The 71,534-nt window shown below is 42.9% G+C and overlaps 3 protein-coding genes across 6 annotated transcripts; 1 reads left to right on the forward strand and 2 right to left on the reverse strand.

Moving 5' to 3' along the window:
* The first annotated feature begins 11,061 nt into the window (after positions 1–11,061).
* Positions 11,062–12,722, forward strand: CCR9 (C-C motif chemokine receptor 9). Its single transcript, XM_008496027.2, has 2 exons — positions 11,062–11,079; positions 11,553–12,722. The coding sequence occupies exons 1-2, from the start codon at positions 11,062–11,064 to the stop codon at positions 12,720–12,722; spliced, it is 1,188 nt and encodes a 395-aa protein (XP_008494249.2).
* Positions 12,723–17,259: 4,537 nt separating this feature from the next.
* FYCO1 (FYVE and coiled-coil domain containing 1) lies at positions 17,260–56,901 on the reverse strand. Of its 4 annotated transcripts, none has more exons than XM_030445766.1 (18): positions 56,789–56,901; positions 47,481–47,683; positions 45,868–45,974; positions 44,676–44,801; positions 41,345–41,451; positions 40,396–40,539; positions 39,399–39,492; positions 38,083–38,976; positions 35,304–35,396; positions 34,149–34,267; positions 32,537–32,704; positions 31,964–32,113; positions 30,382–30,587; positions 29,919–30,063; positions 25,309–25,404; positions 23,237–23,447; positions 21,452–21,561; positions 17,260–21,044 (listed from the first exon to the last, which is right to left on the reverse strand). In XM_030445766.1, the coding sequence occupies exons 2-18, from the start codon at positions 47,533–47,535 to the stop codon at positions 20,969–20,971; spliced, it is 2,901 nt and encodes a 966-aa protein (XP_030301626.1). In that variant the 5' UTR covers positions 47,536–47,683; positions 56,789–56,901; the 3' UTR covers positions 17,260–20,968. The 4 variants fall into 4 exon arrangements, with proteins under 4 accessions (XP_030301626.1, XP_030301624.1, XP_008494240.1 ...); XM_030445764.1 differs by having other exon boundaries at positions 36,346–38,976; positions 56,789–56,898; XM_008496018.2 differs by having other exon boundaries at positions 19,862–21,044; positions 36,346–38,976; positions 47,481–47,603; positions 56,789–56,898.
* A 7,699-nt stretch (positions 56,902–64,600) lies between these two features.
* Positions 64,601–65,614, reverse strand: XCR1 (X-C motif chemokine receptor 1). Its single transcript, XM_008496017.1, has one exon. It carries the CDS (start codon positions 65,612–65,614, stop codon positions 64,601–64,603), a length of 1,014 nt encoding a protein of 337 aa, XP_008494239.1.
* Positions 65,615–71,534: the final 5,920 nt, after the last annotated feature.

Raw genomic sequence — 71,534 nt, forward strand, 5'->3', positions numbered from 1 at the left:
CCCAGCATCCCCAGGGGACACTGGTGGGACCCAGTTCTCATCTGGGGATTTTTTTTCCTCACGGAAAATACTTTCCAAATAGTTCAGGTAAGAAAATACGTTTCCTAGCTTAGGGAAGGAGACAAGCTTCTAAAGGCTTATAAGAATGGCCTTCCTAAGAAATCAGGAATCATTTCTTGATTGTGTTTCCTGCCTCAGTCAGCAAAAAATTAAAGTCTACAACTCCACTGTAATATATAGGATCATTTCATTTGGCAAATACTTTCCTGAACTCAGATCAGTGAGCTCAGCATGTAGTTGATCACTTCATTCTGCTGGTGCTCATGAAGGCCTAGCTCTGCCTGTGGGTAAGGAGAGAAGCACAATGGTAAATATACACTGAAACGAGTCAAAAGGAGCAGAAGTATTGTGAAGGCTTTCCTTCGGACTTGTTTCAGTGCCTGCTTTTATAGGGTGTTGGGGAAAGAGTTCAGAAATATACAGGTTGTGAGCACTCCTGACTTACTTCAGCTTAGGCTACATTGGGTTCATGGTTATTGAGGCCTAATTGCAGGTTTCTAAAAATGAGCTAATGGGAAAGAGATAACTAATTGGCAACAGAAATGGAAAAGAATGAAGTGAGAAGAGTGGTTCCATGAGAATGGACTGTGTAATTGGAATACAAAGCCACCTGCATGATATGATGGTGGAAACAAGGCTTCTCTATAGAAGTGAGTGCAAGTTGTTAATAAAGGATTTCACACAAACCTATTGATGTGCACATGGAATCCTTAAGCCTCCGCAGACTGTTTTCTCACAACAGGGATATTCTGTTAGCCAGTATCTTAAAAGACATACTAAGGGTATGTTTCCCTAAGCAAACATTGTTAAATTGAACATTCCGGAGAAAGATACACTCCACAAAACAATAAATTACAATTGTAAACCTTTATTCTTTACAGTTGGACTTGATGACCTAAAGGGTCTTTAGCAACCAAACTGATTCCGTGATTCTATGATGCTGTGATTCCATGATTCCGTGATTCCATGATTCTGTGATTCTATGATGCTGTGATTCCATGATTCCGTGATTCCATGATTCTGTGGTTCTATGATGCTGTGATTCCATGATTCCGTGATTCCATGATTCTGTGATTCTATGATGCTGTGATTCCATGATTCCGTGATTCCATGATGCTGTGATTCTATGATGATCCTCTGAAGGATGCTGGGCTGAAGGTTGGCAAGGGCAAGCCTGTCACCCCGACGTCACCATTCCATCACCCAGCAACCCAGCAGTCACAATGCCCCAGGGCAGTAGAAAAGAGGCTTCCTCCACCCTGTGTTCTGCTGCCAGAGCTGGCCCGGCAGGCAGCCTGAGGACATCCAAGAGGATGTCCCTGAGGACGAGGCAGTGGCATTACTTGGAGGGAAGAAGACTGGGGGCTGGAGGAGGCTGCTGGGGCTTCTCCAATGCAAGGCCAGCTCCTGACAGGGCTGAGGGCTAGAGATCCTGCTTCAGCCCTCAGAGAATACATGGCTGCTGCTGAGGAGCTGAGAAGAACTTCCAAGGGCAGTGGCAAGATGAAAGCTTTGTCTTTGGTAGGAGCAGCCAAGGGAGCAGTGCAGAGCTGTCTGGCTTCATCCCCTGCAAAGCCAGGGGCAGCAACTGGAAGAAACGGGATATCAGCAGAGAAGTTTCTAGGGCTGCCCACGCTCTCAGGAACCCACGGGTGTCCTGCCAGGCGTGGGAAGGATGCTTCCCCCAAGGTCGATCAGGTCGATCAGGTTTGTGGCCCCTGTGGAAAGCCCCTGAGATGACTCGAGGCTGAGGGAGAGGAGGGCTTGGGCATCATCTATCTGCTGGGAGTTGTGAGCAGGCTGTGGGAGGAGGAAGCAGGTCTTGCTCAGATGCTCAGGGAGCAGCCGATCGCCAGCTCTGCTGGGGTCAGGAAGGAATTTTCCCCCGGGGCAGATTGGGCCTGGGCCCCGGGGGTTTTTTGCCTTCCTCTGCAGCACTGAGCATCACCCCTTGTCAGGGCTCCTCCGGTCCCTTCTGGCTCCCTGACTGCTGCTGCTCATGCCCCACCAAGGTGGCCTCTCGTGCCCTGCAGCTGGGGGGAGGAAGGCTTTTTTTTCCCCCACCGGGGGCTTCCTACCAAGTGTCCCTGGGGGTTTTTTTGCCTTCCTCTGCAGCAGTCAGCACAGCTCCTTGCCAGGGCTGCTTGGGGCCATTTTGGCCCAGGGGCTGCTGCTCCTGCTCCACGAAGGTGGCCCTCGTGCTAAACTTTCTTCGACTGCCAGGGCGGGAGCCAAGGGTGTCTCCAGGGACTGCTTCTTGTCGTCTGCAGCACTGAGCACAGCCCCTTGTCGGGGCTGCTCTGGGCACTTTTAGTTCAGTTCTCATCTGCTGCTCTTGCACCTCTGAGGGACCACTCATGCCCTGCCTCTCTCGGGCAGGCTCTCATTCCCATGGCTGGCCAAGAAGCCCTGCAGAGCAATGTTGGGAAGACAAAAAGGAGGTTTGGCATCGAGAAGTGGAATACTTGGGAAAATACCACACGCCTCCTCCTCGTCTTTGGTCTGTGATCTGTTCTAGAGAAATTGTTCAACTTCTCCATCTTCATGAAACAGGGACTGCTCAGCCTGACTTCCTGCTGCTGCCGTACTCTTGGAATTTTTGACCTAAGGGATTCTTAATTCTCTGACGGGATCATTCTCAGCTAGCTAGCTGGAGGAATGTGGCTGCTTGGGTTTTCTTTGGATGCCAAGATGAAAAATGGTGAGGAAAAATTCCATTCCCAAAGAAAGGAGAGAAGAATCCTCCCCCAGCGGTTTCCCGTTTGGTCTTGAGAGCACCTTCTTTGTGCATCCGTCAGCTCCCTGCTTTCCTGGGCCTGGCAAAGCTTAATCTTTTCCTAAGCATAATAACCATGGCTCCAGCTCTCCAGGTGACGTATGGGATTTGTGATTTTCTGTGGCTGTCTCTCTTTGGGATGTTCTTTCCAGCTAAGGTTCAGCAGGCTGCATCAGCCTGCTCCTGGCGACAATGCTCTGAGCATCTGAACATCTGTGCATCTGCTCTCAACGAGAGTGAGGAAAAAACCAGAATAAAATCCTGAACAGCACTTGTAACCCGTGTGATCTGTGTCCTTCCTTGCGAGTGGTTTTGGAGCTAAAAAATCCTTGGCTTTCAAGCCAAGAAGAGTCTCCTCATTCCTGGTCTCCTTGGGAGGGAAGGGGAAAAGAGGGAGTTAATGGAGCTTTTCCAGCACTGAAGCACCTTGCATTACACCAAGAATTAGGGATGATTCCTATGGATGTGCTGGCAGGTACCTGTTCTCCAGCCCAGACTATCACATCCCTGAGCCCAGAGTCTTTTCCTCTGCTTTCACACCTGCGCTTTTCTTAGCAGCTGCCTTGGGGAGTAGCTGAGAGCTGTTCCCCCCCTCTCGTCTCCTCTTGGGTCCAGGAAGCAAGAGAAGCCAAGCTCTTGGCAGAGGTGTCATCACATACAGACCTGTGCCTCTTTCAGGATGAGAAGTGTTTATTAAAGATAGGTAACCACCTTAGCAGAGATTTTGCTGTTGAGCCTGGAGCACCGTGCACTCCTTTCTTGTAGAATGGGGTACCCCGCTGCTGGTACGTACTGATGCATGGTGCCACGTCAGAGCTGAGAGCAACCCAAACCAAAGCCCAGCTCGATGTTTCTTGCAGAATTGAAAGAGAGTCTGAACTGCAATCTGGACATTTTCTTTCAGTAGGATTTGCACAAGCATCAGTCAGAGCCCAACACCCTTCAGCAAAACCCCAATGTGCCTGGATGCCCTGCAGAGAGGGGAATTGAAATCCCCTTCATGTGCATGCCAGCTTGCCAGGAAGAAGACAGAAGATATGTAAGTTGATGGATTTATTAACCACTTCTTGCTGCCTTCCTCTTCAGAATCTTTCCTGTCTCACACTTGTGGATGGTTGTCCCATAAGACATGCCAGCAGCAGGGATTTGATGTGACTGCCTCAACTCCTGCCTTGGCTCTCCCCACTCTCCATGGCCTTCCCTCTTGAAGGTGGGCTACTTACATTTGGATCCATTTTGCTGTTGCTTGCGAAGCCCCTGCAGGTTTTTTTGGGCATCACACGGATCCTGTGACCCTGCTTGCTTGCAGCCTTGGTGGGCAGCCATGGGGAGCTGTGCCCAAGGGCAGCTTGGGGTGCGCAGGTATGAGACCTGACTCCTCGTTCCTCTCCCAGCATCCCCAGGGGACACTGGTGGGACCCAGTTCTCATCTGGGGATTTTTTTTCCTCACGGAAAATACTTTCCAAATAGTTCAGGTAAGAAAATACGTTTCCTAGCTTAGGGAAGGAGACAAGCTTCTAAAGGCTTATAAGAATGGCCTTCCTAAGAAATCAGGAATCATTTCTTGATTGTGTTTCCTGCCTCAGTCAGCAAAAAATTAAAGTCTACAACTCCACTGTAATATATAGGATCATTTCATTTGGCAAATACTTTCCTGAACTCAGATCAGTGAGCTCAGCATGTAGTTGATCACTTCATTCTGCTGGTGCTCATGAAGGCCTAGCTCTGCCTGTGGGTAAGGAGAGAAGCACAATGGTAAATATACACTGAAACGAGTCAAAAGGAGCAGAAGTATTGTGAAGGCTTTCCTTCGGACTTGTTTCAGTGCCTGCTTTTATAGGGTGTTGGGGAAAGAGTTCAGAAATATACAGGTTGTGAGCACTCCTGACTTACTTCAGCTTAGGCTACATTGGGTTCATGGTTATTGAGGCCTAATTGCAGGTTTCTAAAAATGAGCTAATGGGAAAGAGATAACTAATTGGCAACAGAAATGGAAAAGAATGAAGTGAGAAGAGTGGTTCCATGAGAATGGACTGTGTAATTGGAATACAAAGCCACCTGCATGATATGATGGTGGAAACAAGGCTTCTCTATAGAAGTGAGTGCAAGTTGTTAATAAAGGATTTCACACAAACCTATTGATGTGCACATGGAATCCTTAAGCCTCCGCAGACTGTTTTCTCACAACAGGGATATTCTGTTAGCCAGTATCTTAAAAGACATACTAAGGGTATGTTTCCCTAAGCAAACATTGTTAAATTGAACATTCCGGAGAAAGATACACTCCACAAAACAATAAATTACAACTGTAAACCTTTATTCTTTACAGTTGGACTTGATGACCTAAAGGGTCTTTAGCAACCAAACTGATTCCGTTATTCTATGATGCTGTGATTCTATGATTCCGTGATTCCATGATTCTGTGGTTCCATGATTCTGTGATTCTATGATGCTGTGATTCCATGATTCCGTGATTCCATGATTCTGTGGTTCTATGATGCTGTGATTCCATGATTCCGTGATTCCATGATTCTGTGGTTCTATGATGCTGTGATTCCATGATTCCGTGATTCCATGATGCTGTGATTCCATGATGCTGTGATTCCATGATTCCGTGATTCCATGATTCTGTGATTCTATGATGATCCTCTGAAGGATGCTGGGCTGAAGGTTGGCAAGGGCAAGCCTGTCACCCCGACGTCACCATTCCATCACCCAGCAACACAGCAGTCACAATGCCCCAGGGCAGTAGAAAAGAGGCTTCCTCCACCCTGTGTTCTGCTGCCAGAGCTGGCCCGGCAGGCAGGCTGAGGGCATCCAAGAGGATGTCCCTGAGGACGAGGCAGTGGCATTACTTGGAGGGAAGAAGACTGGGGGCTGGAGGAGGCTGCTGGGGCTTCTCCAATGCAAGGCCAGCTCCTGACAGGGCTGAGGGCTAGAGATCCTGCTTCAGCCCTCAGAGAATACATGGCTGCTGCTGAGGAGCTGAGAAGAACTTCCAAGGGCAGTGGCAAGATGAAAGCTTTGTCTTTGGTAGGAGCAGCCAAGGGAGCAGTGCAGAGCTGTCTGGCTTCATCCCCTGCAAAGCCAGGGGCAGCAACTGGAAGAAACGGGATATCAGCAGAGAAGTTTCTAGGGCTGCCCACGCTCTCAGGAACCCACGGGTGTCCTGCCAGGCGTGGGAAGGATGCTTCCCCCAAGGTCGATCAGGTCGATCAGGTTTGTGGCCCCTGTGGAAAGCCCCTGAGATGACTCGAGGCTGAGGGAGAGGAGGGCTTGGGCATCATCTATCTGCTGGGAGTTGTGAGCAGGCTGTGGGAGGAGGAAGCAGGTCTTGCTCAGATGCTCAGGGAGCAGCCGATCGCCAGCTCTGCTGGGGTCAGGAAGGAATTTTCCCCCGGGGCAGATTGGGCCTGGGCCCCGGGGGTTTTTTGCCTTCCTCTGCAGCACTGAGCATCACCCCTTGTCAGGGCTCCTCCGGTCCCTTCTGGCTCCCTGACTGCTGCTGCTCATGCCCCACCAAGGTGGCCTCTCGTGCCCTGCAGCTGGGGGGAGGAAGGCTTTTTTTTCCCCCACCGGGGGCTTCCTACCAAGTGTCCCTGGGGGTTTTTTTGCCTTCCTCTGCAGCAGTCAGCACAGCTCCTTGCCAGGGCTGCTTGGGGCCATTTTGGCCCAGGGGCTGCTGCTCCTGCTCCACGAAGGTGGCCCTCGTGCTAAACTTTCTTCGACTGCCAGGGCGGGAGCCAAGGGTGTCTCCAGGGACTGCTTCTTGTCGTCTGCAGCACTGAGCACAGCCCCTTGTCGGGGCTGCTCTGGGCACTTTTACTTCAGTTCTCATCTGCTGCTCTTGCACCTCTGAGGGACCACTCATGCCCTGCCTCTCTCGGGCAGGCTCTCATTCCCATGGCTGGCCAAGAAGCCCTGCAGAGCAATGTTGGGAAGACAAAAAGGAGGTTTGGCATCGAGAAGTGGAATACTTGGGAAAATACCACACGCCTCCTCCTCGTCTTTGGTCTGTGATCTGTTCTAGAGAAATTGTTCAACTTCTCCATCTTCATGAAACAGGGACTGCTCAGCCTGACTTCCTGCTGCTGCCGTACTCTTGGAATTTTTGACCTAAGGGATTCTTAATTCTCTGACGGGATCATTCTCAGCTAGCTAGCTGGAGGAATGTGGCTGCTTGGGTTTTCTTTGGATGCCAAGATGAAAAATGGTGAGGAAAAATTCCATTCCCAAAGAAAGGAGAGAAGAATCCTCCCCCAGCGGTTTCCCGTTTGGTCTTGAGAGCACCTTCTTTGTGCATCCGTCAGCTCCCTGCTTTCCTGGGCCTGGCAAAGCTTAATCTTTTCCTAAGCATAATAACCATGGCTCCAGCTCTCCAGGTGACGTATGGGATTTGTGATTTTCTGTGGCTGTCTCTCTTTGGGATGTTCTTTCCAGCTAAGGTTCAGCAGGCTGCATCAGCCTGCTCCTGGCGACAATGCTCTGAGCATCTGAACATCTGTGCATCTGCTCTCAACAAGAGTGAGGAAAAAACCAGAATAAAATCCTGAACAGCACTTGTAACCCGTGTGATCTGTGTCCTTCCTTGCGAGTGGTTTTGGAGCTAAAAAATCCTTGGCTTTCAAGCCAAGAAGAGTCTCCTCATTCCTGGTCTCCTTGGGAGGGAAGGGGAAAAGAGGGAGTTAATGGAGCTTTTCCAGCACTGAAGCACCTTGCATTACACCAAGAATTAGGGATGATTCCTATGGATGTGCTGGCAGGTACCTGTTCTCCAGCCCAGACTATCACATCCCTGAGCCCAGAGTCTTTTCCTCTGCTTTCACACCTGCGCTTTTCTTAGCAGCTGCCTTGGGGAGTAGCTGAGAGCTGTTCCCCCCCTCTCGTCTCCTCTTGGGTCCAGGAAGCAAGAGAAGCCAAGCTCTTGGCAGAGGTGTCATCACATACAGACCTGTGCCTCTTTCAGGATGAGAAGTGTTTATTAAAGATAGGTAACCACCTTAGCAGAGATTTTGCTGTTGAGCCTGGAGCACCGTGCACTCCTTTCTTGTAGAATGGGGTACCCCGCTGCTGGTACGTACTGATGCATGGTGCCACGTCAGAGCTGAGAGCAACCCAAACCAAAGCCCAGCTCGATGTTTCTTGCAGAATTGAAAGAGAGTCTGAACTGCAATCTGGACATTTTCTTTCAGTAGGATTTGCACAAGCATCAGTCAGAGCCCAACACCCTTCAGCAAAACCCCAATGTGCCTGGATGCCCTGCAGAGAGGGGAATTGAAATCCCCTTCATGTGCATGCCAGCTTGCCAGGAAGAAGACAGAAGATATGTAAGTTGATGGATTTATTAACCACTTCTTGCTGCCTTCCTCTTCAGAATCTTTCCTGTCTCACACTTGTGGATGGTTGTCCCATAAGACATGCCAGCAGCAGGGATTTGATGTGACTGCCTCAACTCCTGCCTTGGCTCTCCCCACTCTCCATGGCCTTCCCTCTTGAAGGTGGGCTACTTACATTTGGATCCATTTTGCTGTTGCTTGCGAAGCCCCTGCAGGTTTTTTTGGGCATCACACGGATCCTGTGACCCTGCTTGCTTGCAGCCTTGGTGGGCAGCCATGGGGAGCTGTGCCCAAGGGCAGCTTGGGGTGCGCAGGTATGAGACCTGACTCCTCGTTCCTCTCCCAGCATCCCCAGGGGACACTGGTGGGACCCAGTTCTCATCTGGGGATTTTTTTTCCTCACTGAAAATATTTTCCTGTAGCACATGAACGTGCTGGCACAGCCTCTTTTTTGCCCTGTTGTCGATGATACACATGAGCATTAAAATGATGGTATGCGAGGTCTTCCCTTTGCTATTGAAAGAATTTACCAAGAAAAAAATACCCAAACTGAATCTACCAAACAACGAAATAAAAATTGAAAAAGAAAAGATTGCCATCTGTGTTTCAGGCACCTGAATCATGGAGACCACAAAGAAAACATCCTGTGATACGCCTACTTAGGCTAGGGTCTGGGGAGCACACACCGAACTCAGCTTGTAAAAAGACTGAAGCTTTAATTGTGTGTTCAAAGAGCAAACACAGAGTGTGACTGCTGGGTGTGACTGCCAGGTTCACCCTCCTGAAGAGACTGTGCTGGTGAGTCCTCTCTTCTGCTATTCTAATCTCTCTTTCCCATAGGTAGCCTTTTGGGAAAAGAAACCAAATTACAATGCCTTTTTTTTTTTTTTTTTTTTGAATGCAACTCACTTGCCATTGAACTCGTTCAGTTACAAAGATCTTTTCAATTGCAACTTAAGTTCAGTCTGAATGGAGATGAGTCTCTGCTGGTCTCACATTTCAACTCACTTGAGGAGTTTCTGAAGCACGGAGGTGGCACAGGTTGAGCTCAGCAGGTCTGACATTGCCACATTTCTTGGAAAGATGAGTCTCACACTTAGTGAAGCAATTCCTGTAACCATATTCCCACCACACCTACCCCCCCAAAATAAGCAAAAAGTAATCAAATTAATTTTGATCAATAAGCAGTCCTTTCTTCTTTCAAGGGGCAGTTCATTACTTGTCAGCTTTTGGTGTACTGATACGTTCCCTGTAGAAAATAATCTAGGTGCTGTGGACATTTACTTTCCTTGGTTGTCTGCTTTGAAAGCAAGTAAAATAAAAAGTATTTTGAGTTTTGTGCATCAGAGTTAAAAGACAGTTAATGAGAATTTGAAGTGCATCATTAAAAGCCAGGTACTAAATTTATACCCGTACTTGAAAGCCCAGGGGCCAGCATAATTCTGCATGGATTTCCATATCCTGATAGAAAATTTTAAAATTAAGAGCATATACTTGTAACTATTTCATTTCTTCAACCTATTTTTAAGGAAAATACTCTGTGCCTAGACAAGTGGCTTTTTCTTCTTGCAAAGCTCTCATGCTACCAACCTTGCTCCTAAATAAATATTCATTAAAGTCTCTTTGTAAAGATTAAAAAAAAAAAAAAAGGGATTAGCTCCTCATGTCCTTTCTGAACACAATAATTTCTAAATAGGTGAAAACAGAAGCATTAAATCTGTTTTTTAACAGATTCCAAAACTCGGCACATACCTGCTGCATTTGCTTCAGCACTTGAAAGCAGACAAAGGGGTAAAGGAGGTTTGGGCCAGAGGGTGCCACAAACACAGCACCATTGCTGCAAAGACACTGCCTATCCCTAGAAGTAGCAGCTTACAGTAAATTAGCTTTGGTGAGAGTTTCACTAACTCAGCTGACCCTAAAGCAGGCTGGGGAGGTGACCTGCAGGCTCCATTGGTTTGTGCCCCAAATAATTACAGGGGAAGGTACTTTTAGTCAGGTGTGGTGAGAGGTTTGTTTCTGTGAGGTGACCTTGTGGTTGTGTGACCTGCTTTTGAAGGCACCAATGCCTGGAGGAAAGGTCTGTGCTTGCTGAAGGTCCCTGGTGGCACTCACTGATGGGACACACCTCTTGCTGTCCCCAGGCTTCATCCCCAGGCACTGGCAGAGGGTGGATGGTGCAGAACATGTCGAATACTCAGGAGTGCTAAACGACCTTTTGTGATGGTGGACTGGCTTGAAAAGCAATCTACAGAAGGAAAAGAACACTTTATTTTATTGTTTTCTGGGACATAATAATCTGCTGCTTAGGCCAACAGCAATGAGCATCGTGCATAAGCTCACAGATCAGAAAGAGATGTTGCAGGCAGAGTTTATCATATGGTGCAGATAATGCAGACATCTTAACACTGCAAACTACTACTTAAAGCAGGTACTCTTCTTTGTTAGTTGCCTGGGAATTTATGAGACACATTTCATGTAATCTCATAAATCTTTTGGAAGATGCAATGCTTTTAGATGACTTTTTTTTTTATTGTGTGCACTGGGGACTCCACATCGTATTAAAAATGAGATCACAGTGGCCCTAATGTATCAAAGCACTTAACCAGCACAGTGCCATAGAGAAGCTGAAGACTTAATATAGGCTAAATGCAAATTTGTAAAATGAAAGCGGTTAAATAACTCAAACCAGAAATAGAAGTTTCTTTGTGGTTTGCTTGTCTCCTGGTCATACTTGGTTCAAAGGGCTGAGGTTTTTATTAAAAGAAGAAGAAAGAAAAGAGTCACAGTTCTATTTCAAAGCTGTTTCAAATTAGTATTTCCTCTCCCTATTTTTCCTTTCCAGGTTACAGAGCCTCCTTCAAGACTGGGGAAAGACCTGGCTGAAGATGGCAGTTGCAAGCATAGTGAGTGCACAGCTACACTGCTCTGTAATCTATATTTTTCTTTCTCCCCTCTTTTCCTTCATCAGCCTTCTGCCTCTCTTAAGCATCGGTGCTGTTCCACCATAGCAATAAAGCAAAACCTTCTCCATCTCTCCAAGTTGGAGATTTTCTGTTTTGTTGTGTATTTGAAGCTGCCAAAACAACAGAGTTTTGAATCAGCTATCAGAGAAAATTCATCTGCCATTTTAGTAACTGAAGTTGGCTGGAGGCTGTGAATTCCTCTTTCACAAAGAGTTTGCTACTCAGTGAGCCATTTTTATAAGTCTTTTGTGAGCCACATGCTACTTCTGGGTGTGGACACTTCAGGCAGTCTGGAATCTGCTGTTTCACCCATCTAAGGTGGAATATACCAGGGATCTTCAACTGCATCTGGTGGAGACGGCCAAACTTATGCTTTACTGAGCCACATGAATTTACCCAATGTCCCATTACAGGTCACCCACCCTGGGAAGACCAGCCTGGATTACTACAGGAATGACAGCTCTGTGCTGTCTCTTTATGGAAACCTGGTGAACGACACAGACTTGACGTGTGACAAAAGGCAGGTCAGGCAGTTTGCTCAAGACTTTCTCCCGGTGTTTTTCTGCCTCATCTTCTCTGTGGGTATGGTGGGAAATGCCTTGGTCGTGCTTGTCTATTGCAAATACCTCTTCAGGAGGAGCACAACGGATTGGTATCTGCTGCACCTGGCCATTGCAGACCTCCTCCTCCTCTTCACCCTCCCCTTCTGGGCCAAGGCTGCCTTCGATGGCTGGATCTTCAAGGACATCATGTGCAAAGTTGTCAACAGCATGTATAAAATCAACTTCTATGGCTGCAGCTTGTTTCTTACCTGCATCAGCTTTGATAGGTACCTCACTGTTGTCCAAGCAATGAAAGCTAAAACTTCCAAGCAAAGGCAGCTCCTCCGCAGCAAACTCATGTGCTTGGCTGTCTGGCTGACATCCGTGAGCCTGTGCATCCCAGAAATCATATACAGCCAAAGCATGCAGGTGGGTGGCTTAACAGTTTGCAAAATTACATACCCACCAAATGTCAGTATGATCTTCAGTGTTACTGTCCTGGCCTTGAAAGTCACAGTTGGATTCTTCCTCCCACTCTTTGTCATGGCCATTTGTTACGCCCTCATCATCAACACCCTCCTGCAAGCTAAAAGATCCCAAAAGCAGAGGTCACTGAAGATCATCACCATGATCATCACTGCTTTCCTTCTCTCCCAGTTCCCATACAATATTGTTTTGCTGGTCAAAGCCATCAACAACCACACCAGGGTGTTGTACAGCTGCCAGGCTGCTGACCGACTGGACATTGGGCTGCAGGTGACCCAGAGCATCGCTTTCCTCCACAGCTGCCTCAACCCATTCCTCTACGTCTTCGCTGGGGAGAGGTTCAAGACAGCACTGGGCAGGTTGATGCAGAGTGGCAGCTGCTGCTGGAGCAGGGTCCAAGAGCAATTCTCCTCTGCTTGTGACGGACAGGAGCACAGCTCAGACTGGTCCTTTGCCACGTTGGGCAGGCGGAGGGTGAGGAGCTCACTGACCCTCAACACCCACTTGATGTCCTCCTCTGTGCACCCCTCCTTGCCAGGTGTTCTTGTTAGTTAGTGTGCCTTCCCTTCCCTTCAGAAGAGCACTAAACTCTTCAGGAACCATCTGTATACCCCAGGGGGGTGGGGAGGGCTGGGGATTCCTCATGCATCTTACCCTTACTGTTGGGGACCCAACTGTGGCTTGCTGGCTGAAAGGAAGGGAAAGCTTTGTCACAGTGGAGACAGTACTTGTAAGCAGAACTGATAGAGGACCAAAGTGATCTTTGTGGCAGCTGCAAATAAGCAGCCCGTCTGCAGCTCAGCCCACAGCCTAAAATAACTAGGCACACAGGAATCCATGAACCCAGCTACAGCAGCAACAGAGGCTGATGAAGCAGGATGAACCACTTGTCCTGTCCACACGATGCAGCAAGAGGGGGTTCAGCCTTCATCTCCTACAAAGGTGACTAAACTCAGGAGCCCTGCCTTCTCCTACACCAGATCCCCTCACCTGTAAAGGACAGCAGCCTTCAGCTCCTGCACTGGTTGGCTGCAGCAGGCAAATGCTGCTCTCTGTGTTGCTGAACAGGCAGGTCCTCTCGGAAAGGAACGCCAGTTGTTCATGTTCATCAAGTGGTCATTGCAGAGTTCGATCTACCTTTCCCCTGTAGTTTTGCTGTGTGGCATAAGGTGAAACTGGGTACAATTTATTTGCTGTGGCTCCTATTTTGGTACTGGAAACAAATCACACCTTGCAATTAAAATGCAGCAGCGCTGGAGACACTGCATGGCCCATCCTGGGGATATTTGCCCCGTCATGCAAAGCCGTAGTAAACCAGGACACAAAACACAAACTCCTGGTTCAGCAGATCTTTGCTTATGTGCTTTGTTAATGGTGAGAAAATATATTTAGCCTGGGGACAGTAAGACAGAAACTCTATAAGTATCAAATTTAACATTAATGAAATTTGGAATGAGACCTTGGTTTGGTGGAGGCAGCAGTCCCCAAAAGAAGCGTGCTGTAACACATCCCACAGTTTCTTCTGGGCTTTTTATGTTGGTGCCATGATGGTGCCTGAGGCCACCAGACATAGCGTGGCTGTTCCTCGTCACTTGCTAGGGTCTGCACTGCCCCACCACAGCCTGCATCTCCCTGGCTTCACCCACACATTTCAGTGCTGAGGAGGCTTTGTTTTAAATAATCAATCTTGATAACTGCTTCTTGTAGGAACGAAGTGTTTCACTGTGCATTAGCCGTTAAAGCACAGCAATGAACTCAAGCTTTCTGCAAGGTTTGATGCTGCTGTTTTAGCTAATAGGGTATATCTGAGCAGATGGGGTTCTAGCTTCATATATGTTTATTGGTTTTTTTTTAACTATTTCGTTTGGGGAGAAAATGGGTAAAAATGCATGCACTTTTTCCTATATGTGTAAGAAAGCTGTTTGGCTTTTTTTTTTTTTTTTTTATGCAATTCATATCAAGTTCATTTTGAAGAGAAGCTGAAATTCTGTTAAATAAAGGCATTTCCACATACAGTGAGCGAATGAACTGCTTGCTCCTTACCCATGCATCCTTCTCAGGTTTGGATCCTGAGGAACCCTGCAGGCACCAGAGGTCCTTTGAGCTCCAAGGCAAAGGGGTGGGGTGCAGTTTTGGGGAGGGAGGACAGGTTTTGTAGGCAGTGGGAGGAGAGATCATGCTGGGGGCAGACACTTCCCCACTGCATCTGAGCCCTGCTGCCCCCTGCCCAGGGCTGGGGTGAGGGTGCTCCCACACAGAGTGTTCCCCTGGTCCCAGAAGAGCACCTCAAGTCACGCAAACAAGTAAGTGAGCAAACCTTAGCTGTCACCAGCCTGTGGCCCTGACTGGTGGCCCAAGTCCCCGTTCCTTCCACAGCACCTTACCAGCCCTGGGAACTTGAATTTTGAGGCCTTCTCAGAGAAGTTAACAGCTTCTTCATTCCACAGAATGCAGTGGGGAATTCCCATGCTTGGTGGGTGGCTGTTAAGGAAGGTGACACAGCGATGAACTTTCAGCAGTTTGGGGTGGCGGGGTTGTCCCTAGGTCACATCTGTCCCATTCTGAGTCAGTCTGCTCACTGACACTTTGCTGGGGAAAATGGGAGGACCAGCCCCCTCCCTGCCCCTTGCGCAGGTTTTCCCTCATGGGGTCTGTCCCACTGGGTCTGCCTGTGATTCAGCAGCCAGTGGTGGCTTCCCAGGCTGCTAGAATCCCCCAAACTCGTGAGGAAGATGCCTTCCTGCAGCTCCTCCTGCTGCAGCCTCATCCCTGGTGGGGTCCCTCACTGCCAGCAACCACCATGCAGCAGGGACTTGGTCATGGAGGAGTCTGCTGCCATTGCCTCCTCCTCAGTCTGCCAAGGCACTCTGGCCTCCATCACTCTGTACAGTGACAGCAGCGTCCTATGACCAAACCTTCCTCTGTCCCTCTGCCTTGAGGTTTTAGATGGATTTATCCCACCAAAGTCCCTCTTGTGCCCTCTAGGGTGTTCCCAGCCTTCAGCAGGTGCTGCCTCCTGGGATCAAGTATCCCCAAAGGTGAGGGCTACTGCCTCCCCTGCCCCATGGCTCTTCACAGCTCCCATGGGATGCTGCCTTACCATGGCTCCAGCAGGATGGTCACCAAGCAGTTGTTGGAAGTCATGCTAGAGGCATGAGAGTTTCCCTCTTCTCCCTTTAGGACCGCATTTTCCCCAGACATTTCCAGTTTTGGGTTGCAGCCTTTTCTGCTGTCCCTGCTGTCGGAAGAAGCAGCTCAGCTTGCCTCTGCCCTGAGTGTTGCATCTCCACCCTGAGATCCTTCATTTCAACTCCTAGGGCCCACCTCAGACTTCTGAGAGCCAGAAACGTACCAGGGCCCCACTTTTCACGCAGGTGGGAACCCCAGTCTATAAAACATGAAACTTGCTGGTTCTGCCACTTCCCTGAGAAAGCAGACAAGGAGGAGCCACTGAAACAAGAAGTTCCCACCTCACGCAGGTGGGAACTGCCCACTGGCCTAACACCCTCAAACTGTGCAAAGTCTGGGAGCTGCGCCACAGCAGGGGCAGCCACAGTAGTAGCTTCAGGCTGTCCTTGATTTGTTATGGTGAAGGGCTTGGAGGTAGCCTACAGTACAGGTAGTCATGTAGCAGGGGGGCAGCCTGCTTGTGGTACAAGCAGAGGAAGTTGGGAGAGCTGGTGAGAAAGTTTCACTCTTTTCAGACAATCCCATCTACCTGGTGCCAGCTCCTGCCTGAGCGATGTGCTTTATAGAAGCCTCTTAGAGAGAGCAGAACAATGATGGAAAGGTGTGAGAGAACCATGGTAGATAAAGTATCCCAAAACCAGACCCACTGATCTGACTTGGGTATGTGCAAACCCACGATTTCCAAGCATGCTCTGGGTGAATTATCCATCATGTGACAGAGCAGGCACTCCCAGGTGCTGCCTGCTTTATCCAAGCCTCCTGGGCTACATGTGTTTTGAAACCTTGTATCTGGACTTCAGAGAGTCCATGTGAGACCTCAAGGGCTAACAGGGAAGATCTTGGTCTTGTGGCAGCTTCACATGGTCCCTGCAGTGGAACGTCACCTGGGCTGGGTCAAGGCCAGGTCCTGGGGCATGGGTGGGTTAAGATCCTATGTCAGGCAGCACTAGGGCTGGGAGAGCCTTGTTCCTAGCACCAAGAGAAGAGATGCTGTCCTTTATGGCTAAACATGGGTTACTGGAGATAGACACAAAGGCTGTCATCCAGCCACAGCCTCCCCTGCAGAGGGGACAGCATTTACTGGGATCTACTGTTATTTACATGTGTATAGTAGGTCCTTTGTAGAGGCTTCACTGGAAACTGTTTCAGCAAGAAGCCTCTGAGCATGGAGCAGGGGCTGGTGCTGCTGCTGCAGGAGCATGGGGATGGGAAGTGTCACAGCCTCCACCCCAGCAGGAAACCCCCATGAGGAAACAGAAATAACCCACAAATGCTGGGTTATTTGAAGAAGAAATGACTGGTTGTGGCAGGGCCTGTCATCCTCCTGACCCCACTGAGATGGCGCCAGCAGCTCAGACAAGCTGCTTACCACATGCCCCAGCGTTGGGATTACAGATGCAAACTCAAGAGGAGACACATGGGAGAGTGTCTGCAACACACACCGTGCTTCTCTCCCTCCCACTGCCACAAACCCTAACCCGGGTGCACAGACCCAGCCAGGACCTGGGGAAAACCTGATGGGTGCCCTGAGCTGAAGGACAGCACTGCTCGGAGGCCTGGGAGCCAGAGAGAGCAATTACTGTCCTTGGAGTTGCTTTGCTTTAACCTTCCAGGGGAAGCCAAGGCAGATGAAGGTGCATCTCAGCAATGAGGCTCTGTCCTTGCTGGGGGAGGGCACAGTGATAATTCCTCTATCTTGGAGACCAGCTCACTTAGTACTTATTTAAGGATCTCTGTTGTTGTTCTGTTGCACTGTTCAGATGCAGCCGTTGCCCATCAGCATGACAAACTGTTTTCTATTTTCCCAATTTTCTAATATTTTTCCCTGCTTAGAGGTACGTCATACAATCATCTGATTAATTTTCCAAGCAAAATCTCTACAAGGCAAAAAAGGGACACATCCTCTTGATACAGAATTTCATTTTTTTAATTCCTGAGGTTAAAAAAGGAAAAAAAAAGCATCAAGAAATATTCCAGTACACAACCGTCTACATCTTTGTAACTGTACAGATGCTGGTATACACAGATCTCTTTCACCTATCTGGAGAGTGAAGTTTGATGTGAACGGGGTTTGGAATTCTTTGGCAGTTAAAACCAAAAGATGCTTCTGAACAAGTTACGATCTCAGTGATTGAGCATGATTAAAACTGTAGTGCAATTTCAGTTTTAAAAAAGGAGCAGAGTCAGGCTTTTGTACCTTTGATATTCTGTAACATGTGGTACACTCTTGTGCAGCACATCTCAGTGTTTTTTCATAAAGCAACACTGAGTAACATTGAGTAAAGGAACACTGTCACTTTCTTAAAGCAGCTGCGTTCTTTCCTTTGCATAAACCTCTGCAGAACAAAAAATACTACCCTCCACTGTTCCAGCACCCAGAAAAAATTCCAGTTGCTTATACTGACCACAACGTATACTCTCTTTGTCCCATGAGTGTGACATCCCCTTAAACTCATTTCATCATCATCGATTTCAAATATTTCTCTTAATTGTATTACTGGAATTAATAAAAGGCTCAATTTGACATATCTAAGCACCTATAAATAGATTAACTAGCATCCTTGACCCAGCTCACATGAACAAAGGAGGTATAAGGTGCTTGAAGGAAATAACTTCTTGCACAAACCTGCACTTATGCTATGTCCTTTATTGGGTTTCTGTGATCCCAGTACTAAGCCATCTGTGACGTTCAAACAGAAGGCAGGTACTAAACACAGGTTCTATACTGTCTTCTCCATGCAGCCTCCGAGGTGTAAAAGACTCCTTCCTCTAAGTGATATGATGGAATTCCTGTTCTTCAACAGCAGCTTTAAATGGTTGCACTTACTGTACCTTACCAGTTTGAACAATTCCTCTTTAGCAATGTTTTCTGCTTCTTAAATTTTTCTGCTTCTTCTTGGTTAGAAGCAAAATTTTGCTTTTCTACAGGCTCTGGCTCCCACTCTTACTCCTCTTTCAGAGAGCAAAATAGCCATGAAACTTACGTCCATGAGGCAGGAAAACCTGAAGAAAATTATCCTAAAAACTAAAATGCTAAGTAAAAATATCCAGTGTTTTTATTCCTCTCCTCCCAAACATATGCTTCAACCAGCCTCAGGATAGTCTACATGAAAGACTGGCTTACTAGATGGAGCAAATTACTTAAGAAGTTACATAAACAGCTGCTAAAACCATTTGCCACAGGATGAAAAAATGTTAAGAACTGGGATGCTGAAAGCAAAGATGCAAGCTCTGCAAATAATTTTGAATGGAGATATTTCAAATACTTCTGAGCAGAGGTGTTATAGTTGACTTAAGATACTTGACAGTGTCCCTTTACCTTTCATTTGGCATTTTAAGAAAGGTATCCTAGTAAGATTAGTATTCTAACTAAAATAATAGCAAAATAATGCTTTTTAAAACCACACCTAAAAGTTTAAAGGAAAACTGCAGCAGACTCCAGTAAAAGCTCAAGTGAAATAGCATAGTATATAGTACACAATACTCCATTTTTAAGCAATAAATAATATCTTCTTGCTTAATTAAATATAAAACATAGCTTCAACACTGAAATACCCCGTAATTCATGAACTGTTCCATGTGCCATTTATTGCCTATTTATTGCCAACTTTAGTCTCTTGTCCACCTCCTTTTCATGCATACAGCCAGGTAAGGGTTTATTGCACTGCAGCCTGTTCCCCCAGGAGGAGTAAACCAGCCTGCACCTTTCCCTGACCCTCTGGCTGGGAGAGGCTGGGGAGCACACCACCCATATGGGGAAGGAGTGTCTGAAGGGAAGGGAAAGCTACTGATGAGTCAGACACCTAAAATCTAGGTGTTTCAGGAAAGGCAGTCATTCTTCCACAATCTTTTTCAAGATCACTGTATTTACACAGTGGCAACATCTAGAATAAATGATTAGCAACACTTAGTTTTGCCTGCAGTATTCTTTTCCTTACTATGATCAGAAACTTCCCTCTACCTTGGCTGCTACTGTATAAATACTCAACACTTGTCTTGTGAGTTCCACCTTTCACCCAACCAGCCTTTTGCCATAGAAGAAGATCCCTTGTGGCTAACAGATTGGACCAGCCACAAATAAACACCAACTGGACACTCCCCACTTCTTTTTCTATTGAGCTGATCCCTCCAATCCCCTGCCCTTGTTTTTATTATACAAGTTTGATCCTGTGCTTTCTTTCTGCTCCCCTCAACAATTTGCTTCAGCTTGTGCTTGTCCTCTTTTCTTCTTTCCCTCTCATATTTTACTGTCTGTCTCTCACCATGACCCCTGTATACGAGCTACAGCTGTCACCAAGAGTCTACAGGGTTTTTGGCAGGCTGAGCTGGCCATCTACTAACTGCTGCACTAAAATCTCCCACGTCTGAGGTTTCCTTTGGTGAGCCATACCATGAGAACTCAGACACACCTAAAAGAGCTTTTCTTCTTTTTCCTGTCAAACGTTTGCCTTTCCATCAGCAGACAGGATTCTTAAACAGAAAAATCTGCTTTCAGGTACTTCAACAGAGTAGAAACCCTATGCTTGAAGCAGACAGTTTGTATGGAAACTCTGCATAAAGGAGAATTTAGCCTTCCCTTAAAAGCCTGCATTTAGATCCAGCTCTGCCTTCTAACTGCAGATGGAAACCCAACAGCTGATTAGGGCAATGGCAGGGTTAGGGAAAGGGCAGAATGCACTAACACTGGGTGGAGACCTCATCAGGGCTGGATATGCATTCAGTTTTGGATGGACTTTTTGGGACCAATTCAAACATTATTGCTAACTTCCACCTGGTGTAAAGGGAGAGAGATTGCTGACCTCCTCAGAAAATGTGCTTTCCTGTGAAAGCTGATGATTAAGGTGCTAAAGCCAGAAAAAGGAATGCTCCTCTTCCTAATATCACACAGTGAGCAGTACATGATTCTACAAATTATACTCCTGATTCTGCCACCAACTTACAGAGTATGGTGAGCAAAAGGAAAAAGGAGTTGTTGCTTTGTGTTGTATTGTTTTGTAACTGGCATTCAGTACCGAAGCATTCGTAAAAGCCAGTTAAGATTTACCAAATCTTAGCCTCAAAATGTAAAAAACCACTATGTTTGCTCTTTATAAAACATGGGAAAGATAAAAAATTCCAGATGGATTACAGTATATGCCTGTGAAGACTGACATATTGCATAGTTGTTGCTCTGACTGTAAGAACAGTAGATCAGAAGAGAAATGGTTATGTTTACTTCTCATTAAAGAGGTCAACAAAACACATTTTTCTTTAAATTTCCTTTTGAAGGATATTTTTGGAAGAAAAGTAATTAAATTTTCAGTGGAGAATTTCAGTTTGCATTTAGACACACCCCCAATTATTTTTCTCCCCACTGAAAAAAAATTTGGTTGGAACATTACCTGACCTGTTACATCAAACATGGCTTTTCAGCAATCTGTACATAGTACAGAACCATTAGTGTTCCTAAAAAGGCTTCTGGTTTTTTTTAGTGTATACAGGTTCTCTAAGTGCATTATAACTATTGCATAGTTTCAAAATCTTCAAACACAGTGGTAATCACAATGCTTCCATGTACATAAATAATAGCATTTCTTAAAATTTTAATTAAAAATAACACGGTCGAGTCAAGGCTATGGAAAATCACTTCCATCATAGATGACAGGTCGTTCAATAGTCAAGTGATAAAACACTCTTTTTGAGATAAACCTGTCAAAGGAGAAAAGAGAGCAAGACAGTCATGTTAGCTGGTCAGCTAGAGAGAAAGCCTTAAAAGTGTGATCAGTCGTCCAGTTTATATTGAGGCAAATAAATAACTGGTGTTAAAAAGAAGAATGCCTGTACAAGGGTTTGGGTCTGTTAATAAAATGACAATCCTGACTAAACTGTCTTGGAAAGAGACACAGATTACTTGCTTACTTCTGTTTATCTTCTCAGAGGTTGAGAAATAAGAGTAGAATTATGCTATGGAGGGAGAAAAAGCCCCAAACATAAACCAAGTTATGACCAATACTCATACTTACTTCTGTATGGCAGAATAATGATGGTACATGCATCCACTTCCACAGTCTGTAAAACCAAGCTTATTTCACCTTTTACACCCACCTAGGACCTACCTAGAGAATGTGTTGTCAAATATCAGCGTGTAGATTCCAGAGTTTCTGACTTTCACCTGACCTCTGATAGTTTCCTTATGAGAATTGCAGCGGGTCATAGGAATCAGAACCTGGAATCCAATACAAAATCAAAATGAAACTTTCTAATTGCCCTATATATTGCATTTGACTTCAGAACAGACTCTAGCTATCTTCAAAATCCCAAAGTGCATGTGTTGCCACAAAAAATATTTGTTCTCACTGATTAGAATTAAAAAATCCCCCAAACTGATTCACAGTGAGACATGTTTTCCTTTGACAACCTCTTTAGAGCATTGCACTGCTAATCTCGGCCTTAAAGATGGAATCAAATCCTGATCTTTTAAATGTTGTTAATCTATGCAAGTTTATTAAAATCAGCAGTGACGAATTAAGTTTATACAAATATATCCAAGAGCAGGATTTAGTTAAGTATGTCTTTTAGTATATGTTTTTATACTCCCTGTATTATAAAATAAGCTCTCTCAGCAAAACTGTTTATTTAAATTTACAGCAAAACTGTGTGCAGCCATCTTTGCTATAAAACCCCAGCAGACACAGCTGTCAGAACAGCAGCTGACCCAGATCAAAGACAAGTTGGGGTTGTTTGGCCTAGGGAAGAGGAGGCTCTGAGATGACTTTATAGTGGCTTTCTAATATCTGAAGAAAGCTGGGGTAGGGCTTTTTACATGGCTGTGCAGCAAGAGGACAAGGGGACATGGCTTCAGAATTGAGGAGGGGAGATTTAGGTTAGACATCAGGAAGAAATTCTTCCCTGTGAGGGTGATACGATGCTGGAACAGGTTGGCCAGGGAAGGATGTTGTGGCTGCCCCCTCCCTGGAAGTGTTCAAGGCCAGGTTGGATGGGGCTTTGAGCAACCTGGTCTAGTGGGAGGTGTCCCTGCCCATGCAGGGGGTTGGAACTGCATGATCTTTAAAGACCCTTCCAACCCAAACCATTCTGATTCTATGACAACCCTATAAAACCCAGGTTATATCAAATAGGTGTATCAAGATGGAAGTGGCATTCATTCTTCATTCTGCCTTCAGATGACAACAAGATTTTACATGGAGTCAGCTACCCTGGAGTGAATTAACACATGCTATATAACTGTCCTGCTCCCTCAAGTCACAGCCTTAGAGGTCCCCCTGCCACAGTAGGTTAAACCAACAGCTGCCTAGTATTGAGTAAAGCCTTCCAATGACCTGAGTAACATAAAACAGTAGAATAGTTTGGGTTGGAAGGGGCCTTTACAGGTCATCTAGACCAACACAGATCCACTTGATCCAATAACCTCATGAAATAAGGGCAGTGCATATAAAAACTTGTAACCTGGGCACTGAGCAAAGGAATTTTGCAAGTTGTGGGCACATCATCAGGGCACTCAAATTTAATTCTTAATTGTTAACCCAATTAACAATTGTCCCCTTGTGGCCTCTACTTAAGAGCCTGGCAAGATCAGTCCTAAGCAATTTACAAAATAAGTAATATTGAGGAGGGAAAAAATAACTGATTGATAATAGCAAGTGACTTTTAGATGTGATCAATAGAAGCTACAGTGCTTTTCAACTCTACTTTTGCAGGCAGTATTAAAGATGTATCTCTGCCTTCAGGAGAACTGTAGATCAATAGAAGAATCAAGTCCTTCTAATGAAAAAGCCTCTAGTATTCTTGTGGAGGCCAACTAGCTAGATTTGCTGATTCCTGTAGGCAGTTAATTGTAGTGTACCATAATTTCTAAGGTAGTAAGGACACAAAGGCCTTACTTTGCACTGATCCAGTGGTGTGTCTTCTGATTCTTGGTAAACAACGCTGAAGGATATGCTTTTAGGGTCTGATGAGAAGATCCAGCTAATAGTTAGCCCCATCTCTGCAACAGTGATAGGAATGATACTGTAGGTGCTGGATTTAATGAACAGCTCTCTGTTGCCTTCCCCAAAATTTAGGATCTCTTCCACTGTAAGGGGTAATTTGATCCTGTGAAGGAGAAAAAGACAATCACTTAGAGAGATAAGCATTTTTTTTTTATTTCCCACCCATTTGAGGTTGACTCCACAGCAACTTCGGGACAGGTCCACAAAATGCAGAAAAATTCAGCCTTGGATGAAGGCTAGAACTACAGAAAAGATGATGGATATCAAGCACTTCCACTGCTCTGGCAAATGTGAATATTGTTTACTTATTTATTTAATTTTGACTAGAAAAACCTATTGCTTGAGTACAGCGTTTCAGTTACTACAAGTAAAAATTGGGTATGCTGCCCTCTGCTGTTCTTTTTGAACAAAAATTTAAACAAAAATACGTCAATTTACACCCCTTTCTAGATAACATTTGTACAGGAAATAGGGATCAGGAGTACAGAGAGGACAGATGGGTAGAATGTGAACTGCAGCTCTACCTAGATCCACTGTAGTACTTTCTGCTATTGCTTGGTCTGTTTTACCAAAGCCAGCTGCACAAAAACTGACTGAAAGCTCTTCCAATTAAAAACTAAGTTCTAAGCACCTAGATGATCCCAAGTCCAGAAGCATTACATTAGCCTACCTCACTTGACATCCACTTAAACAGGAGAATGCTTTTTACTTCCTTCAGAGGAAATCTGTAATTTTTAAGAGCTAATGATCTCACTCACATTACCCTAACTAAAACTAGTCTAACATACTATTCTTTGGGCCTAATAAATTGTTTCCCAGTCAGTGAGCTCACAGTCACAATACTATGATTTGCTTGCCAGAAACTACAAAAAATCAGCCCACTTGCCAGAAGGTATCACAGCCACTATGATGATTTGCTGTTCTAGAGTAAGGAGGAGTTCAATTTCCAACCATGACTAAGATGTGGTTAATGGATCACAGATACTTTATTATGATAACTACTGTACTCTGGCCAGAGAGGAAGTTTTATATGAAGTATTGCTTACCCTGTTACTCTTTTTTCCTCACTGAAATAACTATTGGAGTCTCAGATGATCTTTGATTTTAATAAACTAATGATCAGTCTTGGTTTTGCCCTTCTGCCCAGCTATGACTTTGGTTACTGCTTCATTTACCTGGTTCTCTGAACAGAAGCAACAATTTTTAAGCATGGATTAATTTATCTCTCTGCATGCAAAAGTTTAAAACCTTCCCCATAACTAGGCCAAAATTTAAAAGGGAGGCTTAAGGGGAGAGTGAGCAAAGGAGAATTTCTCCAGGTCTCAGGCATTTTCACATTTCATTCTCTTCTTGGCTGTGAAAGTGACATGCTGTATTGCTACTGCATGGAAGAATTTCTGAGCAGGATGCATGAAGATAAATGTGTATAAAGACTTCACAAAGGTTTAACAGGCTCATCTGAACATTTAATGCTATAGCATGTATCAGTCTGAGCAGACAGGACAGTTTCTGTGAGGCAGTAGATAAGGGCCTACCAATAAATAATAGACAGATACTCCAAAAGGCCACGAATTCTCTCCTGGTGCTATAAGTCTGACTAGCACAGAACTCCTTGACTTTCCCTTGCCATGTCTTCCAGACTCCACTAGAAATACTCAGCCTTCTCCCTAAGCTTCCTAACTGCTCACAGCACCTCCTGCAGTAACAGTAAGAAGGAAGGTTTTCTGATGTGGGCACAAATATTTCCTTCTTGCACTGAAGTTTTTCAGGACTGAAGAGAAAGAATCTGTCTCTTTGGGGCTGCTCTGCTTAACTGAGCTATACACCCTGCTCTTCCTCAGATCAAATTCTACTACATAAGTGATCAGCTCTTCTGGAGTCTACAAGACTTGTGCTCACATAGCTGGTATTGGAGCTTGGCTTTCATTCTTTCAGCCTGGTGTTAATGAAAGTGTTCAGCTTACATGATTTCTCCAGACTTCAACAAACATATCTCAGCATCTTGAGCAACTTGCCACTCTTCTGATTCATCGTAGGTTGAAGAATTACATGTGCTGTTTCTAGAAGGAAGAAAAAGGAAAGCCATGATTCTCCAAATAGTATGTGGTCAAACACCATTTCCCCACTGATGTCTTCCTAAAATTGAAATGTATTGATAGTCACGGTGCCAAATTCTGGAATTTGTACTTTGTGCATTCTATTTGCAGCCCTATTCTGCTCACTGCAGTGCACAAATGTAAAACTGTTCCTATCCTGGTTTCATGACCTAAGAGGAACACATGGGTCTAGAATATCTCTTCAACAGTCTTAAGATTAATTCCTTACTAAGATGCTGCTAGGTTTTAAAGATTCCATGGCAGGTAGAAGTCTTGGAGGGTAGACACAAGCAACAGTCTGGGCTGTCCACTTAAGCAAAGGCTGCACAGGGATGTAACACTTGCCCTGAATCTAATCTATGAGATGATTTACAAGTATATTATTCAGTTCCTCACTCGGACAATGATACACAAAACACATTTTATTGCTGTAGAATCACTATCATCTATCTCCTTCTCTACAAGAAATATGGGATGAATCAAACACAAATGCACTGAAGAAGATGTTACAGGATGACGAAGTAGGATGTTTTCTCCCCACCACAATGTGTCCAGAGGAAACAGATGGAAGAACCTGCCATCCACTCCTTACCTCAAAAAGGGGGCATGTTCTGGATGAACAATGGAGTAGCACCTGCTATGTATTACAGGGCTGGGACACAGAGAGAAAAATGAGTTTGAGGGTCGGTAAACAAATGCTGATAGATTCCAAGTAAGTTAGAACTTCTCTAACTGACACTTACTTTGCTTCTCTGCTTCTCAGCAGGTTGATAACAGGATGAATTAGGCTGTCATTCCCCGAAAAAATGCCAAGGATTCTTATATACAGGGAACCATCTGGTCGGTTCCTTCCGAAAAACAGTGGAAAATAATAAAATGTAGAGTCATTTATACATGCTTTTGAACTACCAAGTGTAATCATGTAGCAAGGGCATAATTGCCACACATTCTGTAGATCAATTCTCAAAATGAGTGCACAGTTCAGCAATTTCTTTTAAATCCTACAGGACCTTGCTCTACAAGCAGCACTGCTGAGTAGAAGAGCAGGGAAAAAACATCTTCTTGTAACAGCACCTTCAGCTGGCCTGAATATACTGTGTCAGCACATACACGTGTGACTGCAGCAGGCTGACTCTATTGGTTGGAAACAGGAAGAATTTATTGTTATGGCTGCAAATTAAACTGTGACCACTGTCTAACATGTTTCCTCAACTCATAAAGCACTGTTATCTGCAGAATTCATGTTCTCTTCTTCCTGTAGCCTCTTTGGTAACTTTTGACTTCCTCAGAGTCATACCTCTACTGTTAATACCCTAAGCAGACAGCTGTGACATGCAGGGAAGACTCAAACCTGTGACTAAGTGCCACATCCTGTGCTACAACCAAACACTACCTGCTGACTGAGATGTTGGAAAGACATAGGATGTGCTGGTCTACAAAGGTTAATAAAACATCTATGGAAATACTTAGTAAATAATACAAATACTTAATAACTGTCTTTATACAACCAGATAAGAAAACTGAATCTAAAAAAACCCCAGAAAACTAAACGATAGTTTGTAAACCTATACATATATTTTGTTTGAACAGTAGGAACAGATACAGACTTCATGCTGTGATACACAGAACTCGCCTTTCCCACCATGACAGGTACACAGCTTTATGTTCACAGCCTTGAATTCAAACAAAAAAAAAGAACTACAGGACTACAGGCTTCCTAGAAGTGTCAGACTCCATGATTTATTATGAAGTGCCGTCAGTATTCCTTATTTAATCCAATAATTTCACCTTTCTTTTGGGACCCTGAAATGTAAATTAAATACCAAGACCAATACATTTTCCAGGTTCTCCTCAAACATGTTGTCCTTATTCCTGCTATTGCAACCTAGCACATGGTTAGGTGGTTACAATCTCAAAGTAAATCCGCTTTCTCTTTATCATGTTCCATTCAGTCTCAATAGAGGTTTGGTAGCTTCTGTGGAAAATTCCCTGACAGGAGAATTTACATGACCTATTCACACTAGGTGGCAGCATCAAGGATGTTCTGCAGCTTGCCAGATAGCAGCTTAAGAACATGCACTCTCTGCTGTATCTATTAAATCCAGACTATTTCTATTTCTTTGAAAAGTGAAATGAAGTTGGTCTGAAAAGCAAGTGGAAGAGCAGCCTTCTTCTGGTGACCAGAGGAGAACTATCTATGATGGATCAAAACAGAATAGCACCTTCTGACTTTCCACTGTTTGCATTTCAATTTCATCAGTTTGAGAATTAACTGTAGTAGAACCAGACCTCAAAGCAAAACTTGTCTTGTGCTGCTTGGCTCTCTTTAGCTTACTTTTCCACCCATGATGTTGTTCCCATCCAATTAAAGGTTCTATTAAACATCTAAATCTTTTCAGAACCTAGACTCTGTTCATCCGAACTGTTAACAAGACTGAATATAAACTCATCCTGCTCCCTGTTTTCCTGACCAGGGAACCTTCCTCTTTCCTTCCTCCCTCCCTAACAATGCTTTCACACTGTTACACTTCAGGCAGAAAGATTACTACTATTCTACTATATCAGGTAATGTAATAACTGAAAATCTTTTTAAAAGAAATTACTAGCCTTACTGTCTCTTTAAAGGTAAAAGCTTATTTGCATTTTAATGGTCTGCAGAACATAAGAATCTCTCCCTGTGTTTTAAAATGCCATACCAGGGTATACACACTTAGAGCACATTTTCAGTAGCAAAGACTGAAAACACTTGGCAGAGGTGGCCAGGTCATGCAGAAACTGTTCATCCTTGTAATACAGGCTCAGCCTTTAAGAGATCCTTCCTGACTAATTCTGAGCTGTAATTTTAGAATTCTCCTCCAGCGTTCTGGCTAGTGAGACCTTTCCACCATCACAAGTGTCATGGGGAAGGGCAGGTGTGGTCTGTGTTCTCTGCAAAGTATGTCTCAGGCTCAAAGTATGACCACAGTAGGACTCTTCCCCTGGCTCCTAACATGAAGTAAACAAGAGCAACAGAGGATAAAACACAATTTCCTGCCTATAATTTATGAAAAAGGGGAGACAGACAGCCTTTAAAAACATGGTGCAAGAAGGATGTTGTGTGGGTGCCTTCAAGAATGCTGTTCCATTAGTAGTGGCAATCTTGTGGGACAAAATAAATCTAGTCAAATTCCAAAGTGAAAAAAATGGTGGCACATACTTATTTCTTTTCTCCTGGTTGCATTCTTCAGAGCTAACTCACCTGTGAGACCCGTTCTGCAGATTACATGAGTTCAAAGTAGTAGTCATGCCTTTTTTATTCTTAAGACTAACTAACAAAGATCCCCCACTGCAAATTTTCCTTTTGCAAACCAGAGACAGTATTAATTTCACAAGAACACTGTGCAGCTCAGTTTCCTCATGCCCAATTCGTGATAAACATGGATGAACTCTCTGTGTAAACAGTATACAAAGTGGGCTAAATACATAGAACTTACTTACCAAGAAACAAAAATTTAGAATTTCGAATTTGTTTTTTCCAAACAAACAAGTCTGTACAGTCTGCCTGCCACCCAACTTGCAAGTCACCGTGGTTTATGTTGGAAACAAGTCTTCTGAGGGCAAAAGAGGTCTGCTTTCTCAGCAGCAGACTGGTTATTCTGTGGCTATTTTCATTTTAGCTTTTAGATTTATCATGCTTATTTTTCTGCCCAGAAGCAAAACAAGCAAAGAATTTAGGTGAAATTGCTTTTTTTTTCCTTTCCCAAATATATGAACATTTTTGAAAGTTAATATATTTTACAGAACGGAATTTTTGGAACATACTTGAAAAAAACAGCAAAAACAGTATTCAAAAAATAGCAAAACAGTATTTTGTATAAACACAGATACACATTGAACTATATAACTACAACAAACATAGTTTGCAAACAAAGTAGCCAGATATTCAGATGGCCTTAGAACCTCTTAATTGATAACTCATGTAGAAATAGATGTTAAAGAAAAGACTGAAATCTGCATTGCCTCTCATTTCCTTAGGAAAGAAAGAATGAACTTGTGCTAGATATAGCTATATAATTCCTGTTCCTTTTCTGCAAGCTGTTACCTTTAAAGTAATAAGGTATCCTACATCTGCAGACCAGTTATTTCACATTCAGTTCAGTGAAAGCTGTCATAAAAAGATCAGACTTCCTGTGTGGCCTGCAAGCTGATTTTAAGGGTGACAGAGGCCTGGTGACTGCACTGAACTGGGACTGCTCCTGTGTGCTGCAGTGAAGCAGCTGAAGGGAGAGAATGGAGCTGACTGGACTTATGAGATTTGATGCTGACTGTGCAAATAGGCCAAAATTATTTTGTGGTGGTCGACTGAAGACAAGACTGGGAACAGAAGTGTCTCCTCTTTATGCAGAGGTTGGCTACCCCAATTGAATGGAAAAAACCACCCCAATAGTCCAAACAAAACTCAAACCAAACCCCTTCTCCATGAAGCAGAGTTTACTCACAGATCTGTCACGCTTCGATCCAGAGAGTCTCTCTCCATCTGACTTTCATCGTGGAGAGAGTCTGATTCCTGCACTTGGCACAGCTCCTCATCAGTGATTATATCAAATGCTGCATCATCTGGTAGTTTAGAGGTTTCATTTGCAACTGACATTAAAAGAAACAATATTAGCTCATTGTCTGAAAAAACAAGCAAGTAAACCCCCTAATGGGGAAGACTGGGCAAGACAGTGCCTTACAGAAGCAGTGGGTAACCCCCAGAACCAACTGAAAACCTCAGGCTGACAGACTCATTTAATATATTTTGGTCCATATCAATAAAATTCAAAGATGGCACCACCAGTACCACCCTAAAACCACTCCATGAACATGGAGGTCCTTGGAGAAGGAGGTGACAATGTGGTTTCTTGGAGTATGCCTAAGAACTCTACTTATTTCTCCACAGCATGCAAACAGTACACTAACCAAAAGCCCTCTCGGATGGTGACACAGGTGATTCCAATGAAGCTGGTGATTCTTCTTGGTTGGCACTGGATCCAGAGTCATCTGCACTGTCCACAATGACTCTGGGCTTAGTAAAGCAAGCTCTGCAGCAACGCTCCTTTTTTCCACCAGGCTTTGTCACCATGTAGTTGTTGCAGCAGTAGTAGCAGAAAATACGACCACACATTCTAGAAATGATTCAAAACCAAAGGTGTTATAATGGTATCACATACAGGTGGGAGGTATCTATGGGACAGAGTCTGGGGCTTTGTCATAATGGTCTTGTTCTCTACAAAACCCAATGCTACATCCATGGCAGAACTCATCATACAGACTGCACTGCTTTCTGAGGTGAAGCAAGTCTTCTTGACAAACACAGAATAGAAACCCATATTCACAACTTTGCCTTAATACATAGGAAAAACAGAAAAACCCATTAAAATACTTTAAAAAATATTTAAATACAAAGACATAAGCCAATTAAATAACCACAAATATGCAATACAAATTAATTATATATATTAAATACACACACAGGAAATGTGCTTAATAATATTATACAGAACAAATCTCATACTTAGAGCAAATACCTCCTTAGTACTCACTAAGGTACACTTATACTTCCAGGTACACTGAACTCATCCAGGTACATTTACACTTCCCACTCTGCAGTCTCTTAGTATTAAACCTCTCAACTACTTTTTAATGAACATGATTTTCATGAAGTAAAGCAGCCAGCAGGGATGACTTTTATTTGTCAAGTCTTAATTGTTTTGGTTTTAATAATAATTTAAATCATTAATAGCAGGCATTGCAGATTTTACTAGAAATCAGTAGCTTGGAAGTTGTTACTGGAAAAGACTTCACTATTCACGAATCCCCATTGAATATTCCCTACATCAATGTGGAAATGAAACAGTTCCAGTGATACCTTACCTGATGAATCAGGTCATGAGGATAAAGAACAACAAAGAGTCAAAACAACCCTATCACTAAGACGCTGAAATGTATCCACTTAAATATATTTGAATAAATCTAGACTGTGTAACTAATAACTCCTAGGCTAACTGTATAGGAAATAATTGAATGTGAACTCTTTTAAAAAAGATTATTCTGCAATCCATAATTATCTCTGAACATACCTAGCACAAGTAAACAAATATAACTGCACAGCATGTTGGATTTTTCTAGAATACATCTATCACAATAGCAAAAGCATCTTAGTGAATATTGTTTACAGCATGCACAAAGCGGAGCATAATAAGCATATTGAAAACCCAGTCCTTCAAGGAAACACACTATAGAGGTTGTGATCATCTTTGTTTACAGAAATGGGAAACTGACAGAGTCCCCAAGTCATCTGAGTTGCACCCAGATACATGTCAAGGGACCTTTCCACTAACTCCTCAAACCCTTGTGAGCTCATGTGTTCTTTCAGCCTCTGCAGTGTCCTGTATCAATGTTTTTGACCAATGAACTGTGAACATTTTGAAGTATTTCACCCATGAAAACAACCATACTGAGGTTTGTTTCTCAACAACATAACAGAGTTCAACAAACTGACCTGCAGTGGTGTCGGCGCACCATCCATGAGAACTCTCTCTGGCAGTCTAGACAGTGATTAACCTCTGTGTCCCCTTGCCACCTTTGCTCTGCACTAAGCTTCTGCTGGAACTCCAGAGCATCTGATTTTTGCCACAAAGCATCCTTATCTCTGCAGAGACACAGTTAAAGGAAGAGCACATAGAAATTATTTGGGCTGGTTTAACAACCAACCTCAATTTGAATGCTACTGAAAGTGTCACAGTAAAAACTGCTTTGCTGTCACTTCTAAGAAGCTTTCAGAAATAAAGACAGATAAGAAACCTAACAACACTCTTGGGAAGAGGGGAGAGAGATATACATACCATGCAGAGAACAACAAATTTTTGAAAAAAAGACAGCAAATTAAGGAGGAGATTATTTTGGATGTCATATGTTTGACTGCATTATGGAAATGCAGAATTACAACTGCTGATGAACTTGGCCATACCTGTATCTTCAATTCAGGAATACAAGACTGAACCACCTAGGCAGTATCCCTTAACAACCTAAACTAGGATTTTAATTTCTGCTTGCTGTTTGTTTTGATGCCAACCTGATAAGTTCTATCAAACGTTCCTCAAGGAACTGCTTTGTTCTTGTTAGGTCATCCAGTTCAGCAAATAACTTCTGGTCACTGCTATCTCTGTCTGCTGCCACCTTGCTGAGCTTCTCACTGTAATCCATCATCTTCTCTTTTGCTTCATCAGCTTCTTTTTGGATTCTGGATCAAAACCAAAGACAATGAACTGGTTTTAGGTCATTCCCATGCATTCAAGTCTTTCCCATGGAAGAAAGGGGTCCCTCACACTGATAAAGAGGTAGTTTCAGTTTCAGTGAAATTGTTCTCAGTGTGTGTATTTCTTATACTTAGCTAGAATGTCTCCAGTTTTCTGCATCACTGCAAATGCATACAGATCCATTACCTGGCAAACACAGCAATCAGCAGCTTCTTGGAGACTCTATTTATAGTGAAGCTTATGATGGCTTCCACATTGGGAAGAAAAATGTTATCCTTTGAAAGATCAGCAGTAGATGCAAATTGAGATAAATGTGGAAGTCCTATAGCTGCAGGTTGCTTATAATTTGCAGGTTGCACAGAAAAAGGGCCATTTAACACATACTCCTCTATAGCTTTCATGTTCACAGAAAAGAAGCAAACCAAGTTTCTCACTATATTCTTTAAATAAAACATAAAATTAAAATTTTTAAACTTTATTAAAAATTAAAATTAAAAAACTAAAGATTAAGATCACTCAGTTCATTGCACAGTAATGTTCACTGCACAGTGGAAAGAAGCATCCCCAGGAAGCTTCCAAGAATATGTCTTGGCTTGACAATATGGCAATCTCAGTACTGTGCATCCTAGCAATGGATCCAAAATCCCACAGCACAAAGGGCTGAGCAGGTCTGAACTCACTCAGCCAAATCAGATGAATTCAAATATTTTGAGAAGTTAGATTTTGTACTGACACCCTTCAGCATAGATCAAGAATCATCTGTCTTCCCACAAAGACAGATGATACCAGCACAAAAGTATAAAAATAGAAAGGCCATTTGGTTAACCCATTAGACTCAGTGTGCATCCATGCTTTATCAATATCTGTTTTGGTCAGCCAGATAACACACACCATACAGGTCCACGTTCCACACCCTGGAAACACAGCCTGCATTAGATACTTAAAACTGGTAAGAAATCTGGCAGACATTCAAGATGTGGTCCCATTCAAACAATTCTTACTGATTCCCTGAACATTTATGGAGAGGAGAGAAAAAAAAATCTGTCAAAAAGTGCAAAGTTTCCATTTCTTATGAAGAAAAAAAAAAGGAGATAATATTGGTGTTTTAATTTTATGACTAACTTATAAAGACAGCTATAAAATGCCTGTTGGTTTCATAAAGGAAGACATACCACGACTTAACGTCATCAGCTAAATTAACAATACAATGAAGCTTAAACCTTACATCCACGTGGCTCTAAAATTTCCATATTTCTCATCTGCAGTGTCAATTCGATGTTTCTCATCGGTGCCCACGAACTATTTGCCCTATATAACCCTGTGGCACATTCTGCTTCAAAAATCACAGCAATTTCCAATATGCTTTGGTTACTGACCCCTTGCTTGACTTACAATTAAACAGATTGTGCAAAGAACCCGAACTCCCACCTTGCCAAGAGTTCTCTCAGAGTTGTCACCTCCTCTTCCTTCTGCAGTCGAGTAGATTCTGATTCAGACAGCTGCTCTCTTGCTTCATCCAGCTTTCTAGACAAGTTCGTGTTTGCAGCCTAGAGAAACAAATTACTATATTTCCTTACATATGAAAACAAAACTTTACCAAATATTGGACAATTACCAAGACTCCAAAGCAACGCTTTAAAAGAATCAGTTAAAGCCAAACCACCAATTAAGATGTTATTGTATAAGCAGACATTAATTAGTTGTGTACTAGCGATTGATTACTTCTGTCACACTGGATAAGACTCTAAAGACAGACAGTATTAATCCTGTAATTCTTATTACTCCATGTCAGCTGAGCTTTTGCCTCCTTATCAAGGAAAATCTCTCAGATAATGGCAAAAGGATATGCCCAGAAAGTTTTTTTTACAATCCAGACATTTCTAAAGATAAAAAACCTAAAAATCAGGAAAATTTTGTTTATTATGGCTATGTGAAGCATAGGAGGAGAATAGAAACAAAACCTCCTTTCACAGCTAGCCTCTGCAGAGAAACTGCCAAACTCAGAGTCCTCAGGGAACATATCTTACTGCATCTAAAGGTTTACATATTTCCGGTAGCAGACAGGGACAGGTTCAATAACCTTAACTTTCTTCTTTCTAGACTCCCTACAGCTCAGCACAACCCTCTCAAATGAAGAACTGTTTGATAAATGCATTGAAAAAAAATTTTTTTTTTCCAGCTGGGTTATTTTTCAGCCAGATTCATTCTCTGATTCAGTGCCACTTGCATCCTGCAACCTGGATCCACAGATATGGCTGTGTGCAGCAGGTGAGCAGGAACTAAGACAGACACCTTTTAAACCTGCACTTCCATTTAAGAAGCAAGCATACACATAAGCAGGTCTTACATAAAACTAGCTTTCTAAGCAGGACAAATCCTGATTGACATTGTGCTTTTTGTAATTTCTGTTTCAGTGGCTAACTTTCAGCTGCCAAACATTTTGCTTGCAGCACCTGTATTTATTCAAGGGCATTCTCAGACTCACAGCCAGTCAGCAGAAATGAAGGCACCTGCCTTCTCAATTACAGCACGAATGCCTGATGAGACAAACACCTCTGCCACTTAATCAGATCAAGCACCAACCTGTAATTCTGCAATCTCTTCCTCTGCAGCATGCAGTTGTCGCCTCTGCTCCTCAAGTTGCCCTCTTAGGTTCCCACACTCTTCACTGACAGCCTAGCAGAGAGATTGAGCCAGGAGTTAGCATTCCTCTAGAGGCCACCCCTTCATGCACAAACCCTCCAGTTGTGAATCACCAGTGTCCTGACTGCCACGTAGAGGATAAAAGCTGCACCACTGTCAGCCTCAAGAAAGTCTGCTGGAGAGACACCCAACTCATGGATTCAAGGAAATTCCCCTCTGTGGTGGCAAACTAGCTGTGTTTTACTACTATAGGCTTAGAGTTATCAGCAAAAAGAAGCTCCAACTTGTGAAATGGTTTGGCTCAAAAGAGGGAGACAGCCCAAATAATACTGATGCTTAAGAAGCCTTTTATGAAAATGAAACATAAATGAATGGACACTATTTTCCCAAACTTATGGGATTTTTGAATGCCACCAGTGGCATAAGCCTCTGGTCAGCTCTCAGTCTTACACCCTATCTCAGAATGGGTGAACAAAGGCAATAAAACCTTCAGCCTTTAGGTGTGCTGTTTCACATATACAGGGCTGACTCCGGTTTTTCTTAAGTTTGCTTTCATCAAAATCAGTTTTAAAGAAAAATAGTGTTATGGGTGTGGGGAAAAGTTCTTGCAATATTTGTACTGTAAGAGAAAAAAAATTATCACAGCTGTGACCAGAGGGTAGTTACAGAAGATGCCAACATAAGAAATCACCACTCTCTCCATGGCTGGCTGGCTTTTCCATATCACAGGGCCTCTCCCCTGTGTTTGGATGGGCATGCAGTACATCTCAAAAAAACTCCGAAGAGTTGCTTTACCTCAAATCTGCTGAGGTCGTGAGTTTGGAGGCATTTTCAGATTCCAAGCCGAAGGCTAGTGGCATGCTAGTCTCAGAGCCTGCCCAATACAAACCTTAGGGTTTTCATGCAGTAATTGGTGCAGCAGATGCTAAAGTAGGGGAAATCCTGCAGAGCTCCCTCAGCTATAATAATCACATTAATTTACCTTGAATTTTGTCTGACAATTTAGAATCTCTGTGCTCATTTGAAATTTTATTGCTGACAGCTCTTCTTGGCTGGTTTCTTGGAAATTCTGTGACTGTTTCTTTACTGTCTCCAGCTGCAATTGCAGACTTGGGACAGCTGCAGCACTTATTTGAGCCTCCTCTAGTTTCTCTTGTAGGCTTTTGTTCTCCTGCCTGAGATTAGAAAGCTCAAGCTTCAGGTTCTCCTGTTGTTCTGCTGACTGTTCCTCCAATTCTTTGAGTCTTTCTGTGGCTTGGGCTAACTGCTCTTCTGCATCCACCTTTTCAGAGGTCAAGGCACAAATCTGAATGCCAAGTTCAGCCATATCTGTGTTGGTCCTGTGGAGGAGTTCTTTGTTTTCTTCATTTTCCATTCTAGCAGCTTCCAGGTACTGCTTAACTTTACATAGCTCTTCCTTCAAGTTCAGCAAACTATTTTCCAGCTCAGCTTTTTGATGGGCTGCTGTCTCCTGCTCTTTTTTCATCACTTCTTCTCTTTCTTTACATTGCACCAGTTCTTGCACATGGTTTCTGTTGAGTGACTCGTTTTGCTCTTTCAGCTGCTGCACAAGTGCCTTCTGCTCACCCAAGGCAGTCTCTCTGACTGCCAGATCACCTCTCATCTGCTCTCTCTCATCAGTCATCTGCTGAAGCTTGACCCGCAGGTCAAGGACTTCTGCTTGCAGCCTGGACACTTCACCTCGATTGACTTCCAACTGCTCTTCACTGATGGCCAATCTGGAGGCCAGCTCCTTCACCTCCTTCTCCAGAGAAGGTGCCGGCTGCAGTTGGAGTTTTTCCACTGCTTTCTTTTCTGATGTGAGGGATTCAATAAGTGTTGTTTGATGGATGCATGTCTTCTCAAGACTGAGCTTTTCTACCTCAAAAGTCTCTGCTTTCTTTCTGTGTCTTTCAGCTTCTGCTCTTAGTTGCTCACAAAGGCTTTCCAGGCCTTGCAGTTCCACTTCCTTCTCTGTAAGCTGTGACTGCAGACACTCATTGCTTTCCTTCAAGGTGCCTATGCTTTTGTCCATTAGTATATTATCCTGTTTGGCAGTCTTCAGTTGTTCTTCAAGTGAGGCACAAGACTCCTTGGTGGTCTCTTCTCTTTGCTTTAGCTCTTCATAGTCTGACTGCAGAGCCTCTAATCTCTCCTCCAGAGTTTGACTTTGCCTCCTGGCATTCTGCAAGTCTTCATCCAGCTGTTTGTTCTCATCCCGGAGCTTCTTCTCTTTTTCATCAACTGACACCAGGGAATCATCTATCTCACTCTGAAGCTGTTTCTCAGCGGCTCTCAGACTGGCTACCTCAGCTTCCAGGGAAGCTTTAGACGTTTCCAAACTTTTCAGCTTCCCTTCCATCTTCTTCTTGGTCTGCTGCAAATTCTCATTCTCTGCTTTCAGCTTCCTGCTCTCCTTACCCATTTCACTCACTGCAGAGTTTTGCTGCTCCACTTGGTCTTCCAGCTCCTTGACTTTTTGGCTGAGATGCTTGTTCTCAGACAAGAGTTTCTGATTTTGCTCCTCAAGGTTACACACAGTCTGACTCACCTTAGTTAAGCGACCCTCCTCTAGTTCAAGTTGCTCTGCTTGTGACTGGACTTCCTGCTTCAATGCTCCTTCTCTCCTACCATACTCCTCCTCAAGTTTCTCTTTTTCTTTCCTTGCTTCCTCAAGACTTTTTTCCATTGACCCCACCTGAGCCAGCGACCCCATTACCTGGGTCTGGAGCTCAGCCATCTCTGTTTCTTTCAGGCTCAAGGCCTTCTGAAGTGCATCTAATTCCTTTGCCATGGTTTCCAGGCTCCCATGCAGCTTTTCCCTTTCTTCTTTGGAGTCAACAGTGAGGCGATTGTATCTGGATTCCAGCTCCTTCTGTGCCTCTTCTCTCAGCTGCAGCTCCTCCCTTGCTGCTTTCAGCTGAGACACATGTTCATCATTGAGTCTCTGCATATCTGCCTTTTCCTTTTCTGTCTCCTGGAGCTTCTCTAACAGTGCCTGTATCTGTAGGGCAGAGTCACAGTGGGCTGTGGCTTGCTGTTCCTTTTCCTCCAAGGCAGCATCAACTTTTGCAAGGAAGTTGAAGTTCTTCTGCTCTGTGGAACTCAGCTTGGCTTTGAGCTCATTGATGTAAAGATCCTTCATAGCAACCAAAGCCCTAGAGGCCTCCAGTTCCTGATTCAACACCTGCATTTTTGAAGCACAGTCTTCTTTGCTGGTCACCAGCTGCTCCAGCTTTGTTGAATATTCCTTCTGCTGCTCTACTGCATTCAGTTCCAGTGACTGTAGGCACTTCTGCAGGTCATGAACAGTGCTCTGAGTGCAGTGTGAGACCTCACACTGCTTCTGTAACTCTGTGATGATCTTTGTCAGTCGGGAGTTCTCCTCACTGTAGTTATTGCTCTTCTCCTTTTCTACTTGTACTTGTTCTTTCTGAAGGCTAACAGCTGCCTGGAGCTCCTGGTTTTCCAACTCCAAGTGGTGAATACGATCCTGAAGTTCCCTCTGCCTCAGCTCAGCCTGGTCAAGTTCTACACGCATCTCTTCAAACCCTTCAAGGTGTTCAACATTTAGTGAGCTATTTGCATCAGGGCTGGAGGGAAACTCTTGGGCCTAAGTGAACAGAAGAGAGAAATTTGGAAGTTTAAAAAGTATTAAACATGCATTTAAATGATGCGATCAAATGAGAGCAAGTTCAGGTTCTTAACACACAGTGAGGTATGTTGCATTCACAGCACTACAAGATACCAACTTACAGGAAACAGGGCTTGCTTTCACAAAAGATAAATGAAAGCACACCTTTTTGCAGGCAGTCTTCATATTCAGAAGACTCATATATGGATTTTTTCTCCACAAGATTTCAATCTGTTGTTGAATCAGGTCTGCACAATTCTCTTTCCTTTTAATTAAAAACCCTTTTTGTAGTTTACTATTTTAAGAGTCGTAATGACCATAAAACTATGAAACTCTCTGCAACTGTGCCACTAGTTAAAAATCTAACACGCCACATAAGAATTTATTTTTAACTTGCTTACCTGCAAATAATTGCTCACTAAACTGCTCATGCTGGAGCTGCGACTTGGGGGCTTCCATAAATATGCTGAAGATCCAAGTGAGGACAGTGTTCTCCTGTTGATCACACAAAGAAACAATATACAAGAGAAATCTAAGCACATACATATTTTTCTACTCTTACATGTAAGATTTATCTAGTTGTAACTACCACATACAAAAAGGTACCTGCACCTACTGCCTGGGCCAACAACCACTGAAGTTAATGGAAAGTTAATGAATCTCCAACATAAGAAGGACATTAATTTCCTTAAGCGTGTCCAGAGAAGAGCCACAAAAATGATCAGAGGATTGGAGCACTTCCCCAATGAAGACAGGCTAAAGAAGTTGGGGTTGTTCAGACTGGAGAAGAGAAGGCTCTGAGGTGACCTTATAGAAACTTCCCAATACCTGAAGGGGGCCTACAAGAAAGCAGGGAACTTTTTGAACACCTTTTTGAACAGGTGTGTAGTGAGAGGACAAGGAGCAATGGTTTAAACCTGGTGGTTTTAACAGGTGGCAATAGCCCTAGAAAGCTCTCAATTGATACAAATGGATCTGGAGCAAAACTGTGAGTTTTTCTTATTCCTTGCTTTGAGGTGAGATCAGGTTGTGGTGACTATATTTTGTCATTTGTACCACTGCTGCAAGTCAACATTGCTTGGCTGTTCAGTCACTACACATCTCAGCTCTTAAAACAGAAGCTAGGAATACTTCTTCTTGTGTCTGTGAAGACAAGAACATCTTGGGATTTGGGCCTATTTGCAGTTATTGGAAGCACTCCATTACAGAACATCAACTCTAATCTCTGGTGCACAGTTTATTGAACAAAAATAAGGCAAATTTGGTCACAGACTAACTAACAGGAAGAAAGTATAGGCCTGCTCTAGAACAAGTATTCCTGCCTCCAAAAGAAGATGCTTTTACAGGCAGATATTTTATGGACTGCTAATACCAAAGGACAAAAGGTTTCTATCTTACCTGGCAAATGTTGGCCAAGCAGCATCTAAATCATAGCCTCTTGATGCCAGGTCAAATTGAACATCAGTGAGTTCATAGAGTTGACCCACGATGTCAGAACTCATTTTGGAATTCAAAAATGGACTTCTTGCATAGTACCAGTCACTTAAAAACAAAAGGAATACTCATTCATAAGTAAATAAGAGGCAGTAGTTTCACTTGCAAGTATCCCCACATCATCATTATTCACTCCTCCCCAGAAAAAAATTATGCACTATTTTAAATGCAAACTGAAAACAACCAGACCCACCAACCAACATCCTATCTCTTTGCTGTGAATGAAATCAAATAGCTTCAATGAATTCCACAGAAATATCATTAAAGAAGCTCCTGCACAAAATATTTTTTGCTCTAGTGCTTGGGCAAAATACTGTCAAGACAAAGTATTTGTTATATAGTAAATACATAAAGCACACAATTAATACATCAAAAATTAGGGACAGAAAGAAGCAACCAGAGTTAAATACACTCTGAAAATAGTTGTTTTCCTAAAAACACTACCAGTGCCCCTTCAACCAGCTGTGAACTATTTTTGGTGTTCCTTGGCCAGAGATACAAGCAAATGCTACCTGGGCCTTTGCACAACACATCCAAATCAGTCCTCCCTTATGATGTACAGCACAGAAGATCAAACCCAGGATTTTCAATGCACATAAATATGTTCCCTTTGAAACTGACAGAAGAATCAGCAGCACCCACTACACACACATTTAGCTGTAGCAACTTTCAACCACTGCCAGCCTAAGGTAGGTGATCCAGGCCAAACAGTCTGTTATCCTTCCTATCCGACTACCAGCTCTCTAAGACAACCATTTGAAAAGGTTTAAATTTTTTTCAATAGCTACTAGGTAATGTTGCTTGATTACATTGAGCAAACACCCATTAGTTAAAAAGGTACTTTGCTATTCACCTGGTCACCTTGGTGTTCATAAAACATTGCTGCAAGGTGTCTGCTAGCCTTTGATGAACCAGGGAGTAACGAAGAAATGCTCTTCCTTTTCCAAGAGATGTTCGTAGCTGGAAGGGAGAAACCATAAGAAAAGAAAACTCTAAATATCATTCATATTTCAGAGACATGGTCAAAACAGTCTGCATACTGACACAAAAAAACACTCACTAGTTGTAAAGGAAGCAGTTAAGGACTGCCACTGAGAGACACCTTCTTCCAACATTGCCATTGGGTGGAATCTTTTATGAATGACAAAATTCTATCTACAGTTGGTTGTTGTCCACTTTGTAATAATATAAAAAGCATCACAGGACCAGTGAATGATTGATTTATACTTAGGGTGTGAGCACAGGCTATGCTAAGGGTAATTCCTAACATAAGGTAAATCTCAATGAGCCCAGCAAAGCCAGAAGTGACTGCTCAGGTTACTTAAGACATGTCTGGCCACAGCTGGAAGATCTAGTCACAGAACACATTTGGGGAAGATCTAGACACAGAACAGAGACGTAAACATTAACAAATATACATCCCCATGGACACAGTAACCGCAGACAATGCAGTCTTAATAATTAGCTGTTAAGCTGAAAAAAAATCTAATTCTTACTTCAGAACAAGAGCAGCTGCATGGCTGAAATAAAGGATCTTTTAATGAAGACAGAGGGGGAATCACAAAACTCAGCACTAAATTTTGTTACAGCAACTGACTTTGGGATCTGATGTTTTGTTTTGTCTTTTACATTTGTGCTGTTTGTTGTCCTGAAAAATAATGAAACACAAAGCAGTAGTGTTTCAATTCTCCTTTCCATCAAAATCAGTAATGAATTTAGGAATGGAAAATGAAAGCGATGAGAAGAATTTTGTTTTAACTTTCACAGGACATGAAGTGTGAAATAACATGGTCCCCAAAGTCTAAGTACCCCAGAAACACCAAATTTAATTTGCTAACTGTCTTTTTACGCTGTAGATGTCTGAATACTTCTTTCCTGCCCTGTGCAGAGAAGCTTACAAGTGCTTTTCCTAACTAGGTGTATTTAGTGAATATCCTCATAAGAGTAAAAAAAAACCATACCACTGGAAGTCACTGAACTGACCTTATCCTTACTCCCACTGGTTTATCAGTTTAAACCACGTCTATTTTAAGCATAGAAATACTGCAACAGATGTATGTGAGGAAAAGTAGAGGAAAATACATACATGCAGCTACAAACAGCAAAAAGCTATTTGAGTAGGAAGCAAAACCACGCCACCTCCTGCTAGAGCCCTGCCAAAATTCAGAGAGGCAGGTGGTGTCTGGTGGTGTCAGCATTTCCATGCTGACTGGAAACTCTACAGCTCAGGTGCAATGTATGGCTGCAGCACTGCAGAATGTGAAAAGTGTGGCTGTAAAGACTTGGAAAGCTGTGTGCTATGCAATTGCCTTTTGAAAGGGAAATGCCCAGAACTTCCTGCTCATACAATGCCACCAAAGCCAAGACTGTTTAACTGATGGCTGGGCACTTGCCAGGGTATTTATCTATCTATTTGCTTCCTTGCTCCACCTCTGTAGCATATGATGCACCCCAGTAGTAAAAGTGCTGCTGGCAAAGCAGAGAAGAAGGGACTATGCTGTTAAATGCTTGAGCATTCTTAAAAAGTAACTGCCATTACTCTTTCCTCATTGCTCACTTCCATCTGAAAGTCAAGAAGTACTATCCAGAGAGCTAATAAATGGCATTTTGAAACCTTCATGTTCTGTCCAGCCAGGTTAAAATATTGGCTGCTGATTTCCACCTGTAATGAAGGGGAATAGTCAATATGTTTTTTCTGTCAGTTGTCATTTCATTTCTGCACCCAGGTTTGCCAGCTCAGTTATCTGAAACATTTGATTTTCTTTTTTTTTTTTTTAAGAATTTATATTCCTAAACCAAACCACAAAGCTTAATTTCTGTGGCTGCATAGGAACTATGTCCTTTTTTCCAAACAACAGTTTCTAGTATCTTCCTTACCACTGAAAAGCCAGAGGCACTGAAGATGAAAAAGCAGAGCAGCCTTTACATGTGGTAATATGCAGGCTGATACCACAGAGAACAGACTGTTGAAGGCTACAGAACAGTCACCTTTCAGAGAAATCAGATTAACTACTGCTGCTGAGGATTTAGGGGTCAGTAGCTACAGTCTTTCTGTAGTCTTTGCAGACTACCTGCAGCAGCACTCACTGTTCTTCTTCAGTCTTCCTGGAAGTACCGAGACAGTCAAACCTAATTTCCATGTCTCTCCTCTGTTTCCCTTCCCAGCGGTAAAACAAACTGAAGCCCTTCCTTGGCCTGCCCACCTCCCAACTCCAGAACTGAATATTGCCCAAGTTGCTGAGAAGGTGGGGAACACAAGATTCAGGCTCTGCTAGAATATCATGGCTCTCTTTTGGATGGCTCAAGACAATGTTCTCCAGAGCTGCTGTGGAGGAACTGCTAAGAGAACAGGAAAATCTGCTGTAAATAGTAACTTCCTAATAGAAGTCAGCAGTGCTTAGAGACAACAAAATTGAGCACCAGGGCAATGCTGGCCAGCACTGCCAGGCCACTGCCTTTTTTAACCACAGGGGAAGCTGATAATTACAGACTCAGACAGGGTAATTACAGAAAGCTTCTCACAGCACTTACTTCGCCCACTCATTGGGCCAAGTAGTGACATGGCTGTTATAAGATTAAGCTTTTATTAATATAACTAATAAATATTAAGCTTTTTGTCCTATTCATGACAGCTTACCTGAGGGAATAATGACAACCATCCTGACCCACTAGATCATGCTATTTGACACAGAGGAACCAAGCTGGGACAAGAAGCTGAAATGCTGCTCCCAGTCTACTGCTCCTCAGTTCTACTGACCAGTTAAAAAAATATTAAGAAATGTCAAACATGGTGAAACTTTCCCCTTGTTCTTAGAGTAAGTCCTGTCTTAATCTGTGCTAAAGATGTCAGGGTCTAACCTTGACTTAATTTTTCATTCCATTTTAGAGAAAATGGCACTAAGTTTATGAAAATGAAGGGTACAACCACAGACAAAAAGGCACACTCACTTGTGTAAGAGGTCTTCAAAATATGAGTCAGGCTACCTACTCCTGTATAATGTAGTGCCCTAGTAGAAAGGGTAACCCTGAAAGATTATACTCTACATGAGAATCAGAAATTAGAAACAAGCATTCCCAACTTTCTTTTGCTGTATTTTAAAAGCAGTGTGTTTTCTTTTGGTTTCTTCTGAAAAGACATACCAAAACATAAACCAGGTATTATGGTGCTCAAGTGATATACTTACTTCTGTAATAGACTTGACAAAGCGGATTCCATCATTAGCTCCCTTGACTTTTGCAAGACAGTCACAGAAGTAATCCCAGTAGTCTTTTCTGTTACCTAGCAATGTGTTTTTTTCTTTCTGGTCAAACTTAAACAAGGAAAACAAAAAGCAATGAGCAAAACTTAAATATAAATATATTTTTATATAGCTACTGAGAATTTTGCTCCTGTCTCAGCAACATGTTTTTTCATGACTGCCCTTAGTTTTAGCCAGTGTGTTCACAAAGGAAATCCAGCAGCTACTTTACAGACAGATTATAATCTTCTGGATCTGGGTAAAACAGACATCTATTCAAAACACCTCAAACAAAGACTTGCAGCAGACTCAGCAGCTGTTCAAGAGCAAAGAGCCAACAATCAGTTGCTGAAATCTGCTCTAGCTACATCACATTCAGAGCAGCAATGCAGTGAGAGCATGGATTGCAGCCTGGACTATTCAAATCCCGAAGGATTCTTCAGTTTCTGCTGAAGCTTCTGAAAGCCAATTAAAACTTGCTTGCCTAGATTAAGACTAGATTAGCATGTCTTTGCTGCAATCAGTGACATGATTACAGTATGTGTACAAGACTATACAAACTGAATTTCAGTTTGCCCAGCAGTGTCCCCTTTTACTTAAATTTTGAAGAAGACCAGAAAGAGGCATTCCAGATTAAAAATCAGCCTTCTGGGTTAAGCTTTCCATACAAGAAAAAATATTTTTTCCAAAGAGAAATTGCTAAACGTTCTGTAAATTACTCACAACACTGTATTTACATCATGAACAGTTTAAGAGTATTTATTTTGCATTAAACATTGTTGATATTTCATTAACATAGTTTTTCTAAGATAATTGAGCAGGATTTGTCTTTAATTTAAGATCACCTCTTTCAGATCAATATACAGTCTCTGAAGGTCCCTTCCAATCCAAACCATTCTGTGATTCTGTGGTGGATGTCTCACATTCTTTAATCAAACTGCCAGCACTACCTTTTGGTAGTACCTTTATTTACTTTCACTTGAAATAAATACAATAAGCAGCACACATTTCACACATTGAGAGACTCAACTGGATATTTATTATAAATTCAGCTACACTCCATATGCTGGAGAGACAATAAAAGTAAAAAACGCCAAGATTTGGTGGTGGATTAGAAATGAAACACATCACTTTTTACCTGTAGAAGGTACTCAAGCTTGTAGGAGAATTTTTGCAAGTTGACACTGTCATCTGTGATTGGTTCCCCTCCTTCTTTAAATTCTTTACTTAATTCAGTCACAGCATCTTTAAAACAAGACGTCAAAATTATTAAATAATGCAAAAGGCATATAGCACTGAACACATAAACAACTAAAGTAGTGTGTTTTCTGCCTGGACAATATGCATGTCTATTCAGTTTACTTCAGTCCAACTATCTTAACATTACAAAAATCTTATTGATAGCTGGCAATTTAACACCACCTATAAAAAAAACAGAGCTCAAGCTATGTATACCGACTACTTCTTCCTCTTAAAAAGAGCAAAATTTGTCAAAAACTGTTAACTAACAATTGCTAACTGGTAATTCAGCAGAGGAAAGAGAAATAACTTTTTGCTGCCACGTGTGCACATTAAGGTATTGCCACAGGACAAACAGAATTCTGATTATAAAGGACAAAGCATGTAATCTGCTGAAGGGGATCAGTAACACGAGAACAGTCGTTCAGTCAGCACATTTATCTTCTCCATGCTTTATTCAGGAAGGTTCAGCATGTGCTGGTTACAAAACACAAATGGGAAAAATAATTTACATAAAAATAAGCATACAGGAACTCCTCTTCCCTAAAACCTACACCAGTAGCGTGAGCAAATCTGAAATCAAAGCAAACTCTGCTGTCTCTCTGGATACTTTATCTGAAAAGGGGCGTATTTAGCATCAGAAATTACTGATTTTAAGCTTCCTTTCCACATGCTTTGGTACTTATTTCAGGTTTTGTACTTATTTCTCCCACTCCCACTCAATCCCTTTTGCAAATCAGAATCTCTGTTAGCAGTCATGTAGGTATCCTTTCTGTGTTACAGGAAGATCTAGATTCCCAGCCTTGCTGCATACACCTTAAACTTAATGAAAATTAAAAGAAAAAATATTTGGATCTTGGTACAGGCAGCTGATTAGGGCAGAGACAGAGCATGAAAACAGTCACATATCTGCCGCCAATTTTTCCTGTGAAAAATGAGGTTGGCTGCTGCTAGTGGAGGACAAGTAAGGTGCACAGAAAGCATGTTCCACTGCAGGAAGAACAGCAGATTCAATTCCCCAGCACTCTTCCTCATTCCCAATACATAAGCAGCAACTCCATGTCCACTTCCCACCAAGAAAGGGTCTAAAAAATCAGATCTTTTCCATATCTAACATGAAGCCTTGTTACAGCATAGCTCTGTTCATACCAACAAAGCCATAGCTCACACTGAGCACTCCACAGACACTTCTATTAAAAATGTAAACCTAACTTCTCATCTGGTATTTTTAAACTTGCAGGATTTAAGAATTTAGGATCTTGCAGGAAGTATATTGCATCCTCCACAAAAAAATAAAAAAAAAAAAAAAAAAAAAAAAAACCAAACCCCAAAAACCCAACAAAAAAAATCAATCACGTCTCCATTGAGCACATAACAAACCTTGAACTATGCTGCAGCAATAGATGCAGAAAAGTGTTACACAACTGAAAACACACTTCCCATTCTCTGCTATGTAAAACATGAAGGATGCAGTCCAGGCTACAGAATCAATCTGTCAGCATGGCACTGTACCTTGCAGGTCTCTGACAATTCTCTGCAGCTGGCTTTCACCACTAGTTGCTGCCATCTTGAAAACCAAAGGAGCTCCCCTTCTGGGCTGTTAACCTCTCCTGGGCTGTGAACCTTTTCATCCATCTAGATAAAAACAGCAGAATTTGTATCCTTGATGACCATTGGGCTGGTGAAGATTATTCTTCTCTGTGACTCTTGCAATTCTGTAAAAGTCAAAAATAAAATTAAAGTCTTCATCATCTCAAATGAGCAGAAGAGAAATGCTTTAAGCATTTTAGATCCTGCTGAGTAACAAATTCCCACAAGGCCACCTCTTTTCCCGGAACCTACTTTTTATTTCCTTTTAGATTTCACTTTCCATTTCAGTTATTTCTTCAGTTGTATCTTTCAAAACTACAGAGCAAACCTCAGAGAGCAATTTTCTCTGAATAGTTACAACACAGTCTTACAGTCCAGCACAGGCTGGCATTTCATGCAACTCGTCTTGTGACCCTGAATGATGACACAGGACTTTCCCTACCAAACCCCTCTGCCAGATCTTCCTTACAGGCTTCAGCGTAAAAAGAGACAATGACTTTTCCATTTCAGGGAGACTTTCAAGACAAACAGTAGGCACAGGCCAAGGAGACAAACAATGATGCATGTTTGATTCTCTGGCATTGGAGCATCTTTTTAACTCATAAGAGCTACTAAAAGACACAGGTTTTAGCATAAGAAACATTTCTCATCTCCTCATAACCCACAGTTCCCTACACATGTAAGAAGACACCACTTTATTTTAAGCTCTGTTACAGCATCCCTTGCTGGATAAATATACCTTGCACCACCGCCTGCTTTACCTAGCACTCATAGAAAATCTTTCTTTAATTAAGATTAACTAATTAAAATGAATTAAACACTTAGACACTTTACTAAAACAACCATGCCTGGAGACTCAAACTTTCAAACACTAACCTGGGAGCAACTGTTCAAAAAAAGCCCCACAGAAACTGCATAGGGAACTTACTAAGCATCCCGTTCAAAGAATTCTGTTTCAATGCTACAGCCAAATTTTCAAGCAAGCACAACACCCCAAGTACTGAATCTTTAGAAAACTTGCTATTACACTTATTTTAACACTACAATCAAGTTACGTCGTAACTAATATCTTAAAAAAGGAAATACAAATGGGACTAGGTCAAATTACTGCATCTCCTTCCTCCTTTCACTCACACTACAACTAGATTGGCATGGCTGAAGTAGGTGTCTGAATGAATCAAATGGACCATCCTTCTACCCCATGTAGCCACATACTGTTTGGAAATAACCATGATGTGATGCCATATTTTTTTCCTTTTGAAACAAAGCCAACCTTAAAGTCATAGAGACAGAAACATGGTAAGTACAAAGAAAAGGCTGGAAGTAGTCTGTTTCTCCCAGTACTTGAGTTTTGTTACCTGCTAGTTTCCACTTCTGTGTTTTGATGGCAGCTGTGAGGTTATGACACAACTGTTGCATGGACCATGTCCTGTCTGGCAAGAGACTTGGCTTTTAAAATGCTCACCACATCTCTGCTGCTCCAGGCAGAGAAGGCCAGCACAGCATAGCCTGGCTGACCTTTTGTGATGCCAAATACTATTTCTTACCCTAAATCAACATTACAGACACAAGATTCCTATCTTGATTCTACGGAGTGATCATATAAAGCGAACTGCCACACTTCCCAGCAACTTACAGAGCTTGGGTACAGATGAAGAGAAGCAATAATAACAAACCCAGTGAGTCAACGTTTACTCTTCTAGGGACACACAGTAATATCAGTGGTATCTGTTACAGAAAGGAGCATTAAGTGGGAAGCCTGTGCAATGTGGGCAATTACAAGCCAAAATGTATGGCCAAACCAAATGCTCTTCCTCATACAACGGGGGAAAAGAACAAGGACCAGCAAGGGAATCCTGCCCATCATGCAAAGGCCAGGACAAGCTCCAATTAAAGGCTCCAGAGGCATGAATATTATGCAAGAGGCATGCCAGGAAAAAAGTCAACAGGCCAACTGCTGGCATGTATGGAGAGCCAGGATGAGAAACCAGCTGGGAGCTGAGCCCACCCTTCTTTTGCAACAGCCAGCAGGGAGTAGGACATGGGGCATCCTGTGGCAGCCAAATGCAGCATGGGACCTCAAATGCTATTTCCCAGCAGACTGCCCAAGCTGATACTTGATGGTCTAGAGTTGTCCCAGACCCACTAGCACTGTATAAATTAGTGTGCTTGCCCAGACGTCAAAGCTAAATGACTACACATGTGTTAAGCCCTGTGTTTACTGTCTTTTCTCCCCAGGGGTGAAGGGGATCTGTTGTCCTGGGCTACTGAACAAGGAGAATGTGCTGAAACTTTTTCTACCTGCCTTCTCCTCTGCAAAATATGGAGAAGGGTAATTTTCTGCTCTATGATCCTTCGGGAGGTGTTCTCAGAATGCATCTCACAGAAAGGTGCAGAGCTCTCATTTCGTATGGCAATGAAAGCCAACAACATACCTTAACTGTTTTCCTTAAGTTTCAAAACAGGAAGAGCATCTGTAAACACCTGATCTAGCCCTTCCTGATCACAGGACATTTTGCCCAGGACTGTTTAGAGTACAGCCCTGTTCCTCCAGTATTTACTCTCCTTTTATGTATGTCTTTAAACATCTGCTATGTGAAAACAGCATGATACGTGTGTCAGGCATGGGTGACCTGCTCTGGGTCAAAAGTTTTTCAGATGATGCATCATCTCTTACATCTCTTACATAACAGCCTTTGGCTAAAGCCCGGGGCATTAACTTGCACAAAACTGTAGTGCTGCAAAGACACCAGCAATGCAGTCACATTGAGGCCCTGGCAGACTGCAGCAGAGGAGGCAAGGTGGCATGCCCATCACTCCCTCCTCACAGCCTTGCCCTGAGCCGGAGGCTGAAGGTGGCTGCTCCCTCTCCTGCTGGCAGAAGTACTAGTGTGGGGGTGACAATCTTCTTTACAGAGGAGGATATCCTGGAGGTTAAAGAGGCAGAAAGGAAACAGCCCACTCACAGGAAAAGATTTACCTGAAGGAGAGTGAGACACATACAAAACAGTAAACAAAATTTCATGACTGTAATTAAAATGGTTAGTGAGTTAGCTACATTGACCTACTTCTATTCTGACTTCATCAAATCTCTGTGTTACTGGAGTGGCATCTGCATTTCCAGCAGTTATATTTCATTGGTTAAATTCATTGGTTAATTTTGGCCAATCTTGACAGAAGATAGAAGGTTTTTCAAAATGTTACACTCCTCCACGTGCGAACAGAAGAGGAAGCTGGGAGGATGTTTAAGAGCAGAGTTGTTCTTCACGGACAAAAAGGCTTCAGCAAGATTTCCACTATAACCTGGTACCAGAGAATCCACTCCCCACCCAGCTGCGTTTTCATCACACACTAAGAACAGAGCTCACACTGAAGACTTGGAGTAATTCAGTTAAATAGTAAATTGGATCCTCAAGACAAATTCATTGGAAACCAAGGTCCACTACTTCCTATTGTTTACAGAAATATTTCATGTTATCACAACTGCTCTGGTCTGGCCATTCCAAACAAGGCCATCTGATCACATAGCCCCAAGTGGTATCACAAGACTTTTCATTATTTGGTGCCTGCAATGCTATACCTGCTCTAAAACTCCATTTGAAACACATCAGGGAAGTGAGAATACTGAGCCAAAGTCTACACTCATGAGCTGCAACAAATTAAATTGCTACTCCTTTGTGCCATGCAAACATGATTTGTCCTGTAAATGCAGACACTGACTGATACCTACAAGGCACACTTTCAGAAAGGGTGTGGAAAAAATTACCTACAGTGGCTACAAGGCACACTGACAAGAACACTGAGTGCAAATCTGATGGCAGAGATGAAGGAAGGACGGGTAAAAGGAAGTCTCTGCCTCTCAGAACTCTTAACACCACTGATTTAGTTTAACAATTTCACTACGGTAATAGTCTGGGAAAAATACTTTGTACTTTGCAGGTAGATAAAGCTGCACATCCATAAAGTGAAAGAACTGTTTGCTGGAAATAAGGGTCTGAGGTAAACTGAAAAAAAAACAGCATGACTCTTATATCATGCACTTACATTTTGCTTTTACAAGGCAACTCAACCCTTTGTGCTTTAGCACTGCATACCTGTAACGATACATGACTGGTAACAATGCACACTGGATTACATTAAATAGGATGATCAAAACCAAAAGGCAGGCGAAGCCTGAACATCAGCTAAGGCTTCCTTTTGGAGTTCTGAAGCTTGGTACCATTCCGAGAAGTGAAATTTTCTTGTTAAATTAATCATCCCGCTTCATTTTCCACATCAACAAGCTTCCACATTTCAATTACAAAACTACATTTTGGGGGAGTATTTTTTATTTCTTTTAGCATTTCAGAACAGGAGATCTGCTACAAACCTGTGATGTATTTGCAACATGCTCAAGGAAAACACAAACCTTGTTTTGAAGTGTTTGGGCATATAAACATTTAGTAATAAAACATATCTCGCAGAAAGTATGCGTTCAGAAAAACAAAGATGCAGAGTATGATAGCTTAGCAGAAAAGAATAATTAGCTGGAATCCATTAAAACTCACATATTTTGCAAATGCCTGTTAGAAAAATAGCATGTTCATAATTAGGGACTCCTTGTAATAAAGGCATGTTGTGGGAAGGCTCCTCTGCTCTAGGGATATTTACATTTTACAGCACAAGAGCATGAATTGATGAAATTCACAAAATGCTGCTTTTGCACCCCTAGTCTGACAGGAAAGACTGATGTAAATAACCCAGTAAAGTTCTGTATCAACTTTGTGCAAACTTCCCTGCTTCATGGACAACTGGCATGTGATTCTCCCTTATTCCTTGCATTTGCAAACTGTTCTTAGAAAAAGATAAAAATGGAGCAACAAATACAAGTATACAAGTGGCACAATAAGAATTTCATGAGTTTTTAAATTTTTAATCCTGACTGGGGAAAGTTGGCAACCCTAACTTTTAATGCTCCACTTACAGTATTGTACCTCCACCCTCAGACCTGACTTAAATCCCATTAAGAAGTTATGCTGAATGTTGCCAAAAAGGACAGATGCATTAGACCAGGGACACAGTTTCCTGATTTGGAGAATACAGTCTCTGATGGATGATATTCCTCACATCAGACAACATCCCCATGTTGGACAACTTGGAACTCAGATGTCCACTTTCCACAAACATCAGCTCAGGGATGAGCTTCTCTGTATTGCACAGAGACAGCCCTGTCCCAGCCCTATGTAATGAAGAGAGTAGTCTGAGGAATCAGCCAGTTCACAAGAAGAGCACTCTTCTGATAACAGGAATTGCACTAGTATCACTCTTAACAAACTCAGCTGCCCTTTTTCCTTAGGATATGCCAGACCTTGCCCCATGTCAGGAAACACTACTCTGTGTTTGCTAACATCTATGAATTAACCTAACCATAACTCTCTCATAGACTTTCTTTTCCCCAGCTGCTCCCATCCTATTTGACTCCTTCTGGGGAGAGGTATCTCTGCTGCCTCAATGCCTGTTACAGAGAGTTGTAAAGCTAGATGTCATTCAGAAGTGAAAAGTTTTTTCCTCTTTTGCACACTTGTTCTTCCAAGCCATTCTACCAGAGTCCCTATGCATCCTCCCTGCTACAAAACCTGCTCTTCCTCTCCACAACTCACCCAACTATTTAAATCTCTTACACATCCATCAAGCTGACACTAGAATGCAACTCTGAGGAGCACCATAGTTATTATACCTACAGAAACAGCAGAAGACTTCCAGCCACAAAGGAGTGTTAATGATTCAAGACAGTCAACATGCTCTCATGTTTTTCATGTCTCCAAAGCTGGAATCTGAACCTTAACTTCCTCAACAAGCTCAGCCTCACTCAAGCATCTCAACCACCTCTGATACTCTTGGAGAATTAAAAGCAACAAATCTGAACTATGAACAGGAGTTCTCCTTAGCAGGATTTTTTACCTCTGTATCTACTGTTCCACACTGTCCTTCCAAGCTGAGGTTTCAGAAGTACTTGAAAAGGCTGTCTCCAACTAATGGTTTGGGAAGCTTGGCAGGTGGGTGCTGAGACTTGCCCCTGTGTAGCACTCCATCAGTCCTCCACCCAGTCAACAGCAGTGGTAGATCCTCAGAGCAGCTCCTGGCCTATATGTAGCTCCCAGTGAACAAGTAACAAGCCACACTGAAAATGACAGGGTTTGGCCACCACGCATGGGTAGATCAAACAGGAGGTGAGGCAAGCAGATTAAGCAAAAACAACGCTGAGACAACCCACACTGACTGGCCACTGAGTTGTGAATCATGCTACCCTAGAGCCAACAGGAAAATTCTTGGGTTTTTTTCCTTTGTAGCAGGAAGCATGGAGTATTTCCTCTCTCCCTATCCTCTCACAGTGTTTCCAGTGAAGGTTGCTATTTTTGGGGAAAGGGAAAATTTTAGAGTTACAAACCCTAAAGATTTATAAGCCTTTGGAAGAGAGGCCTGTGAGACTGCCACCATGAGCCAGTTGGGAGCAGGCAGGCTCACAGATGATGCAGGCTTGGCGCTAGCCCAGTTATTTGGGGATATCCTGATCCAACTTGTTCATTTTCAAAACCCAAGTTGGCTTGCAGCAGTAGCAAGGTTTCTCCTGTGCTCACCCTCCTTCCCAACAGTAAATTAAATATCATGGTGGACACACTCAGGTGTTAAAAGTTTACAAATATCTTTGCTGAGATCACTATTTTGCAGCAACAGTTTCCCAGTGCTATTCCAAGCACTGAGATTGAGACACTATATAAAAGGCTCTGCCCCTTCTACAAGTGTTAGAAACAATTCAGACTTCCTATTGGGGCAAAGTATTTAAAATGACTGTTACAGAACTTTTGGACACAAACAGCCACTATTCCCTGGACAAACTGGAATTACTACACAGAAATATGAATGATGCTAGATACCAGCTGCTAAAAAGGTTCCTTGCCTTGGCCAAGATAAACAGAAATAAGAACATAGTAATATAAATAGATACAAAGAATAATGGATAACAATAAAAACACTTTGGGTTTTTATAGTTCACTTCAGTTCAGTAATGTCAGAAACATCTAAAGAATAATAGATTGGTTCAGTGTTTATCTGACAGATAGGCAACTGTTAATTTAAAAATGTGATCATCTAAGAAAAACAAATAAAAACCTGACTTAAAAATAATTTTCAGCACCACTTTTCTTTGAGTCTACCAGATAATTTCTGCATTCTTTAAATTTTCAATAGTTTTCTCTCACTAGTCATTCCTTTAGATCTTGATCTGCCATTGACCAAGTCTTAGAAGACCTTGGCTTCCTGCATCTTAGCATGGATTCATATTCCTTTTAAGTAACTCTCTAGCAACAGAGAGAAAGCCTGCAAATACAATACATCCTTTCATTGTCATCAGATGGTGTACATAAGAGTCTCCTTTATACATGAAAATCAGACTCCATAACTGGCTCTTAAGAAGTAGTGAAACCATGTTCACAATAAATGCTGTCAAATACATACACTGCAACCAGAAGTACAAAATCAACTATCACTTGTTTTCCACCATAGTATCTTATATAAAATTTTTTAACTGCAGTGCACATTCATTAAATGTGAATGTTTGGAAACAGTGTTTGGACGGCTTGGAGCATTTTTAAAAATCCAAGCACTCCCATGAGGATCATCGGAAGACTTCAGGAAACTGCCCTGTGCACAACAATATCTGGAAAACATGAAGCGCACTACTGCGAGGCAGTTTGTCTTCTTTGCTGCATGTCCTGTAACATCATATCAAGACTGAAAACAAGGAAAAAAACAAAAAAGAACATCTAGCCATGTTGCTGGTGAGACAGCATGCTGTACACCATGGAAATTAAATCCCACCCTGCCTCCGTGGGTGTGTGAAAAGTCAGAGCCCGCACAAGGAGGTGAAGGCCTGGCACTCCTCCCTCTTCATTGGTGTTTGAAAAGTAACTTGGTTCCAAGCCAGAAGCTGAGGAGGGTGCGTGACACCTACAGCTGACCAGCTCCATACACCAACCAAACTTTGCACAATCAAAAACCAGCAGGAGGCTGAGTGCAATAACCCAGACAGAAAACAAGGCCATGAGGTCCTGAACGGGCACCTGCACTGAATTCACTGGCAACCAAACCATGGTGCAGCCCCTCTCTGCAGCCTGACTCACCATCACAGGACCTCTGTCAGAGGAGAATCCAGACCTCAAAGCCAGCAGACCACCATTCACTAAAGCTGTGTGTTTTGTTGGTGGTTTTTTTTTTTTTTTTTTTTTTGGTGTTTCGTTTTTTGTTGTTGTTGTTGTTGGTTTTTGTTTTGTTTTGTTGTTTTGGGGTTTTTTTGTTTGTGTATTTTGGTTTGGGTTTTTTTGTTTGGTTTTTTTTAAATTTTCTCCTTGCTCGCACTGGATTACCAGGATCAGTGTAAGCCGGAGGCAGGCCGGCTGAGACACCGGGCATCTGCTCTGGAGACAGACCCAGCTGCCTCCTGTGCCAGCAAAACTCTCCCTGTCCACCCACCAGAGATTTGCCGACACAAGGACAAGCGGGATTATGGGCCGCAGCAAATATTTGTCTGTCAGCACTTTATAACGGGGGTGAGGGCAGGGACACGGCCGGGTATTTGGTTTCTAGCAAGGGCACCGGGTGACTTTGCTCCTCCGGCAGCTGCCGTGACCCGTGGGGAAGGGCTTGGAGGCTCTGCTCAGGGCTGGATGACCGGAGAGAAAACAGAAGGCAGTGTTTATGTCAGCCTAAAATCATCGCTCACCAGGTGGAAACAATGACACCTGAAGCGACGGGGCGCGGGTACTGTATGCCAACCTCTTCGGCGCTGGCCCTGAGGGACGGGGGGCTGAGGAACCCCTCGGAAGCCCTAGCCGGGCATTAGCCACCATCCAGGCCGCCCAGGGCCTGCTGTGCGCCGCCCATCACCCCACCGCGGGCTGCGGTAGCCGGGACCCGGCCCTCACCGCTCAGCCCCACACAGGGATTCCCCGGGGCCGCCGCAGCACCGAGGGCCCGCAGTGTAGCCCTCTGCCCTTCTCCGTCCCCACCGGAGCTCCTCCCCTCAGAGCCGCGCTCTGAGCGGCAACAAGTGGAAGCCGCTGAAGTTACTTCCCCTCCGTCCCTCCCTCCCTCCAGCAGCCGCAGCTTCTTCCCCGACCGCCCCCGCCGCCTTCCCTCAGGGTCGGGGAAGGGGGAAGGGGAAGCGGAGGGGTGGGGGAAATGTCCCGCCTTACCTGCGCCGCCGCCGCCGCCATGTCACGGAGAGACGGCCCGGGGTGAAGCTCCGGCGCTGGTTCGCCTCTCCCCGCCGACTACAACTCCCGTGAGGCCGCTGGAGGTGCCTCCCCACCCCCGGGGCGGTGGTTGGGTGCGACGCTGTCAGCTCCCGGCCCGGGCCCTCCCCGCCCCGCCACCGGCCCCTTAACGGGGAGCCGGGGGCTTGGACGAAGTAGTAGGTCATATCCAGAAGCACCGTGGTGAAAAGGAGAGTTTAAAATTGGGTTTGCGGGGGGAATCGCGGCTTTGCCCTGCAGCTGCAGGGTTGGAGCGGTTTCCTCTGAGGGGTGTGTGTTTCTGGTACCCTCAAGCAAGGTCGCCTGTCAAGAAAGAGAATGATAGAATGTCAGGTTGGGATGGACATCGAGGACCATCTGGGCCAGCCCTCTGTGTTACCTTTCTTAACTTTCTCATATAGGACCTGTAGCTTTTTAGGACAGTTCAGTATATTTTGTTCTGTTTTGGTTTTTATCGGTGTTGCACAAATCAACTTTGCACAGGCAGCTGATGAGAAGACGAAAGTCAGGGTCAGTAAATCCAGCACACAGCCATCTCGCCTTTCTGTCCTTGTCAGCTGAGGAATGGAAAACCCTCTTCCCAAAACTGAACGGCATTAAATAAAGGTCACCTACGGTGATAGACTGGGAGAATGCAGGTGTGAAAGTGGAACAAGAGGTCACTGCCTAAAGCAGGGTGCTGGGCAGAGCACAGGGTTCCTGAAACTCCCTCACCATCTTCCAGCTGGAACCAGTCTCCATCTACAAGCAGGCTGTTTCCTTTTCATATTTTCACCTTTCCACAAGGTATGTAATACTCTGAAAGGACATTTCTTTCACAGCATCTGAAACTGGTAACACTATTCTTGTATTTGAAGTATACTTGAAAATTAAGTTCCTTTCTTTTTTTTGCACATTGCCTCAATAAAGAAATTATTTTAATTAAAACTTGTGACCAAATGGTTTGTCATCAGTTCTTGCCACAATCCTTGTAACTATATTAGCATCATAAACTTCATCTTAGGCAGCCCTAAGATCAAAGTATTGCATTTTCAAGACTAAGGAAATACATATAGCACATAGTCACTGACATGTCTCCCAGCATCCTCATTTTTTCATCCTCAACTGAAGTGACCTTAAGTTTTGGTGAATAATCTTCACCTAATATATGGTTTTGAATAGCACAAAAGCATTCTACTGTCCTCAAAAATACAGGTTATAAGTGTGTTGTGAGCACATGACTTGAGAGAGGAAATGGTACATTTTACATAGTTTGGAAGCAAACAAGCAGCCTCCAGGGTGACTTCTTTTGGCATGCTTTTCTGCATCGTGCAGTACAGTGCCAGGAGCATCTGCTGCAAATAAATCTAGCTTTCCATCCATCTACAGACAATTGGGTGTCTTCCAAAAGTAACCTCAGGATCATCAGTTGCAAATAATGACAATCGAGTCCCAGATAATTTCACTGCACTGGAGGGCTTTTTTTATATTTTGAAAAGGTCTTTGTGCAGTTTTACTTCTCAGTCAAAAATAACCAAGTAGAATGGATTGCTCCTCCTTTAAATTACATAGTGGCAAGCTATTTTTCTGAAATATTTAATTATTGATACTAATTATTGAATTAGTGCCTGTTTATACAGACATCAATTTATTTAGAGAAAAACATGCTGTTTCCAACTAGATCTGTCAATAAACAATAACATCCTAGATTTTTCTAGATTTTTTTTTCCTTGGCAGCAAAAGAGGTGCAATATTTTTGCTTTCTGGAAGCCAACCTAGAAATAAGATCCCATTATCTGCCCAACTTGTGCTGCTTTTCTTTGGTTTTATTCTGACAACATTTCTTCATTAAATTCTTCTTAAATTTTATTGTAAATTTTACTACTCCAGGAAGGCAATGTCAGTTATCCCAGCAGAAGACTTTGCTGGGAAAATCTTTTCAGTAGTTTGTGTAATGTTACCCTTGAGATTATAAATACGTTCCACAAAGGTAACTTGATCAACTAAAACTACTGAATTGCTACATAACACGTATTAAGGATAATTAAAGGATCTTCCTGTATTCTTTAGGTTCTGTTTCATATGTCTAAAATGTAAGCCAAGATAAATATTTAAGGGCTGAGATTAACTCCTGACAGCAGAAATTATATCTAACGTGAGCTGCAGTTCTTCTATAGTGATTCTGAAAATACAGTTTGAGTATTTGTGAGTTGGATTTTGGTGTTTTGTTTTGTTGCATTTTTTGGGTTGGTTTTGGGTTTTTTTTTTTTCATTTTGGTGGCACTAGAAGCCATTTCTATACAAAGCTTGCAAATAAATATAGAAACCTTTAGTTTTATTTGTGATGCATAAATGTTCTCTGGGAAGAGTTTCCTCCATCCAGGCAAGCCAGTCTGCATTCACACTATCTCATTGTCAAGTAAAATTATACACTGTCATCAATCATATAATGCAGATAATACCTTGGTGCATTTTTGACTGAGTGACTCTTTGCTAAACCCTCTTAAATAATTGGATTCTATCAAAAAAACCAAACCAAAAGCCCCAGAAAAAAAATGTCTCCCATGGTTACTAGATTCTATGAGCATTTCATAGTGATCTATATGCATGTGCCCATAAGATGTGGGGTTTTTTTCTACCAGTCTGAGACTGTTGTTACATGTGCTACATATTTTCTTTTAAATTTTTAAGGAGACGTATAATAACTGGGGAGGATTTTGCTCCCACTAGGCACTTGAGGTATTTTGTGAGAGTAGTAAGCTCCCAGTTTCCCTGGTCACCCTCAGTGGATTAACATACCATTGTAGCTAGACTGAACAACAGACCGCTGTTCATCATCAGAGACTCCCTGTGACAGCAGGGAAAAAGCTTTGGAAGCACTTTTTGCATTTGTTTGCAATGTGTTTTGAATAGGTGGACAAATAAATGTCAGTAGGTATAAAGCTGGAAGCAGGCAACATAAAACGAACCAGCAGAGTTCTGGAAAACCTCTAGAAATTAATATGGAGTTTTAGACAAAGTGGCTAAGGGGCTTGGGAGAGTATTCTTCTAATATCAGGTGAACTTCTGAGACTGTGTTCCATCTGAACACATCAAGCTTGGGAGCTGTCACTACCCTGAAATGACTGTGTTTCACTCCTGTGTGGACAAAGTAGGTACCAAGATTTTGAGCTGGTTTGCTACTCATTCAACTAAACCAGCAATGATATGGGAGAGCCAGAACACAGACTCTGGACCGTGCAGTTTAAATGAACCAGAGTCATCTATATACATATAGGCATGTGGCACATGGATAAAAAGCATATTAAAGCTTAGGAGATTGAGAGCTGGTTAAGATGGCAGGAAGGTATCACCATCAAGAAACAGGACTTGACTTCAGAAAGGAGCATTGTTTGGAGAAATGAAATAAACTAAAATATATTTTGGGTTTGGTATCTCAAAATTTCCTGCATATGGAGGGTGTAACCCACTCTGCACTTTTTTTCTGTCATTTTCAGTTCTTTGTTCCACTCCAGACAGGATCTCTGGTCTTACATTCTCCTTCTGATTTAAAACTGATGGCACATAAAGATTGAACATTTACAGACCCTAAAACTTGTATCTGAAAGTTCCCACAGAGAGGCTGGCTTCCTTTCACAATTATTCCTTTCAAAAGGTTCCTATTGAATATTTGCATAAAATCAAGACTCTGGATTTGGCAGGAATTTCTGCTTTACATCTCCATGAATGAATCTTTTCCAGAAGTGTATTTCTTGCCATTTCTATACCTACATACAAAGGCAAAACAAGACCTTTTTAAGTAACATGATTGGTTTTGTAGGCATAATTTCAGCTAGAATTCACTTCCATGACATGGCCATTGTACATGACAGTGAAGTCTTTGGACATGAAAACCTAATTTTTCCCTTTTTATTCCTCTTAGAAGGGTGCATTCTTCATGTTGAATTCTTCTCTAAAACAATCTTTTGGCAAGATTTACTCACTTTAATGTTCACCATCAAAAAATTATAAAAATACTAGAGAAGTTTAGATTTGAAGAGGCTTATGCTCAAAGCAGCTCTAATCATAGAATCATAGAATAATTTGGGTTGGAAGGGACCTCTAAAGGTCATCTAGTCCGGCTCTTCTGCAGTAAGCAGGGACATCCTCAAGTAGATCAGGTTGCTCAGAGCCTCGTCAAGCCTCACCTTGATTATCTCCAGGGATGAGGCCTCAAGTACCTCCCTGGGCAACCTGTTCCGTTTTTCCACTACCCTCAAGGTCCAGCTGACTCCAGCTACCTGTCTGAGTCCCTGTTCCAGTGCTTGATTATCGCTGTAAAAACATAAATGCTTATGCCTAATTGAAATATCCCACATTCCAGCTCCTGTCCATTGCTGTGCAGTTCTGAGGAGAGTCTGTCTGCATCTTCTTTACATCCTCCAGCCAGGCAGATGCAGATGCAGTCTGCTGTCCCCTGAGCCTTCTCTTCCTAAAAGCCATATATATATGAACCCTACTCCCTCAGCCTCTCCCCATCCAGCAGGACTCCAGACACTGACTGGCTTGAAGGCCTCTGCTGGGATCCCTCCAGTATGTCCATGACTGCCACATACTGGGCTCAGAACTAGACACCTACTTCAAATGCAGCCTAAGTGCCAGAGAGTGGGGACCTGCATGGCAGAGGAAAATTGCTTTGGGACTACTTAAGTAGACTGAACCTACACTTGTCTGCAGGACTGGGCAAGGAGCATATGATGGTGCTGAGGTGCCCAATATCATTGGAAGATACTATTTATTGCCTCTAAAGGCCACGGTGATCAGGGGAGGTCCCTGATGATTTGAAAAAGACAAATGCTCATTTTCCAAAAAGACAAGAGGGACAGTCCAGGAAAATATAGGTCAGGCAGTCTCACTCACCTTTGTACCCTGGAAGATGGTGGAGCAAATCCTCCTCAAGGTCATTACCAAACAGATGCAAGGAAAAAATGTTTAGGAACAGCCAGCACAGATTTTCCAAGAAAAAATAATGCCTGACCAACTTGTCTATCTTCTATAATGAGATGACTGGCTCTGGGGATGAGGGGAAAGATGTACCTATCATATACCTTGACTTCTGCAAGGCTTTTGACAAAGTCCCTTACAGCATCTTTGCAGCCAGATTGGGGAGATACAGACTTCATGTGGTGACTACAAAGTGGATGAAAAATGAGCTGGACAGTCAGGCTCAAAGGGTAGTAGCCACTGGTTTGAAGTGTTAATGAGTGGCTGGTTATGAGTGGCACGCTTTGGGGGCCAATGTTGTGTTCTGATACTGTTTAACATTTTCATTAATCTGGATTATGTGACAGGGTGCACCTTCAGCAAATTCATGGATGAAACCAAGTAAGAGGGAACAGGTGATACACACTGAGCTGTAGGAGACAGCCATGTGAGGAGACATCAGCAAGAATGAGCTGAGAGGAACCCTAGGAGTTCAATGGCAAATGCAGGTTCCTGCACAGTTACACAGTTCCTGTTCTTGGAGATTTTCACAGTTTGACCAGACAAGGCCCTGAGCAACTTTGTGTTACTGTGAAGATAGCATTCTGTGGGTGGGGTTAAGTAGTGGATGACTTCCAGAAGTCTTTTCCAAGCCAAAGTAATCTGTGAAAATTTACAATTACTTCTTCAGCTAAAAATACCTTAACTTAAATAGGTGGTTATCAAAGGCAGAGAGTAATAGTCACAATGTAGTATTCCATTGAATTTCTGAATGTTTATTAGTACCACTTCATTATGTCAGGAAGTGAAATCTCCACACTGAGTTACTTTGGTTTTAATAGGCAGAAGTACAACTGGATAGCAGTAAGCATTCCCTTTACATGCTCAGATATACGTCAACAAAATAAGCTCAAGCTACTAACAGATTTAAATAGCTTGTTAAAAACTGGGCAGAGCAGGATCATTTCAATCTCTTGTGCTTCCATTCTCCTTCTTGACATTCTATAGATAAATGTAGAGAATTAATGACAGTAAAGTTTTCAGGGTAGTGTAGCTCTAGGACAATGAGTTGAATGATGGCTTGTTGAAAAGCTGTAAGTGCACAAGGCCTTCTTTTACTCCCCATCACAACATTTTCCTCTTGTAGAGCTTTGCTGGTGCCAGTAAAGGTGTTCTGGCTTACCAGTACAGAAGAAGATTAATTTGGACTCATTTCTCCATCAGTAGGTTGTCTCTTCATAATTGAAGGTATTTATTCCCCAGTCCGAAGTCTCTTCAAGTGTATAGAAGCAACCACATTCATTTCAAATGTCTTGCACCAGGAGACAAGAGCCAAAGGCTGGTTTCCACCACAACCAGACAAGTAACACCTTTCTGTATTCCATGGTTTGTCTAAACACAAGTAAGTTCCTTATGTGACTAATGAGTAAACTTTTAAATTTTTAAGTTTAAGGTAATGAGTGTAATAGTGAGATACCAGCATTGTACAGAAAGTCACATCTGATTATAAGGGGCAAGATATAATCAGTTTCTTCTGGCAGCCAAACTGGAACACAAACCAGAAGCCATGGGCAAGCTTTAGGAAGGCTATTTGGGTATATGTCATATAGGTTTGCCCTATTCTTATGCTTTTCCCAAGGTGTTCTTTCATCTGGATGCCACCAGAAATAGGATAGAGTGCTGTGGGCATGCATAAGTTTCTGCTTTTTATAAACTGCAGCTGAGAAGAATCTGTTGTCTCTGCCAGATGATCTGTAAAGATCAAACACAATTGTGCAGAAATAACACAACTATTTTAAGATGGCTGCCCAAAAAGCCAAATTGTTGGTTAGACCCACAGTCAAACTATTTCCTGCTGCCACTGCAAAGCTATCTTGGCTTTCTGTAAGTAATGCTAGGGAAATTAAACATTCTGGTTCTCAGAGGCTTTGTCATTCAGGTACACTGTAGTGTGCACTATATGTCATCCTGCCTGAGGAAGAAAATAAACCCACTGGGCTACCATGAAGAAGAATATCTTCTTGGGAAGATGTTGCCATGGGAATAATATTTTCCATGGGAAAAAAAGCCACAAGGCTTGATTGGTGTAATCAGAATGTGAATGGTTTTGCTGCAAAAATGCCTGCTGTTGAACTGATTTGCCTCAACTTGCTTTTAGTCAGGAAACCATGTTTTAGTGATCATGTAAAAACACTCCTGCACTTAACACAACATTTAGCAATCTTAGCAACATTTTCAAGGGTAGGTTCATGCAAATATTTGCACTTTCCTTCCCACCTGCTCATGGAGATAAGATGCATGCATGAAAAAAAAGGCTTGCGTGTGGCCAGGCAGCTTGTTAGACCAGATGGTTGCACACTTCCAAGATATGGCCATATCTGGTATTTAGAAAGATGCAAAGCACATCAAAAACAAACATGTGGCTGTCTTTGAGGATCAGGTTTTAAGCAGAGACATAAGCATCTCTGTCAAGCAGTTTTTTAAAAGTTGTCAAGCAGCAAGCATCCAGATATAGGCTAAACCCTGCTGCTCTGGCTTCCTAAAAAACAAAAAAAGGCCAAACATTAATTATACAAATAAAGCACTGGTAAAGACCATAAAGCATTAAAAGCAACAGAAATATGCATGTGTCCATTGCTATGTACAATCAAAGTATTTTAAGTCATTAAAGAAAGCAACATGCAATACCATTTATGTTAAAACCTGATGTTTAAATTCCCAAAGGGAAAAAGCAAGTGCCTCTAAGAATTAGAGATTATCCATGTCTTTTAAAATCTGCAAGTTCACCCTGGATAATTGTTAGGTCTTGCTTCAGTAGATGGACGCACCTTCATAGTGGAATTTGCCTTGAGAGAACTTGGGGCTGGAGACTTGGCCGTTCCCACAGGGTAAATACTGACTGCATAAACGTGACAAATGACTCTTGAACTTGACTCCAACAAAGACATAGAGCACGGGGTTGAGGCAGCAGTGGGAGAAAGCAATTTTACGGCTGATGTGAAAGGCAAGTTTAGAGTCTTTTTCGTACTGACAGGTAAGTGGTGGAAAAGTAATCAGAAAGCTGAGGATATTGTAAGGTGCCCAGCAAAGGAAAAAAGCCACCACAATAATGAGGATGAGCTTCACAGTTCTGTGCTTTCTGTGAGATCTTGCTCTGAGCAGGATTGTCAGTATCTTGAAGTAACAGAATACAATAACCCCAAAGGAAAACAGGAAGAGTATGTTTCTCAGATAAATGTCCACCCTCTTCCATTTCCAGCTGGCATAATCACAGGTCTTGATGCCATCAAAGTGCTCGTGCACTGTGGTGTGAATTACCTCAGGAACCACAATTAATATGCTTCCAGTCCAAACAGCCGAACTCACCAGAAAACCACAGCATCGTGTCTGGGATCTCAGAGTTGAGAGAGGGGTCACTACAGAGAAGTACCTCAGGACAGTCATGAGAGTCAGAAAGAAAACACCACTGTAGTATCCAATGGAGAAAACAGCATTCACTGCTTTGCAAAGGAACTCACCAAAAATCCACCCAAAGGACTGGTCTGCTGCCCAGAAAGGCAGCATGCAGGAGAAGACTAAATCAGAGACACAGAGATTCATGATGAAGATATTTGTTAAAGATGTAAGGTTTTCATATTTGAAGAGGATCCATAACACTAGAGTATTTCCTAGAAGGCTGAGCAAAAACACCAGAGTGTAGATGACAGTAGTGAGATGGGTGTAAAATACAAAATAGTTGCCCATTTCACAGACATTGCTGTCATTAATAAAGTATCCATCTGAGTAATTATCCTCTGAATGAAATGGATAATATTCTTCCTCCATTTGTCTGTGCAAACGTTGAGCAGTTCTCCAGCAGCTGCTTCAAAGACCTGCAACAATCAAACCAAAATTTCAGTGACAATCGAGCCGATAACTGAACTCCAGCTTTGGAACCTTCTGCTTTAGGAGACTAAAAGAAGCAGTGAAAGTATTCTGTTTGTGATACGTGTGTCTTTTGAGAGAAGAATCATTTCCTTTTATGACTAGATCATAAAAAGTAGGTGGATCACAGAATCACAGGTGTGGATGCCCCCTCCCTGGAAGTGTTCAAGGCCAGGTTGGATGGGGCTCTGATCAACCTGGTCTAGATGAGAGGCATCCCTGACAATGGCGGGGAGGTTGGAGCAGATGATCTCTAAGGTCCCTTCCAACCTCAGCCATTCTTTGATTCTATGAGTCTATGAAAGCAACATCAAGACTTGAAATACTTAAAAAGTCAGAAACTAAGACATTTCTCAGCCAATATGGTCAGTGACAACCACTAATTAACCTTCTACGAGGTGCAGGTTGAAGGTGCTAATATTTTTAATGTTTTCTGGAATTGTATCAAATTCCTAACCACTTCACCTTATATGTGATTCTTTGTCACCAAGATTCAACACTGCAGAAGTTTACAAAGCTGAGCAATACCAGTACCAACAAGTGCAAGGACTAAAATGCAAAAAGTGGTGTTTCTTAGAGATTTTTGTCTTGATGTTGGTTGATCCCTGTGTTGGGTGCTCTGTGCATCTCTGTGGTCTACTGATTCTCAGAGGTGCAACAGGATCAGAGTTCACATCACACTCCTTTCTGGGGACTGATAGTCTCTGCCTGACTGCCTGAAGGTAGGGGTTTAATCCCAAATGGTGTTCGAAATTGACCAAACAGTGTCCAAATTTACTGAGACTTGGAGGATGACGATCAGGTGAATGTAGAAGGGTAGCGTGGTCACAGTAGCCTCATGTCTTTCTGAAAAAAAAATAAAAAGCAGGTATAGAAAATCAGTAATGGTTTCAACCAACAGTTCAAAGTCTAAATTTACATTATCCAGGCTGAAGGCCCATCTGCAGGACTGTGTTTGTATTCTGATTTGACTGATGCCACTGATAGACCTGCCACTGGTCTCTTTGGAAGTACAGTCACAAAAGGGAACTTCATGATTCAGACCGCATTTGTGCTGATGGCATTTTCCTTTTTGGATTAGAGAAAGTAAAATCTGCCTGCTAAAGCCAAGAAAAGACATGGTGCCTTTGGAGAACAGGAGCCTCATGTCTACACCTTGGAAGGGTGCCAGGGAGAGCTGCTGGCTGCCAGCATTTAATGCCATCCAAGGGGATAGGTTGCTCTGGTCATCCAGAGTTTGGCACAGGCAGCACAGGCCAGGGACCATCTATCCATTAGGATGTGGTGACCCAGTTTTGGAGGCAAGGAATATGTGGGATTCAGTACTGTGACAGCAGTTGGCCCTGGCACACTTATCAGGCACAGTCCTAACTGGTAAGTGAGCCTACAGCTCTCCAAGACTTTTGTCTTCTCTGGTTTTGCTTGACAGTACAGATGGCACTTGAGCAATACAGGGGTTGCAGTGAGGTCTCACCATTATCATGTCCTGTTTCAGCTCAGGTTGGAGGTATGAATCCTCCCTAATAGCTGTTGGGTGAAGAAGAGATTTTTTCCAAAGAGTAAAGGTTCTCCATAGGTAAGGTGACAGTGCTGACAGCTGTTTCCACTGCTTACATCCAGTGCCAGCAAGACCCAGGGCAGGACTGCCCATAGACCAGGAGTTACCTGGCCAGCTGGGCTTCTCCTCACCTCTGTTGCAAAAGGAGATAAAAACTCAATCTGATTGAATCAACAGGCTCAGAGCATGTTAGCATCACACATGAAATACAAACCGTGCAACCTTTCCATTATTATATACATATAAAGTGGCACAAGTGAGAGCAGAAGTTGTCTAAAAGACAGAAATTACCTTAGTTGGCAGAAATAGGAACAGAAGGAAGACACATCCTACAGTTTAAAGTCATCCCTACCTTTATGAAGAGCACTCAGCAAGGCATGCAACATTCATTTCACTCTTGGTCAGAAACAACTTGTTTTCCAGAAGCTGACATTTTCTACCAGTGCTTTTCTTTACCTTGGAGCATCCATGGAGAAAAAGATTTTAATACAGATATGAGGAAGTGTAATTATTAGCAGCATCTCATTACATTTTTCTTTGATAATTCAGCTACACTTCCTCTGTCAGCTGGAGATACACATTGTTCATCAGTTTATTTCTTGTTTTCAAATGTCAAACTGAGCATTTGACAAGAGTGGTCGGGAGGACCCATGTTGCTTCTCAGTGGGTGTAACACCAGACTCCATCCAGGCAGAGGCAGCTGAGGCAGATCCTTTTAAGAAGATTCCTGGCATCTACACAGACAAACTGAGGTTAAGCTCATCTTAACAGGAAAGGACCAGGGAAATATACTATAGAGAAAAGCCCCCTACCATCAGGCAGGCAATGGTGGGAGCTACCTCAAAAGAATTTTTCACTCACTTTATTCAGTCTTCTGCTGGGCTTCACAGCTTGTTTTCCAAGTTTCTCAGAGGAATAAAAAACCAGCAGCTATGTGGCTTTGGAGGCTGATTTGCACTTTCACTACCTAAAGCAGCAAAGCTCAAGTCAGAAAATAAATTTCTGTTCCCTAAATTGGAATTTATCTGGTAGCTTCTTCCTTAACTGATTTCTTGTTCTGATTTCTGCTAGAAAGAAAAATCAAAAATGTGCCTGGTTTTGACAGGTTTTAATTTTTCAAATGAGTTTATAGAGCAGCCTTTTTTATTTAAAGTTAAAACATTTGAAACAATATTTCTCCTATCCTTACAGTGGGTGCTATGAGTCTCAGAACATACCCTTGGAACACACCCTCTAAGTCCTGGAAGTCACAATCACAGACAATCAAAGATATGGCCCAAAGCACTCTGGATAGTCAGTCTGCACTGGTGGGTGAAACAACACTTGGTCTGTCCTGGAGGAGTTCTGTACCTGGTAACAAACTCTTTCAGGACACTGATAAAGTGAAAAGTCAGTAGGACTTCCTTTGCTCAGATGAGTTTTGCAGAGCCCCAAGAAGGTGAGCTCCTCATGAGAATTCCTGTGCTGATTTCAAAGTAAAACCTGCCTTGAGTTGGGGAAATGGTATTAAGCTCTGCCAGGGGAGGTTTAGGTTAGATATTAGGAAAAAATTCTTTACAGAGAGGGTGGTCAGGCATTGGAATGGGCTGGCCAGGGAGGTGGTGGATTCTCCGTCCCTGGAGGTTTTTAAGAAGAGACTGATGTGGCACTCAGTACCATGGTCTGGGAACCACAATGGTAGTGGATTAAGGATTGGATTTAATGATCTCAGAGGTTCCTTCCAACCCAGATGATTCCGTGATTCTGTGAAATTTTCTGAGATTGGTGCTTCCACCCATGCTCCATAGACTACATAAGGCAGGTACATCCTACATGGTCCATCCAGCTCCTGGTTGGTCTTCTGTTCCCCCTGAGTTCTGCCTCTCAGACATGACCATCAGCCCTGTGATAATCTCAGTCTAGGGGGGAAGAAACATCTCAGATTAATAGTCTGAACTCTACTCTACAAACAGATATTTAATTTTAAGTTTAGATACTAAGTAGCACTACAGCCAAGGCAGGATCAGTTTACAGTATCTACACACAGAGTTAGTGCTTGTGGGACTTGTCATGTGAAGAATGACATTGATCAGAAATGCTGCCACCACAGCTGTAGCTTCAGCCCCCTCTCCTCATCCAAAGCTACCCTTAGGTTAAAATTAGCAGAAAAAATGTTTTTTCAATGAGGAAGAGGTTAGGATGTTCTTATCTCTTCCTCTCCACTTTTTCCTCTCCTAAGACATGCAAACACACCCTCTGGGCCCTTTATCACAGTTTCGTTGTAGCTTCCTCTGTTCCATAGGACTTTTTTTAAAAAAATCTGGCATTATCGCTCTGCTTTTGAACCAGCATCTACCTGTACTTCCATCCCAAACCACACCTGTGGACACAGGGGACAGCAGGGAATCAAAATGTGGCTGCTGATCGCCTTCTGTCAACACAAAAGCTACATGCACAAAACAAAACAAGGAATTAATTAACCACTTTCCAGCAGCAGACAGATGTTCAGCCATCACTCCAAGCTTCCCCAGCTTCCTTCTTTCCCCAGCTCTATACACGGAGCACGATGTCATATGGTGTGGAATATCTCTTTGGTCATTTGGGGTCAGCTATCCCAGCTGTGTGCCCTCCCAACTCCTTGTGCATCCCCAGCCTACTTGCTAATGGAGTGGTGTGAGGAGCAGAAGAGGTCTTGACTCTGTGTAAACACATGTCACTGGTAAATAGAACATTCCTGCATTATCAACACTGTTTCATAGCCTCATGCTGGCTACTTTAAAGAAAAACTAACTTTATTCCAGCCAAAACCATCACAGTCAGGCAGAGCTTGGCCATGGTTTTCCTAGTAGCTCATGGAAGGATGGGATGAACGTGCCTGTGTCCTGGGAGTGAGAAGAAATAGTCCTGGAAATAAATGGCTTGAGGGAAACAGCAGATTGGAACTTGCCAGGGTCTTCTGAGGGATGAAATTGTTAGTTAGCTTCTACAGTGTGGACTAGTGAGACTTCAAGTGTATTTTTTTGCAGACAGAGACAACAATGGTCTCTGTGCCTCACATGTAATTCTCATTTCTCTTAACAGCAACACTCTCACGAAGCACCAAACAGTGCATTTCCAGTGCATTTCGTGCAGGCCAGACTGCAGTGACATGACTTTCCCATCTGCTTCAAAGAGAACATAAAAGCTCTGTTGTTTGGCTATGAAAAGAGTAACACTTTGGTTCTTCATAGCTGGGTTTGTTGGCGGTTGAAACCAAGCAAATCCACTTATTTTTATTACTAAAGCAGAACATATCTGCAAGTTTCTGCTGCCAAGGAAGTGTTGCCACACACACACACACGCTTTGTCTCTCTGTGTGTGGATGTGTACGTATCCTCCCAAAACCACACAGCAGGATGGGGCTGTCCTTAAAAGAACTCACCAAACACTATGCTGTATCTTTAATTAGCAATTTTAAAGCAGTGTAAAAAGTCTGTTAAGCAAAATGTGTGTAGAGAAGCTGACTTGATTATCACAAAAATTCTTATAGTCACAAAATAAAGATGACAAACAAGGTAAAAGAGTTCATTGTCCCTTTGGGAAAAATAATCGCATGTCTTGCCTCTAAAGTTTAGCAAAACTCAAGCCTCCACATGAATTTAATGAACTAATTTTTATGGTTCAGGGACAACCTGAAGAAGTAGGTTTTATTTTTCTGTAGAATTTCATCACTGCTACCATTTTGAAGTTTTTTATTTTTAAGAGGAGTATAAGCTGCATGTCTAAAGAATTAGCATGCCACATCTTGGGTGGAATTTCCAATGTTGCTGCAGGGCCTATTGGTGCAAGAGTAATGCTGAAACAGAGATTAACTATGCTGGCAGCCACTGGTGTGACCAGAGGGTATGAAGGGGTCCTACCCCTGTCCCAGAGCACAGCTCAGAGCAACTGGCCCAGAGATAGAAGGTGTGGGGCAATTCTGCATCTGAAGGCAAAAGCATAGAGATGTGTTTTCTAGAGAGAATGTGGAGTATCACCACTTCAAAGAGCCCAGCTGTGTAGCTGTCCTCTTCCCTGGCCGTGCAGCTGGCCTCTGGTTTTAATGGCTGTGAAATGGGCTCACTCATTTCAGACTCTTTGCACTGGTGAAGTCATCCTGACTGGCAAGGCTTTAGCCAAAGGGAGAAAGAAGAGAAAGACAGAAAAACTTACCCACTGTGCTACACCTACACAAAACAAAAGCCTGTGAGCAAACATGACTGTGCTCATCCCTACTGCCTCCTCAGCATTTCCTGACCAGTTTTG

This window comes from Calypte anna, chromosome 2, assembly GCF_003957555.1.
Source record: "Calypte anna isolate BGI_N300 chromosome 2, bCalAnn1_v1.p, whole genome shotgun sequence".
NCBI classification, from domain to species: domain Eukaryota; kingdom Metazoa; phylum Chordata; class Aves; order Apodiformes; family Trochilidae; genus Calypte; species Calypte anna.

What these genes read in the sequence shown, in the direction of transcription:
- FYCO1 (XM_030445764.1), bottom strand. Translation starts at nt 47,535, where the DNA reads ATGGCAGCAACTAGTGGTGAAAGCCAGCTGCAGAGAATTGTCAGAGAC. An exon ending in AGCTTGAGTACCTTCTACAG is followed by an intron (nt 44,802 to 45,867) that starts GTAAAAAGTGAT and finishes TCCTTGTTTAAG; the next exon opens with TTTGACCAGAAAGAAAAAAA. An exon ending in CTGAGAGAACTCTTGGCAAG is followed by an intron (nt 32,705 to 34,148) that starts GTGGGAGTTCGG and finishes GTTTTGATCCAG; the next exon opens with AATCCAAAAAGAAGCTGATG.
- XCR1 (XM_008496017.1), bottom strand. Translation starts at nt 65,614, where the DNA reads ATGGAGGAAGAATATTATCCATTTCATTCAGAGGATAATTACTCAGAT.